Source organism: Leptosomus discolor, chromosome 7, assembly GCF_034619465.1.
Source record: "Leptosomus discolor isolate bLepDis1 chromosome 7, bLepDis1.hap2, whole genome shotgun sequence".
NCBI classification, from domain to species: Eukaryota; Metazoa; Chordata; class Aves; order Leptosomiformes; family Leptosomidae; genus Leptosomus; species Leptosomus discolor.
Genome location: NC_141397.1, coordinates 23,775,640 through 23,847,030, shown reverse-complemented (window position 1 = coordinate 23,847,030; position 71,391 = coordinate 23,775,640). Strand labels below are relative to the sequence as shown.

At 43.5% G+C, this 71,391-nt stretch overlaps 2 protein-coding genes across 2 annotated transcripts in view; one reads left to right on the top strand and one right to left on the bottom strand.

The window, feature by feature from the left end:
• Positions 1 to 26,185: 26,185 nt before the first annotated feature.
• Positions 26,186 to 51,846, top strand: CDCP1 (CUB domain containing protein 1). Its single transcript, XM_086468539.1, has 9 exons — positions 26,186 to 26,261; positions 38,716 to 38,919; positions 40,211 to 40,567; positions 41,902 to 42,270; positions 46,791 to 47,018; positions 47,747 to 48,127; positions 48,545 to 48,910; positions 50,163 to 50,244; positions 51,399 to 51,846. Exons 1-9 carry the CDS (start codon positions 26,186 to 26,188, stop codon positions 51,844 to 51,846), a joined length of 2,511 nt encoding a protein of 836 aa, XP_086324665.1.
• Positions 51,847 to 68,878: 17,032 nt separating this feature from the next.
• Positions 68,879 to 71,391, bottom strand: part of CLEC3B (C-type lectin domain family 3 member B) — a 6,668-nt gene continuing 4,155 nt past the window's right edge. Inside the window, exons 2-3 of the mRNA XM_009956858.2 lie at positions 70,632 to 70,730; positions 68,879 to 69,279 (exon numbers count right to left, since the gene is read on the bottom strand). Coding sequence (XP_009955160.1) covers positions 68,879 to 69,279; positions 70,632 to 70,730 — 500 coding nt within the window. The remainder of the gene's footprint in view (positions 69,280 to 70,631; positions 70,731 to 71,391) is intronic.

Below are 71,391 nucleotides of genomic sequence, written 5' to 3'. Positions count from 1 at the left end.
AAGCAATGTAATATGTGAGTAATTCAGCAAAAACTTGCTACAAACCATACTGAGTCTTCTAGGCTTGGAGTTAGCACAGGATTAGAGGGTGCTGGAGTTTTCCTTACACTGCCTTCTCTTCAGAGAAAAATGAAGTCAATGTTTACTGCAATGATTTTAAGAAACTTATCTTTATTCATCAGTTCAAAGCACTGAGCAGTCTGGATAAAGAAAGCATAAGGAAAGGAGAATGTATCAGCACCTCTGTTTTTAATTTAAGCTTTGGCAGTTGTTAGAATTTAATGAATTTAATAAATAAATGTGTTAATGGGTGTAAGTTTCTACATTACTGTAGAATTTTGAGTTACTTCAGAGAAAGTATAGAAAATATATATACATACTGAAAGAATAGATCACATGAAGAGCAATACTCATGGAAAGTACTGCACAGCAACGCAGCTTTCTCCGAGTACCATGTTTTGACTCACCCCACAGCACTGCAGTACATGCCAGTTAACCACACTAACAGCTGAGCCTTCTTCTGGGTGGAGAAGAGGATGAAACCTCTGAGAGAGAGCAGGCCAAGGGCAGAGGCCAGCAGTCACTGTCACCGCTGCAAAGTAACCTCTGTGCCACTTCGGAGGCAGAAGCCTACAGCTGTGGGCACATGTCCATGAGCTGTGGGCACGTGTCCATGGAGCAATGGCTGGGGCATATATGAGAAGCTGCTTTCATCTTGTGGCTGCTTCATAAGAGTTACCATGTTGTGCTAGCATGGCTGTAGATGCAAGCACTGCTTCAGAAAAAACGTCAAAATCACCATGTATTTAGGCTGGTCTAAAGAGGCACTTAGAGCTGCTCTGACTAACTCCAGTCTCCCTGTGCTCAGTCATGCTTTCTTGTCTTTTACTGTTCTCCAGTCTTGAAGGTAGCTGTGCAGGGAGTGCCTCGGGTATTTAACAAATATTAATCACTAAAACAAAGTCTTCAGTGTGTTAGCTACTCGTGGCAGCCAGAATTTTTAAAAAGCATTTTGATTGAGTAAGATTTTCTGCAGTTGTTTGCACCTTAAGGTAATGTGCAAATGGAATCCAAATGTCATGGCTGAAGGGCATTTGTGTTGACATTGCCTGTTCTAGTACTCTGGACTTCTTGCATTTTCAAGGTTTCACACTTCCTTCCCTAAGTTATTTCTCCCCATTGGCAGTTTGGCTTCTAGACCCTACCACAACGTTGATGGTTTCCTCTTTTCACTAATCCATGTATCAGAATACTCCGTGCACCATGGTTTTGAATAAGAGTACATTCTTGTCCTGCGTTTCATTGCATATCCTGAATTTTCTTTTTTTCTGAGCTCCTCTTGGAAGATGAAGGCAAGATAATCCAGCTACCACTGTTATTCTCACTGAGAAATCCATTCCTGGCTCTAACACTGTAATGTGAGCGTTGCGTGTGCCCAAAGATCCGAGTGATTAGCGCTAACGTGACTGGTATTTTAATTCAGCAGTGCATTTGGTTATAGTCTCTGTGCATGGATGTTTATGCTTCATGTCATTAGTAACCAGAAACTGGGTCTAGTAAGGTTATGCTTATGTATACATTATACAGAAAATAGCATTTAGAAAACAAGCTATGCTTTGTCTTGAAGGTCAAAGTTGTAATCAGATTGCCTTCTGCATATTAAGAAATGCAGAAAATTAGTGTAAAAATGTATGAGATAGATAGTAAAAGCATGTGTTTGAATAATAATTGGAGGCAATATTAATGAAAACTGGGCCTCTGTGATGAACTACACAGTATCTGAATGGTAACATGATTCACACAGAATTGCCCGTGACGGTGAGAGGGTGTAGGCAGTGTGTGACTTTACTACAGACTTTGCAAATGCTAGCCGACTACCTCTTTGTACAAACTTGGGCAAGCAAGCCCATTCTGACATGATACAGGCACAAGTCAACACCTAAGGCTGTTGGTGCAGCAGCATACCCAGCACGTAGCATCATCATGCTTGCTCACAGGAGCCCCACTGAGTTTTCTGCTCTGCTGCACCCTTCCAGCTTATCGCAGTACAACAGAAGAGGTGCGGTGCCATTGCTGCACTGCTCTGCTGGAGGTCTAAGATGAGCTCACCGCTCCTCTTGCTCCAAAGACTCTTGGCCACCCAAAATGTTGGGGGCTTTTTGAGCCCAACTTGTGAGTTCCAGGCGGTGGAGCTGCAGCTGGTCACCAGCCCCTAGGCTGTCCTTGGGGGGCTGCTGGGATGCCCTGACTTTGCTTGGCTTGACTGTGGCCTGCTGTTGTGCTCCAGATTCTTGCTCCTGGTCATTGGTTCAGATGGGAGAGTTGGAAGATGGAAGGACTTGTTCCTTTAGTGAGCATAGGTTTTACCTTCTGCACCTCATCATGACTTATGATTCATTTTGGATGTAGGTAATTCACAAAGTTAAAAGGAGCAAACAAAAAGTTGAGGTAGCCACTGCAACTAAAATGAGTGATTTCTCTAAAGTACATCAGAGAAGAATGGGACCAAATGTAACCTGCGCTCTCAGGGAAGACAGAGACTCACAGGCATACAGGTCTTCACAGGGCACATCTGTGTTATATGGAGTTGGGGATTTGCTTTAACAGCAGTGTGATTTATGATGTAATCACACTGTCTAATGATGCTATCAAATACTGGCCTGTGCAATGAGCAAAAGTGACTCACTGGCAAGTTAAATAGCAGAAAGGGAATGAAAATGTGCATTTACCAGACATCCCATTAATGCACAGTGGCATAAAGCACCATTAGCATCTCAGTACATACAGGCTAAACAGACTTACCCAAATCAGTTTTATTACCTCAGTGTGTGTGTGCTTTGGCCTGCAAAACAAATCCCAGTGCTGGCTCTTCCCCCGCTGGGAGCAGAGTTGTGTCCTGCCATGCTCTGCCAACTGCTTCTCACTCCGCGCAGTCGGGCTGCCGATGGCAGCACTCCATGTGTGGCTGTGCTGGCTGCCATCCACCCCACAGCACTTGTGTACCTGTCCATGATCACCAGGGGCATCCTGTTTCCAAGACAGCAAGAACAGTTATGCCAATAAGTGGATGTCCAGAAAGTATCACCTATTTGTCTTTAAAGACCTGCTTTTTAACTGTTTATAGTGAATTAGGAAATGATAGATGTTGTAAGTGTGTTACAGTGCTATTAGCCTACCAGGGAAGATGTTAAAAGTGGCCATAAATCATTTGTTATGCAGTCCCTTAGCCTCTAGAACAATCCGCACCAAACATTTATTTCTTTAATGAAATGTCCTTTCTTCTCTGGTTGACTCTTTGTAACACAGCAAGAATCAGATCCTCTGCGTGATCAATAAATAATAGGAATTGATTCCCTTGTAACCACTCTGGCCCTAACGCTGCAGCCCCAGTGGTTTCAGCATTGTTTCTCCTGATTTACACCGGGGAAGATGAGGGCAGGACCCTTTTTTTCTCTGGCAAATAAAAGAAAGCTCTTCCAACAGTAAAACAAAGTGCCACTGGCTGTCCCTAGCAATTGCTAAGAAGGTGTCGGGCAAACTGGCCTGGCAGACTGGACCTAAGCAGCCCGTGGCTGGCCATGAAATCCAGAGGAGAGGAGGCTGGCGGGCCTCCTGCAGCCAGCTATCCGTTACCCTCCCACCACAGCAGCTGGCCGATGATGAAATCTCCATCCGCAGGCCTAGTGACAGTGTGAAATTACCCTGCGGTGCAGACAAACAAAGTGACTCCCCATGGCTGAGCTATAAATTAGTCTTTGCAGCCCACCAGCATGACCTGCCTGCTGATAGCTTATAAATAAGTCAGCTGTAGAGCAGGGTTAATATTTACCTACATGTCTCAGACGGGTGGCATTCTGAAGATGGAAAGTATTACGGAAGCGCTAGAGTAAGTCATCATTAAGCCTTTAGGCTGGCATATTTACTCACCTCTAATAGCTTACAGAGGTGCAGAAATGCAATTAAACTAGAAGTTATCTGTAGCTGCTTGCCTCCTGATAACACCTCATCTTCTCAGGTATTGATTTAATGCCTGTGCTCGTGGTGTAACATATGTTTACTGTGTTTTACAAGTACCAGTGTGTTGACCTGATTTCTGTCTACTGACCCTGCTTGTTTCTTTGTTCCTTTGGTTGGTATTTATTTATCATATCTGATAAAATATACAGAAGCTTGCCAGTGTCTCAAAGGCAGGGTAGCTTATCCATGGCTCAATGTTCAGAGTGTTTCTGTAAGTAAAATGTGTTGTGGGACTGGACTTTCTGGGCAGTAAAATTATCCTTCATTACACTTCATCAAGAGACCATTAAAACCAACTTTTAGCCCTTTTGAGTTCTGTGGTTTAGAACACAGATGGGCAAAGCGCAGTCATTTCTATCTGCTCTGGCTGGAGAGATTTTGTTCTTTCCTCATGATATAGCTGTGGCAATTTGCTTTTTTCTTTAAAGACAATAATAACGTACCAATGTGCACCCTTATTACTGCTTGCTATTAGCCTTTATAGGCAACCCTGCATTTTCGTTACGGGCGCTATCGAAGGAAAAGAAACAAGGAGCGGATAAGTGTGTGTGTGTGTGTATGTCAGCTCACTGTAAGGAAGACCATTTTGCTGCTGGCCTTTCATGTGGGTAATATTGGAATAAACAATTACATAAAAAGGAGTAGGAGCGTCTCTGGCACAGAACTCAATATAGTGAAGGGAAGGTATTATGTTGAGCAATGCAGTAATTTAATTTATTACCTTCTGACATCCTAAGCTATAATTTTGCTTCGATTGTGTAAAACCTGGTCATCACACACTAATTCTCCACATCTCCAAATCCATGAGGCTGCAGAGGCATCTGTGCCACACTGTCAGCTTAGACTGCAAGAGAAAACCTGTCCTTCACCAAGGTAACATTCCTTCTCCCTTTCTTCCCCATGTCCTCCTGAAAGGATTCATAGGAAGCACGACCCAGAGCCAATTCCCAGCACATGACAGCAAGAAACAGGGGCATTTATATTCTACATAGGTGTGCAGTCTTTCTAACATGGCCATTAGCACTCACAGTGATGTGCTACAACTGCTAAATACGGCTTTGCGGTCACAGCGCTAATTGGATGTAGCAGTTCAGTCTGCTCCTGGGGCTGTTCTTTATCTTAGACAGCTTGGATAAGTGGGGTTAGCAGCCCCTGGCACCCAGTCCTGCATACACGGTGTGTTTGCAAACTTGAACATTTAGGGCTGTGAGAGCAGGGACCAGTTTGGAAGTGCTGGGTGCAAGAAACAGGTTCGCATTGCTGGGGATGAAAAGCACGAGGTGTTGTGAAGGCACTATTTTAGATGTCTATTTTAGGATGAGATGATCTGTGCTTTGTAAGTGACTATTTCTTTCCACTGTTACAGATGAAGCCTAGATGGGGTATTTACATGGTAGGTGTCTACATTTGCTTAGATGAATCCCACCCCTAAAGTAAAATCTGAATTTCACCATGTGTAATTTAAATCCGTTATTCCTTGTCCTTCTCACCGCACCCCTGCCCCCCCACCAAATAGTCCCTTCCTGCTTACAGCTACCCTTGAAGTATTCAAAGACCCTTCCCACGTCAGTCCTCCACGCTCTCTTTGTCTGAACAACCATACATCCTTCAATTTCTCCTTGAAGGTCTTATTTTCTAGACTTTCAAATCGATGTCATCAAGGATTTCTTCAGCAGGCTGGCCTTCCCTAGGCGGTCCATCCTTGGGCATAACACCTACACAACTTCTATTTAGCAGACCTCTGCCTCTGTAGGCTTCTTGCAGAGCTGCGCTCACCTTGGCACAACAGATGATCTTGCCACTGTTCCTACCTCATAGACACTGTTGGTTTTGGAGTACCCGAGCGAATCTCTCAATCTTGACTGCCAAAGGCCTCCTGTCTATCTCTTCATGCTATTTAATATAATTCTATGAAGCATAGAATAGGAATAGACTATAACAGAAATTATATTCTATGAAGAATAAATCGACTGCTATAAATTCTGAATGGAGTTCAGAAGCATGCTCCATGGAAATACATCTTTTGACAAAGAGAGCAAGTTCATCATCAGACCCCGAAGATGCAGAATGTTCTGTTTTCTCAGCATCTACAAAAGTGATAAACTCCATCTTGAAAGTCCAAATCATATCTTTTCTGTTCTAAACCAGCCTGCGGCAAAGCAATAGAAAATAATTGATTTGGTAGGCTCAGTTTCATGCTTTACTCAATTCTGGCATTGCCTGAAGAGTCTTCAACTAATAGTATCTTAAATTTATACAGATTGCTTAAAAAGGAAGGAGCTGGGAACAATGGATGTCCTATCTGAGTGAAGTCAGGCAAACATCCAATTACTGGACTGTGGATTTTCAGATAGCTGTTGTTTGACCCATAAAGATATTGAAAAGTCATCTCCTCCTCTAACAGACTTCACTGGTAGAGGCAGGAGCCTTGTCTGAACCTTGGAAATAGCACATATAACACCTTTGTTAACCTAGTTTCCATGGTAACAATTTCATGTCATTGAACATCATTAAAGACTGTAAGAAATATAAACTTTTCAGTTAGCTTGTCTTTAGGGTTTTATTGACCTCCCTTTCTGAGTAACTGTTCTCCTGGGAGATAAGACTCAGGGCAAAACAAGAGATGCAGGAGGCATACTGCTTTGCTGTTGTGTTATTAGCAACACTTTCCTTTGATTTTTCAGCTCGGGATTTCAGAACAAACTGTAAATATGAGTAGGCATGGAAACGTGGCACAGATATTTCTGTCTCTAACACAAAAATAAGGCAACTAAAGATGACTGCAGTTAAGTGGCTTGTCCAGAGGGGAAAAAAAGGGAAGCATGAGGAAGCTGAGTGAGAAATTACATGCAGTGATGACTTGACTCCCCCGTTTAGCATCCTTGCCAGAATGCTCTTGTTCCGCTTCATGTTAAAGCTGGATAAAACCACTGTCGGGCTCCTTTGCTACCTGCCCCTCTGGCACAGCAGAAAAAATTAAAACGCTGGCAAATCTCGACATATGGGAGTAGCTTAACTCTTCTTATGGGCAGCTCTAGCAGTAAAATGGAGTGAGATGCAGTACCAGGAAAATTTAGCAGTTGATTGTGATTTTCTCTCTGTAGTGTGTTGGGGTTTTTTTAGCTTACATAATTAACATTTGTTTTCTTACCCAATGATTTTTTGTGTAGTGCAGTCTCCTCTTATTGGCAATGTTTGTCACTTCTGCTAGGGCAGGATTGCAGACACAGAAATGGGAGAAAACCATGTTGTAACTCTGGCTCTAAAATCACAGCTGGCTTCTACTTAAGGCTTTGCCAGCAGCCTGAAGGTCTGCTATGGCATGTCACCTGTAGGGACTTCCAGAGCACTGAGGAAAGACCCTTGAAAACTATTGCCGAGAAAGGAAGTCAGTAAGAAGTACCCTGTGGCAATGCTGCTGTGGTTTTCCAGGCACTAGACCTGTTTGAAAGAATTTATGAATGCCTTCTCCTCTACATGACAGCTACAGCAAGCTGGGAAAGGTCCTTCAGAGAGTGAGGAGGGCCGAGGAAAAAATGTCTGTGCTTTTTTTGGGTCAAAACCAAGCCCACAATATTTTGCATTTTGATATGCAGATTTGATGTTTGCAGATATGACTGCAGGCAGCCCCTGTTACTCCAGTGTGTTAGGCTGGGGTGTCAACTATATCCAGAAGGTGCAGACCATAGATTTCAAAAGACAAATGGTTCACCAGCTGAGATATGCGTTCAGGATGCTACCATCCTATGACAAATAACTAATCGCCTGCTATTGCCAGCAGGATTTCTGCACAGAAATCAAAGGAAGGATAAGGGTTTCATTTTTTCCTGGTGGAAAGCTGTTTGAGGGGGAATGAAATAATGCACTTTATTACTATAAGGTTATAATACAGTAAAGAGATATCCCTTTTGGACTGACCCCAAAATCAAGCATAGTTTTTTACACCAAAAGAAAATACTGAGAAACTGTCTTTCAGGTTAAATGAAAAAAAATTTAAAGCATATCACAGAGGTCTTCAGCAGCTTCTGCTACTGCCTGAGCAGGAGGAGGTGGAACTAGCTGGAAAGGGAACAAGAGGAAAGGTGACTTCCCTTAAAAAGTTCCAAAATTATTTATATTCAGGTATAGCTGTTCCAAATTTATTTATATTCGACTGTTTGTTCTGGATACTGAAGACTGACATGGTCATGGTATTTCTTCCCCCTTCCCACAGAAGCCCAGCATTTGGGAGATACACCCTAGATGTGGGAGGACAAAGTCAGACTTCCTCATCTCTGAGGTGAATGCTGTAGCTCCAAAATACATTTCTTTAAAAACCTACTAAAAGACTTGGAGTTGCACTGAGCCAGCAACTCCATAACCTAGTGGTGACAGGCTCAGTGGGTAAAGGGCAGGTGTGGTCTAGTTTCCAGTTCACTGAGTAGTAAGATGTGGATTTTCCCACACTGCTGCCCAATCTAGTGAAGGAATTGACACTACCAAGTGTTTCCCTCTGTTTTCTTTAGCTTTACTGTGCTGCAGCAGAATAAAACACCAAAAACTCAAAGTAAAATGATCTGACATTTTCTAAGTCTTTGTTTCTGCCTGAATTATTAAATAAATTCAATGAAACATGAATAAGCGTAGTGGCTCCTAAGCTGTCTCTCACTGACAAAAAAAGTATTTGCTACAAAAATTAATTCAATCCACTAGGATTGAATGAGGCATGAAAAGTTTGTTACGCTAACATTCTGGATTTGGAATTTCTAAAAAATAAAAATTAAAAAATAATTTAGCATTACATGTTAATTTTTTAAAATAAAATTCTGCCTGCTGGGCTGAAAGGAAACCCAGGGGCTTTGACTTTAGGGAAACCTCAACAACAATCCCACTTCTAGCTTTTTTAGCTGAGCCCTGGCTATTTCCCCAATCCCAGGGCGAGCAGTTCCCCAGGTTATTGAACTGTTTTGGCCAGTCCAAGGTTCCTTCCCTGGCTGTGTCTGGGGATGTGCTTGATGGAGCTGTGCAAAACTGCACATATCAGGGGTCCGGGGGCTCCTGGTTCTGAGACAGGCTTCTTTACAAGCTGCAATGCTGCTTGCCCAGCAGTTGGTTGGCTGAGCTGACAGAATCCCAAGACGAAATAATATGCACAAAACTTTGGATTTCAATTATCAAAACATTTTTCATCTGACTTTTTTCCAATGACCTTTTTAAATAAATTCAGCCTTCTTGACACATTTATTATCAGTGAGAAAACTTCCTTACCTTTAACCTACCGGTGATCTTTTCCTTCCCTTTTTTCTTTTTCTGCTTCACTCTCCCTTTCAAACCTTAGCAACCCTCCTATCTTTCTCCTTCTCTTCAAGTAAATACCAATCGTAACAGAGATGTGCCTCATTCTGTTGGTACAACTAGGGACCCCACATTTACACGGGCATGAACTACAGTGTCATTCAACACTGACAGTCATTTGAGATGAAAAAGTGATGCAAAGGAGGAGGGGGTGGGCAGACCATTCTGTGTTGCTATTTCAAATTACTTACATTATGTTGGATGCATTTTCTTTCTTTTTAAAAACTCAGCATCCTTGCTTAGTCCCAAAAATTATTGTCCAAGTCTCATTTCTACTTCAAGGAAATTAAAAGCTGTGACTGAGGTTTGTCTCTATCAGCATCTCAAATCATTCTTTAATGAAGAGAACAAGGATCTTATCTCTTTGTTTTCACACAGGCTTCAGTTCAAAGCAACTTGCTTGAGGACAGCATTTAATTGACCTCAGTGATGGAGCACCTGCAGGATACCTCTTGCCTAGCAACAACCATCAGATAGGGAAGCTATTATTAAAACTTCTGGGATTTAGATACCAGAGAACGCTATTGTGCAGCAATGGTGGTTTCTGAGCAGCCCAAAAGTGAGCCGTCAGTGCAGGCTGGCTCCCCTGATACAACCTTAGACCAGGGATGCTGGCTCATAGGTCATGAGCCCTTGCATTTCACTGGTTACCCAAGCACAGCTCCGCTGCCAGGCCCTAGCAGCAGGGTGGTCCCTGTGCAGGGGTGCATTGCCGGCTGCGTGAAGGAAGGTTGCTGCAAACATCAAGAGGTTGCCCCTGGATCTAGTGGCATGCCCAACCCTGCTCTGTCCTGCAAGCTGCAAGGATACACACAAGGATAAGGTAGTTATCCTTTTCCTGTGAGCCACTGCCAGGGCTCCTTGGCTCTCGAGGGATGCGGTACAGGTATTGTGGCTGTTAGCTTTGCACAGACAGCTTGTAGGTCAGGCTGGCTACTTTACCCAAATGGTTTGCAGAGAAGTACGTGGAAGCTTGAAATTTCAGGTGGTAACCAGAACTGTGCCTCTTTGGTAAATAAGCAACTGTTACCTGGCCAGCGTTCATCTTATGCTATAATGTATGTTAAGTGACAGACCAACAAAGCAAAAAACATGGGAAAAAAGGTACTGGCAGTCAAGTTAAGTGTATCTAAACCATTTTGACGGAGAGCTTTTCTTTGCAACTTCAGTTCCTAACAAAAGAGAGGATTTCCAAAGCCAGCTAACAGACAGGATCTTCATCCTACTAAGCCAATGTTGGAGCTCAAGTCCCTTGTCTTTTAAATATAGGGCATTTTGGGAAAAGAAGCTGACAAAGAGAACAGAAGAGAACGGTCAATTTTTCCATTTATCCCCATTCCAGGTACAGGTTTATTTTTGGGATTTGCAAAGAACTGTGCTGCAAAGAGTCTGTATGTGCTAATAACTAAGCATTTGATACATTTGTCTCCCTGCTTTCAGAAATGCCCTTCTGCTAATTTTCAGTAGTCTTTTATTATTAATTTTTGACTGCTTGGGTTTTTTCTGTTATATATATATGTGTGTGCTTGTGTCTGTATGTGTATATAGCTCATACACCATTCTGATGGACTTTGCAGTCTAATCCCCGTTCTACACTTTCTTCCCCAAAATCGATTGCTTTTCTTGGTGTAAATCCTCGAAGTAGCCATGATATCTAACACCATAATGAGAGACAAGAAGCTAATCTGATAGTTACTGTTTTACTCCTAGTCCTCCTCCTCTTCTCCTGAGTATCAGCATCACAGCCACACAAGGGGATACCACGTGAGAGGTGAACAGAGCCAAGCCTGGCTAGTTGGTCGAGAGGAGGGGACGCAGATTCCCCAGCCACAAGGGCTGAAATGATCTTTTGGGATGGGATGAATAGGGGAAAAGAGGATTGTTTGAACAGAGAGGAATAAAACTGGAGAGTTCCCCCGAAGTACTGAAGGATCTCACTTGTACTCGGTTAGCCTCCCTTGCCCTTTTCCAGCATGTACCTTGCTGCCAAATCTGTTTAGGCCAGGAATCTGCCCATTTCTTCCCTGCCACCATCAAAGTTGTGGACTATAAATGTCTCAGGGCCAAGACTTGCTTCATGCTGTTAGTCAAGCACCATTCCTGCCTGCTGTACCATACCAGCAAAGTAACTGCACTGGGCATCTGCTCAGCCCACCCTCCGAGAGTCAGCTCTGAGGTGGAAGATGGAGACCTACAGTTTGCACGGAGCTGAGTCCAGCGCAGAAGCACCGTCCTATGAGGGGCTGTACCTACCACAGGTCCAACGCTGTCCTAACCTGGCTGTATTACTTCTGCCTGGCTTGGAGCACTACTAAGGCAAGCTAACATTTTCCTGCAAAAAAAGGCATGTAATCTTATCGTTGGTTTGTTAGTCCAAGCCTTTTATAGAAACATGGTTTTCAGACATGTCTAGCTTAAAGCTGGCCATGAGGTTTCAGGGGAAATTACGTGTTCTCAGAAGCATACTCCTTTTGGCTTTACTCTGAGGCAAAAACAGAGGAGCAGATTTTTTTCTTTGATGCCTGAGAGGGAGTTTGCAGTGACATTATGGACAGCAGTTGAGTTACTCTCCATTTATACCAGCTGAGAGTTGAATCTGGCCCACAGTCAAGCCAGTAGGCCTTGTGGGATCTTATCTACACTGTTTTTAAAACATATTTCTTAAGGAAAACAAAGGCAGTTCCCTTAATCTGAAGTTCATGTTTGCAGTAATCCAGTTACCCAAAAGCAACTCCCCCCCAAGTAAAACTCCATTAGAAAGGCAGCAAACAAGTGTCTTTTCCTGGTGCCTTGCTGCTCTGTGAGAAGGACCAGCTCTGTTTTCTTCAGGATAGGGCACAGAGGCTACAGTGCATGTATACCTCACCAAGAAGGGATGGCTGAAAGGAAGGCTGGACTTGGGCTGGGGGGATTCAATCCCCGCTCTCATGCAGCCTGCCTAGTTGAACTCGAGCATCACTTTGCTTCCGTTCCCCATCTGTCAGATGGGATTATCGCTCCACTCAGGCACTACAGGGATGGGGGCCGGGCAAGAGCCTGTTGCAAGATGAAGGCTCTCTGATGTTGCAGTTCCTGACATCTGTGCCTACGCTGGTAATAAAAAGGCCACTGGTATAGGTGGCTTTTTGATGTGGAAACTGCAACGAGACCTTAAATGAACTGAGACCACATGCTTCTTTGTCTTAACGAAAGCAACTGAACAGAGAGTAGAGCCTTTTTGTTTCTAATGGTTTTGATCTGTGAACAGGAATCCTGGTTCTCTGGGGGGTTAGCATTGTCACTTCCCATTAACGTCCATGGTGCTCCCCAGTAATTCCTTCCCTTGTCTTTTGCTTGTCTTTTGCTTGTCTCCTTTCCCCCCCTTCCCCTCAATTCCTTGTTTCTCTTTCACTGCTCCTGCTTTTCTTTTCTTCCGTTCTTCAGTTCTCAGAGTTCTTTCAAAGCAAAGCTAACGGTTAAAATCACAGCCTTCTTTCACAAACTGTGACTCCTGCTCTGTGCTCGCATTTTAAGCCAAATGTATTTTTCCCATCCCACCTCTAGGTGGTTGAAATAAGCAGAATGCCTTAACACACTAAGGAGCACGTTTCTGATGGGTAAAGAAGGGAAATTAAGGAAAATTAACAGCCTTGAGACTCCCAGGGGCACTGGGAGCAGGTACTGTGCCTTTCCCCCAGCGCTGCAGGTACCAAGCTGCCTGTTCTCTAGTGCGGTGACTGGGCTTACACTGATGTGATGGTGGCTGTATTCACACTGTAATCAACATCCACCTCCTGGCTATATTTTAAATTGGATTAGGGTGTGAGTTTCCTTCTTACTTTACAATCAACATGAGAAAATGCTTTGTTTATCAAAGCAATCTGAGCGATGCATAATGGAACCACTGGATCTATCCGGAACAATTATAACCATGGAATAGGTGCATTTCAATAACGGGAAATCTATTCTGCTAAAAGCTTCCTTCAGAATTATTACCTAGAGACCTGCTGACCCTGTAATTGTTCCCTCAGCACAAGGACCCTCTTCAGAATAAAAACAGACCACAGCAGTTTGCTTCTGAATATGAACAGCCCAGCTTGCTGGTGCTCCGAGGCATGCAGCTCCCCATGTGAATGCAACGCTTCCCTCCCCCAGATGATAAAATGTAGACTGAGCCCTTTGCATGGGGATTTCGTTCCTAGTGTAAGTCCTTCTTGTTTAAAAATGTCGGGGAAAGAGTACCTCTGTGTCCAATAACCTCCTTGATTTCTTTTTAACTAAACAGAACAGTTTTATCTAAATCAACCTCTAATGTATGTTTCCAAAGAGTGAGAGACTGGTGTGTATGTATAAATCAACGGTATCCATTTGTACAGAGGAATATTTACTGTGATATTTTAATAAAGTTGTTTAAAAAAAATTACTTACTTTCTTCTCAAGGATATTTATTCATTTTATACATGGACAAGAAATATCTCTGGTATTTTGAGTGAATTTTTCCTGAGCTCATTAAATGATTCCCCTATAATGACTTTTATAATGTTTATAACTTTTTTGAATCATCTGACTAATCTTGATATTTAGAGAATAATTTATGTCAACACACTTTATCCTCAAACTTCTTCACAGACTTGTTGCTATGGCTGTTGTCACACACATGGTAAAACAGACCCATTCAGCCTAGGAGCGGACGTGGCTTGGTATGAGCAGGGGAGGGACTGAGCCCCAGCTTTGTCTCCAGCTGGCTGGGGACACTGCCTTGGGCTCAGCCTACCTAGGTTACCACAGAGGTCACTCCTGGTCTGTCTTGGCTGCTAAGAGGACGGTTAAAATAATCAATACCTGACTATTATCACAGAATCCTCCTTTAGTTTATCTACTTAAACAAGCATAAGCCTTTTTTGACAGAGCTTTGGCACTCACAACAACAAATGCAAAAATAATAGTGAGCCAAAACGCAAAAAAAAGGACAAATAACAGCAGCAGAGTCAGACATGCAAAGGAGATGATGCCTTGCAAGGCTGTCCTGCTTGTCTCCAATGATTAATCCCAGGAGGCACCTCAGTTAAACTGGATACCCTTGGAAAGGCAGCACGTAGTGAATAACAGTTGGAGGAAGTGGAATCAGAGGGGGAATGTTTTATCAAGAAGATATTTGAGTGTGTTATCAATAGAAGGGGAAACAAAGGCTGGACAGATGATCAATATCTGTGGCAAAGCAAAAATCTGCAGAGAATGCAAGGCAGGGATGAAGCCAGGAGAGAGCTCTGCACTGGTGGGAAAGGAGAAGCTGAAGTCAGGGCGAGAGCTCAGCACCCTGCTGCCCTTGCTTAAAATCCTGGCTCGAACACAAAGTGCCTGCATGCCACTGAGCTGTTGTTTTGGGCAGCAGATTGCACTAACCATGGCAACTCACATATCGGAGCTAAAATCATCACTCTTTACATGTCTGCCTGCTAGCGCAGCACCTCCTGGTGTATTGCTCCTCTGCTAGAACCTGTTCCAGCTCTCCTCAAGCCTGCACCGGTAAATCAATGAAATTAAAACAATTTTGTAGCTCTCCTGGCTCTTTCACAGTAGCAAAGCCTCCCACCTCTTTGGTAATACCCAGTGTTCACAGCAGGGCAGCATGTGGCATTGCCATGGGCATGCTTTTGCAGAGATACTCATCCAGCAAAGAGGTTTTCAGTGTCTGTAGGGAGAGCTTTCCCCATCCACAGTAACTGTAGATTATTGTTTTGGTGGTATAGTTTTTGGGTTATATTATACTATATTGATTGTATTATTATTGTATTATTGTATTATATTGGGTTTTATACATTTTTTTAGTAATATTAACTGATTTAAAATCACAACTGAAATCCTCACAAAGAACAAGGTTGATGCTAATAATTATGTTTCATCTTTTAGGAAAACCTAACCCTTAGGTTTCAAGGCACTGTTGCTGCGATGATATTCCCAGGAGCTTTGGGCCATGATGAGAAGAGATTTTATTGAGGACTGATACAATGCTAAAAAGCTACTGTCTCTTAAAGACAAGAGAGACCTTGGGAAGGTAGGTACACTTCTCCTTCTGATAAAGGCTGCACGCTGCTGCTAAAGAAATGCTGAATTTCCGAGCAAAATAATCATCTCCTAAAAGGGGCCAGGATCCATCTGCCACTGAAGTCAAAAGAAAAGCTCACATTAAAGCAGGTCGTTGTGGTCGGGCCACACAGTATCAGGAAAGTCATTTTAATTTCTCATTACTGCTGTGGACTTGCTAAAGAAGCTCTTAAATGCCCAACAGCAGTACAAAAGGCTGCTGTTTATCTGCTGGGAATACATTAGAGAAAGGAAGATGCCAGAATTTGGAGGGAATAATGTCTTTTATATAGCAGGCTGATGCAGAGGCCTGCGTGCATCAGCTGCACTTGAAGGACTGGAAAAAGATGTACAAATAAACAAACCACAAACCAATATCCATTTGAATTTTAAATTTATTCACTCTAGATGTGCTGTCACATCTTTTGTGTTCATTTGCTCGCAGATATGGGGGAAATCTTAATTTTCAAATTCAAATGAACTCGCAAGAGAATTTTCGAAGTTCATATGCCTGACTATTCAAAAAAATAAGCACTGCATTCGTGTTTATGAATGTTTGTACTGGAAGTGACTGCAGATTCATTCAGCCAGGGAATAAAAATCACATCACTTCATTTATTTGACCAGCCACTAGAAAAAAATGTGCATATTAATGAATGTGAATAATTACTTAAAATTAACATTCAATCTACAGAGCAGTAGGATCATTAAGATGTATCAAATAAACTTAACTAAGGAATAAATTCAAATAAATTTGTGAACCTCTGGCAGTTATTATATAAATGGGAGAAAACATTGCAGTAATTGTGTAAATTATTAATTTTTAATTATTTGCTTAGCTGCGGTAAGTATTGATAATAACTTTCTGTCTCAGGGAGGGAAGAATGAAGACAAAGAAATTTTGCACGTTCTCCTTACAACGGCAAAGTAAACAAACAGGCAAAGCTGCATGCCTTCCTTGCCAGGCACTATTTCAAAGACAGAGCTGCAGATCTCCTCCTGGAATTTTCTCTGGTATTTGCTTTGGGATATGGTTGGATGAAATTTTCAGGTAAGACAAACTTTTGTCAAAAATGTTGCAGTGCTTTAGCCCAAGAGACCATTAGGAACATCTTACCGTGTCTTACAACAGCGTTGGCCCATCTCCTCGCTTGTTCCCTTTCTCATGTCACCTCTAGACATTGTTGCCATAAGCTTGTTGGCTCAGCAAACTGGGACACCTGAAGACTACACATCATCAGCAACAGAAGCCAAGGAGCTTTCAGAATGCTGGAAGTCTTGGAAAACCCCGGACAGACCCACCACCCCTCAGTATTTCTAGTTCTTGCTCCATGCGAACAGCAGAGATTTTTGGAAAAAAAAATGCTCACCATATTTTTTTTACAGGTAATAAAATGATGAGTTTATTAAATCAGTTAATTCAATTTGGCTAGAATGTACTCGAAGAATTCAGGCTGAAGTAAATAGTTGGCATGAAAAATTTCAGCATGAAGGGCACAATAAGCTTATAATCAAAACAGTTTTAGAGAGGGAAGCATCAGACAATCTTAACCAGAGGTGCCATTCCCAGTCAATAATGGGTGAATATCGTATATCCCATTAAATGCCAATATAATATTATGGTACCTCCTATGGTACAGAGCTGTTTCCTTGAATGATGATGATGATTTGCTTGCTGTACAGTTACATTTTCAGATATTCAGCAGGGACTTGTATTAAAAAAGCACTATTCCTCTGTGCAAGAAGTATGCCCTTGGCAGATCCAGCATTAGTTTATACTGCTACAGTGCTTTTGACTTCTGCAAAGGAACATGTGTCCTAGTGAACTGTTGGGCACTAACAATTTTTTCTGCTTGCAGCTGTTGTCTAGCGAAAAATGAGAAACTGGCTTTCCAAATAGCATAGTCTCCCTCCAAAATGAACTAGCCATCACTTTACGTAAGTTATTGCTCTGTTGAGATAACCTGAGGGGCACTCAGCTTCCACAGAGTGAATGTGGCATTCGGCAGAGCAATCAGTCTGAATCACTCCAACAGTCTCTGTTCCCTTCCGGGAAACCTGCTAGCCTCACTGATTTCCCAGGGACAGTGCATAAGGAATCACTGCATGATCAGGAGATACTGCTGACATAAAAGGATGCTGTAAGCTGCAACATCTTGTGTAGCTCACAAGAAAAAAGCCATCTGACAGCATGAAGACATTCAAGAGTATTTCAGGAGGCAATTAGCATCTGTGTTCCAAATGCTCCTGAGTGGCCAAGCTTTAGGAACACTCACTAGGATTTTCAGCTGAGTTTGCATCCCAGCTCTAAACCTAGGGTGTTTTTACGTTTGCTGCATAATGCTGGGAAGGAGGGGACAGCAAAGGTGTCTCACCTCCTTGTTTGTCCCCACAAACATGCACCAAAGGCCTCTCCTGAATTGATGTGAATTCACCCAGCTACCCCATTGTTCTCTCTGGGGACTCAAGGATGCAACACCTCCTTGTGCTGCTCTTAGTACAGAACCTGGTGCCTCTTAGCCACATTATCTCTGGAGGACATCAGCTGTAACCTCTATTTTGAATGTGTTGCAGAATCAAATGTGCAGAATTTGAAGTCAAGAAAGTTTAAGCACCTAAGCAGGGGATACTGTGCCATGATCTGCCCCTACTCTCTTCCATGAATATGAAATTCCCTGATGTAAAAAGCTGACAGAGGACTCGAGGTTCTGGCAGGGGATAGACTTGTGCGTGATCTCTCTGCAGCGGTGACATTTGCATTCAGCTGATTCTACCTGTGTAGAACAGCAGGAATATTCGACAGCACAAAGGAAAAGTCAAATGAAATCAAGCAAGGAAAAGAATGTAATTTAAAGCATGCACCAAGGGCTTACACTATGTCCTGTTACACAATTAAATGGAGACATTCTGCACCTACTTTTCTTTGAGATGGAAGATGTGAATTCATGTTTTTCTAAATGTGGAGTGAGAACCAACTGATTTTTACAATTAATTTGTGGTACAGGTGCAGTGTCCTAGAGAGTATGCTCTCTTTCCTCCTGTTTTACGTACAGCTTTGCTAGGAGGAAGGTAGCAGGGTCAGTCTGCAAAGGCTCATTTGAGAGGGCTTGGTGCCATCTGCTAAGCTTGAATGCACAGGCAGCGATCAGAAAAGAAAAAACATGTTGAGCCTTTTCAGGCACAAGGATCTTACATTGCCTGCCATAACCAGTGCCTTCTCCTTGTCCCACAAATTGGACATTTATAAAGTATTTTTTTCACCTAGACTGTATTTGTGCTAGGGATTTGATAAGCCTTTTTAGTATAAAGTGGATGTTTTCTGAGGTCCAGCTCTAAAATCCTAGGGGAGATGTTCTCTTTACTGGAAACATTATTTGCTCTTGGAAAAGTCAATATCTGTGCCAGGTAAATGCATTCTGATTTGCAGGTCCCATGCTATTTTCATAATCACCATAGGAAATGTGTGGCAATTATCTTCTGAGAAATGCTGATCTTCTAGTAATGACCGCTACCTTGCCTTTCACCTGAGTTTTGGTCTTTAATGTACAAGCCTGGGCATTCATGAATGTGTCGCCTCTGTGGCAGGAGTACAGCAGTGTGCGTTACGAAATTAGCACCCAAAAGAGCAGCAGATAATCCGTGGACACAAAAATAGAGCTAGACCTTGCCCCAAGACTGTATGTTCTCAGTATTAACAGGTTCTACAGAAAGTTTCTGCTGATCTGTGCCCTTTCAGCTATCTGTCTTCTGAAGGGACGTTCAGCTCTTCCAAAACCTCCCCAGAAGGCAAAGCAGCCTCTTCTCCAGCTCCTTTTGAAAGTAGGACACCTACCAAAGTCCGTAACTTCAACCAACAGTAAAATTTCTCACACTTATACAATCTTCATCGCCACAGCATTGGAGAACACCCCACCACCCCCAGTTTTGCACATATTTAATCACTGATGAAAAATGTGTTGCTATTTTCCTTGTTAAGCCTTTGGCAACTGAGGCACAGAAAGGCTAAGTCCACATCTGCGCAACGCAATGCAGCTCTCAACCAGCATGATCTAAAGAGGGTGACACAAAAACCAGTACAGCCTGGTAAGTTCTCCACCTAGTTAACTCACCCCACTGGGAAGCTTAGTGAAGCAGGTCTATAGAGGTGCACAGCAAGGGTGGGTGGGAAATGATGGGCAGATATCTAATTACTGCCAAGTGTAAGGACTGACTGCTGTGCTCTCATTCCTGAGCAGGCTTTTAAATATCACACTTTGTTCCTACAAGCCTGAGTTAGGATGCTGGACCTACACACCACGGATTCCTAGAAACCTGAATTGAAATCTAGATGACAGCTTCTTAGCTTAGTGCCCTGTAGCCTGCAGAAATCATTACAGCAGAGTCGGGAGCCATGTGAACAAAGTGTAAATGCAACATCATCGGAGCTTCATGTCCAACTCTCCAAGGCTTTGGTGACAACTGGGCCTAACTGCAAATTTTTCAGCTAAAACAAAACTTCAACACTTTGCATTATCCTGTTGGGCTGAATCTAATTTTTTTTTTATACGTTCTGTATAACTTAAAATAGCTTCAGCATATGCTTGCTTCTTCCTCGTTAAACATTTCCAGGAAAGTCTTAGCAGTTTTACATGTGGAATAAGAACTTTAGCTTCAGTTTCCTGGACAACCTGCTGCAATTGCATCTAGAACATTACCAAAAAATCTCATTAAAGTCCACAATTGCCTTTAATCACTGATATAGTCCATTTTTTCCCCTTGTCCACCTGAGATGGCAAATATTTTGCCAGAATGGGACCGAGCATGAGTCCTAACAGAAAATCCTGGGATGCGACACCCCTGATTGGGAGCTTTGTAAATCCATGATGGAAAGACTGTCAGTGCCAGGCACAGTTGGTGTCTGCATGAATTGGATCATTTCGGTACCTAACACAACCCATCTAAAGGCAGAATATTATGCAGTAGGCACCTAATTCACTTTCCTAACAAAGCTGTAGACTTTTATGAAGGCATGGGAATGTTAGACTATGTGCGCAACTCAAGGAGGAAACCTCAATGTCTCAAGCTCTTTCCAACTTTACCATGTTTTTATCAGAATAGCTAATAGTGCAGGCACACCACTAATAGCTCACAAATATAAAGGACCCATTACATCTGTGCCAGCATGAGAGCCATGGGGAGCTGGTCTCCCTATGGAGTCCCTTACGTGACTCACGCTGTCTCTGCTAAGTATACATGTAGGCATATGTGTTTTTTGGTAGTGGTATCCTATTCTACAAGTTGTTTGCCACGTGTGCAATTTATATCATTTGTTATCAGAGCTTGAACATCTGTACCAGAGATGCTGTATAAACTGACAGAGAGATACATACAGTATGCAATAAATAACCAATCCTTACGCTTTGAGGAATGTTCCTGCTGTTAAGCTGGTTTGTTATGATTTTACTTAGCGACAGATAAAGATGATGGAATATGACTTCTCCCTGACAAAAAATTGGGTTTCTTCCCAGAGGCTCAGAAATGCCTGAGACTCAAGACTCTCTCTGCTGTCTCCTTTGCCTGTCTGTGTGATATATGATGAGTGCTCCCTTCCTTCACAAGCAGGTTACTCCTTTTGGGCCACAGTCTCTTGTGTGGAAAGACCACACATTTTATGCTGAACCAGCCCTGATCACCATTTGGGAGCAGAAGGGTGCAAACCAGTCAAATAGCCACTCTGGTTTGCTGATATGTTTTTTTCTTCCCCTGCATTTTGCATAGCACAAAGCAGAAGGGAGGCAGGCAGACCCTCATGAAGACCTGCTTCTATTTCTTTTCCTGGGTAAAATCCCTTTAAAATGTGAGCAAGAAAAAACCAATAACTTTATACCAAAGACAAATGAAACATACTGGGGGCAGCAATTTCTCTCCCATGCTACTCTAACAGCACGACATTCTTAACACTCAGTTTCACAGGAAAATTGCAAGCTATCTGTTTATTGAAGCATGCTTAGGGATAAATCCCATTCATCTTCTTTATGTGAATGAGTAACCCGTATCTGAATGAGCAGTTCGGCCAGGGACAGAGATACCACGCAGTTTGTGACCCACCTCCTCCTTTGCTCAGGGCACGGCTTTTCGCATCCCCTCTCTGCTTTGCTGCTCCGTCCAGCTCCATCAGTCTTACCTGAAAATGTCATCCTGTGCTCTTGCAATAGATACTGTACTTCTTACCATCCTCCTACCATACTGAGCTGAGCTTCCAGCATGGGGAAGCAGAGGCTGTGAGAACTGGAGTGCCAGTGCATAGCAATTACCCTGATATGTCAGATCTCAGTGAAACGCAGCTGCACTCACCCCTGTCTGGTGCGTACAGACAACGACAGCCCCAGCTTCTGCTCCCTCTAACATGTCCTCTTCTCTGTTATGGGTTTCTGCCACCTTTCACTTACGTGTTTGAAAGCTCTGTGGAACAAGGCTTGCTCTCAGTGTTTGCACGGTGCCTAGGGTGAAGCTGTCCATGTCAGGTACGGTCTTTAGGCATAACCGCAGTATATAGTTATAAAGCAGCTGCTCAATCTGATCCTTTTAATAACAGAGGAGAAGAAATACTTGGAAATCCAGCTAGAATACCCAGTGAGTGCCCTACTTCTCACCAGTACCGAGTACTCTGGTGCTCTTTGGGCAGCTGGATAAGTGTCACACAGCTGGCTGAAAGCTGCTTTGGTTTACACAGCAAAAGAAAATGCTATCTCATACAACAGCTGTGTTTCAAGCACGATGAACTGCCTCTTGATTACTCTTTTTGAGGCTGCATTGTCTCTTCTATCACCTGCCTCATGGACATCTGCACTAAATACACACCCCGTCATTTCAGGATTTGCTGAGCTTGTTTTGCTGTTGAGAGTCAAAACATGATAGAAACCACCGACCTAAAAATTACTCAAGTGAACTTTCTCTCCTTAGGACAAAGAGCACATTTACGTGTGTCTCCCTCTGTGTGAGGTTGCTGGGTATTTTCTCAGCAGAATTTTCCCTGGGCTGACCATGGGGGTCTGTGTCCATGTGCCTCTGTGGTTATTACTTTAATGATTTCATTCTAGGTGAAAAAATAGGGAGCGGAATCTCTCATTGACAACTATTCGTAGGAGCAACACTGGCTCAGTCTTTGATGTGTTTATTTAGCTTGAATGTGGGGATAGGGAAGCTCAGTGATTTGCTCCTCAAAAATAGTATGGTTTAGAATTCATGTGCTTCCATTTATAGTTTTCAGTGTTTTCTTGTAACTTGTTCTGTGTAATTTATAAGGCATTTCCAGCTAAAGGATATGATTCCCATAGACAAAGGAAAGAAACATTTTTGACTAACCAGCATATACATGTTTTTTTCTCATTTTATCCTATTTTTATCTCTTCCCTGGATTCCCTTGCTAAACTCACGTTTCTGAGATGATTAATCCCAGCTCTTCCTCAAAAGTGTATCAACATTACTGTGGCCAGCCGGACAGTAAAGCTTACTACTGAACAATGATATATGGCCAATGTGAAACGGCTGCTACAAAGCACTTCAAGTCTTGCGGAAGAAGAATACTGTAAAAACAACAAATAATGTTAACAACGATTAAACCCTCTAATTTTCTACACCATTTCCAGCTGGACCAGAGCATTGTGCATTAAGCTAATGAGAAGTGAAAGCCAAATGAGCTGGTTTTGATGGAGCTTTCATCGTGTGGGGCACACACTGACTGCAGATGCAATTATTTCCCAGTCCGTGGAAGCTTCAATCCATTGACTTGCATACCACATTAAGCTGATCCAGTAAGGCTGGACCCCAAATCTGACCCAGCTGACTCTTGTTCTTTTCTGAGGAAATGACTGTAGAGCAAGAAGGAGGAATGTAAAATGATATGTGCTGCTCTTGCTCGCCTCCAGCCTGAGATGAAGGTCTGCTCATAAACACTTTCACATTTCACCCACATTAGGAACAAACCAGGATCCTTCCCCTCACTGTCAGTATATAAGCATAATCAAAAAGAGAGGAAAACGAGAAATGTCTTAAGCACACCAAAAAATGAAGATGGAACAATGAAAAAAAAATTCTTTGTCTTCAATAAAAAGACAGACTTAAGGAATTGTTCATCAGCTGCATCAGCCAAAATGTACATATGGACAAACTGACAGTATCACAAGAGATACCACACCTTCCCAAGAAGATACGCTGAAGTGGAAGTCAAGAGCTATTTCAAAGCAAATTTTGGTAGAGATGTGTGAAAGGAGGAGGGTCTCTTATCCTTCCTCCAGTTTTCCTTCTTTCTTCATTTTAAAAATGAAGTTGAAGCAATTAAAGTAATAGCAAAGCAGATTAAGTTAGTTTTATGCTTAGCAGATCAACTTTTGTCACTAGGATGACAATTCTTCATCTCTGTCCTCACTCTTTGCAGACCAAGGAGAAAAGTCCGATTTTAGCAGGGTACATATTCAGAGCATTTACCTTCAGAGCATACTTTCTTACCTCCTATATGCTGGAGCATCATCATGGAGAGTGGTACACCTCCATTTACATTGTATTCTGAAGGTCAGGATTTTTTGGGGTAGACACATGGAACAACTCTTTAACACTACCAACCCCTAGGACTTCTCCATAGCATCCTAGCATGTCTAGACAAAAGGTGTTGATGGAAGTTGACTCCTTTACTGCAGTTGATACTACAGCAACCAGTATTGCTGCTGCTGTAAGGAAGCGCATTAGCTGTGCAAGCCTTAATGAAGTCAATGCAAAATGCCTTCACTTTGTGTTGGTGGTTTCTTCCCCATAGAGTTACGTGTCCAGACAGTCAATGTTTTTTTTACTTGGAGTGGTTGCTCCTACATGCTTTCCCATGCCAAATATTTTAAGCATCTTAATCCAGTTATCCACACTGTTTATGCAACAGTAGATGTCCACTAGGAAGTGACTCTCACAACTAGCCAGACCATCACTACACAGCCCTCTCAGCCCGATGGGGGAGCACTCACTCTCCTGTCACAGTGGGAAAGTTGTACGGACTGTCTGTCACTTGGTCCATCATCTCCAAATCAGAAGGGACTGAACTTAGGTGTCTCACAAATGTGATGCTATCCCGGCTAGCTAATGTTTATAGCGCATACAAAGGGAATTAAATGATGATGTGCACATTTGGAAATGCTGGTGACCACAGGGGCAACTAAGGAGAATGTAAGAGCCGCCAGATGGCGGGTGATTTCTGGCTCTGTGTTCCTACACCAGAATTACAAACGACAGAATAGTGTTAACAATTACAATGAACATAAACCCACATCCATTTTAGGAGGTTACCGTGCATTTTCTATGTTTTGATCTGGAAAAAAGAAAAAAGGAACTGTAAGGTGATATAAAACTGACATAAGAATCACCTTCAGTGTGAAAGTAATGAACTTCATGAAGATATGAAACTTGATAAGACACAACTAACGTAAAGTAAAAGCTGTGAGTTGGCCAAAAGCCTTCCTATTTCTGCAGTAGGATAAAATAAAAACCCTAGCCCTGCCTTATTTCCTCATGTTAATGAAGTGCATCAGAACTGATTTGAGCTCCTAAGAAATTGTTCTGTTCTTCCTCACATGGCTATAAAACTTCTATCCGTTCATTCTCTGCAGTCACATAACCAGTTAATTACTTTCTTATTAACAGTGTCCATTTCTAAACTGATCTTTTTCTTTTTTTGCCATATACTTTTTTTTTTTTAATTGCATATTCTTCATTAAGGTGAGTAAAAAGCTGTACTATGCAGAAGACCACTGAACAACAGATTTATTTATAAAAGAGGTATAAAGATCTCCCAGGAGAGCTGAGTATCCTCATTGCCAGCTGTAATCAGCAAGGGCAAAGGGTCTTCAGTCTTCTCTAAAGCTTGGTCTTAAATTTGTAAAAGTTCTTGAACATTTTGAATTTTCTACTTCTTTGAACATGAATATTCCCTGTGTACATCTCTGTAATAGCCAGGTGTTGGGCTAGTGTAAGTGTAGCATTTTTTGTAACAATATTGCCAAAGAAACAACTGCACGGAAATACTAGAAGATGAGCTGTCTGAGGTTAGTGTTTACTCATCAGGCAAACATCTACTCCTGGCTACGTCACAATGGTTTCTGCTCAGAGTTTTTCATTGCCAAGTCCCCAAACATTTAACAAGCAGGATACGAACTGCTCTTCGCTGGGCGGAACCCGCTCTGTGTGGCATGCCAAAGTCAGTCTCCAGCGTTCTTACCAGGCCCGTTTAAGCCCTGGAAGGCCGCCATGCGGTCTGCCCGCCAGCTGTTCCCAGCTAGAGGAGCGGCTCCTCTGGCCAGAGGTGCTGCCGAGGGCCGGGTGCGCTTGGCCCGCCGTCGGCGGCACACCGGACACCCACAAGGGCGCGGGGGGAGCTGGCCGGCCAAACATTCGGAGTTCTTTCCGCAGCAGTTAATCGTGTCGGAAACGGGCAAGGGAAAGCGTTAGAGCAAGATGTGGTAACACTCTGCTGCAGCACCCTCTCTGCCGTTGACTACGACCCGCACCTCCGGCACTGCCACCCCGCCGGGGCGGGGGCCGGGGCGAGAGCCGGGGCGGAGGCAGCGTCAGGGGCCGCCCCGAGCCGAGCCCAGCCCAGCCCATTCCCATCGCCCAGGAGGAAGAGGAGGGATTTCACCTGCCCTGCCCTGCCCTACCCTATCCCGCCCCTCCAGGTGCGAGGTGGAGCAGGAAGAAGCGGCGGCGCCGCAGGGGACCCGCGCCCGCCTCGGCGCCGGGCCCATGCGGGGAGATGGCGGCGGGCCGGGCGCTGGCCGCGCTCCTGGCCGCGCTCCTGGCCGCCTCGGCGCAGCTCCTCCAGCGGCAAGGTAAGGACGAGGACGGGGACAGGGCGGCGGGGCCTGCGCCGGGGCGGCTCCCCCTCAGCCCCGGCTCGCCCCATGGGGCTGCCCAGGCGGGGGTGGGCTGCCAGGTGTGCGGGTGCGCTTGGCTTGGCGAGAGAACGGTGACTGCGTGCCGCTCCGTATGCTGCTGCTTATTTAGTAAGTTAGTTACTGAAATGGGGGTGGGGGGGTGGGGTGTGGACGACAGGATGGAATCGCCCCCGTAACGCTCATGCGGCGCTTTATGGCAGCGGTGCCCCGCGGGGGGAGCGTGCGCGGGCCGCCCTTCCCGGCGTCGGCGGGGGGTGACCCCGGGGCGGGGGCGGCCGGTCTCCTCCCCGGAGCGCAGGTTCGCTGCGGCGCGGCCTGGCGCCTCGTCCCGGGGGCGGGGGGCGTCCCCGCCGCGCCGGGGAGCAGCGCTGGGATAGGGACACCTTGCTCGCTAGAGCGCGGGTTGGGCGAGTGACTTGGCGAAGTCCTTTTCCGCGGGCGCCGGAGCGGCAGCTGAGGTACCTGTAAGGAGGCTCCAGGGTCGTGCTCTGCGGCAGACCGTGCGTCAGCTTTTAAGCGAAGAGAATATTATTTATATAGAGCAATGGATGAACTGTACGTGCAGGGAAACAACGGCTTGTATGCCCAGCTGGGTCAGGTAGTTTAATGGCAGGCTGCTGCTGCTCGCTACCAGCTCCGCGTCTCCTGAAATTCCTGGGTGCTTGATGCAATCCCATGTATATAACCCATGAATAATTTTGTTAAATCCTGTCTGTGACCCCAGAAGAATTCCAGTTATGGATACAGACACAGCAAGTGGGGTTTTCCTTGATTTCCAAAGCTGCTTGATTGCAAAAAATGCCCATCCTCAAATCTAAACAGTCTGGTTTATAGCTGTTAGTCCTCTTAACGACTCTTGAAGTTTGAGTCCTCCTGTACAAAATAACTGCTGAGTTATTTGCAATGACTATGAATAATGTAAAGAGTCTGATGTGAAATTTATGCCTTTTTAATGCTTCTGTTATCTTTAACTGCCCTGCTTATACTGAAGTGTGGCTTGTGGCCATTGTTATTATAAACAGTACAGTCTAAACGTTGATTGAAATGGGACAACACTGAGGTTTAAGTTTCAAGCTGCGTAGTTTCTTCAATAAACTATTTGCATTTAATGGATGGTCTCTGAGTTGAGTGAATGACAGCTATTTGCCTCTCTAAGCCTCCTCAATGGAAAAAAGAATATTACGCTGTGGTTAACTGTGTGTTGTTTTCAAAGAAAACAAACTTTTAAAAGATTAGGTGGGTTAGTGCTGGAAGGAGAGGAGCTAGACTTTCCATAGATCTTGTTTTGTTGAAATAGCAAACGAAAAAAATCCTTAGTTGCATCTTTTTTCATACATAGGTCTAGACATATCACTGGGAGATGCAGCAGCCTGTTAATCACACATTCACACATTATTCCTCACCCTCTGGTCAAACTGTGTTATCAAAATCCTTTGTTCCCTGCTCCCTCCCAAATATTCTTCATGCCTCGCTTTATACTTCATGGGCTTGCTTTGAGGCACAGTAGAACTTTTTGAGGCAATGTCTTTGATTTTTGCTTATTGTCATCATCTGCTCCAGCTTCTTCCCCTTTCTCGTGTTTAAAACAAGAGAATTATGCATTTGCTCTGGCATTAAAAAAAAAAGTTTATACCTGCTTTATGCAGGGTCGAGCCCACATGATTAGTTTGGTTGGGTGTAGTAGTGAGCAGGATACCAGCTGGGGGGTGGTGGTGGGTGCAGGCTGGGTCCCTGGAGAGCCAAGCAAGTCTCCTTTGCATGTAATTTTTAAAAGCTCTTCTTGGGAAGGTGGCAAAACCATATCAGATGGGAAGGTGCAGGAGTTGGAAGGAAGATGTGGAATGTCTGGTCTATCCTTAATTGTGCAAATCTTCCCTGCAAACAAGATGGCTGTGTGGCCTGGGGCTTTCTTAGCTTAATCTAGAGAAACCGGGGAGAGGCATCTCCCCAAACACTGACGTTACTCTTGGTAAACCATGAAGTTGCTCTGTAAAGCAAAGTTAGTAACAGGGAAGTTGCACAAAACCCCACTGGTTTGCTTCCACTGATGGTGGTCCCTCTTCCTACCTCCTTCAGTCCCTTCCTTTCCAACTGCATGCTTCTGCCCTCTTCTCCCTGTCCTGCACAAGCACCACTGCTCCTGTGTGCCAGGTCCTCTCTCATCAAGCTCTCTAACTTGGTGCCTTCCTCCTCTTTGTGGACCCCCAGTCCCCCCTTAGAAAATTTGATGTCTTCGTCTTGGCTGCATTAGTGGCATGGATTGTCAGGCTGAAGGTTGCAATGGTGCAAGCAGGACCGGAGAGGGGAATGGTGCCTTTCCAGGTTTGTTGGCAGATCTTGTGTGCCTGGTGCGTCCTTCATTCCAGTGGGAGTTCCTTTTGTTATTGCACGACCAAAACTGTAGTTGGAACACTTCTCTGAGCAAAGGTTTGTCCTGAAAACCCAAGATAGTTCGGGTTAAGATTTTCCCCCCCACCCCTATGTAGTTTGTAATTTTTAAGGAGTTCCTTTTGCCCTAGTGCTGATGTTGGTACTGGCTCTGCTGTTGCTATGTTTTGGCTGCAAGTTGCAGCGATCTCCCTTTCAGGAAGGCAAGGTTTAGGCTGTGTGTGCGGAACCACGCATGAGGTGGGTATGAGGCACGTGTGCCTCTTCTCAGGGAGTGGTCATGCTCTGGTAGGACGGCTGCAAATACTGGCGCGCCTAACTCTGAAGCTGTCTCTTGTCATCCTTGATGAAATCCTTTCTTCTCTTGCCTTCTCCCTCTACCCTTTCATAGGAGGTAGAGTATTATGGTGTTGTCCTTACTGTCCTGTAGGAACATATAGGTCAAGCATGGCTGGTCACATTGTCTTCAGGGGAGCTTGTGGGTTTTCTTTAGATGCAACTTTATGCATAATGTAAATTATCAAATGAAACATTGGTTAACTTGAAGGTGGCAAACTACAGAAAGAAGTTTTTGGTGTGATAGCTGTGCATCGACATGGGAGTGTGAACCAAGTATTGTGTATCTGACCTTTGAAAATGGGTTTTCTAACTAAAAACATGCTGCTTTGAAGCACTAATAATTGAGTTAATCAGACTTTTATGTTGTCTATGAAACACAAATATTTCAGATTTAAAGTATTCTTATGTGATAAAATCTGCCTATGTATTTTGGGATTTGTCTTTAAAATGTCATTGTTAGAATAAGTTAATTTGCAGATAATGCCACATTGTTTCATGCTCTACCCTCCAGTTAACTTTTTATTGGCAATGACTGATTTGAGTCCTGTGTCAGTCTTAACATTTAAAGCTGCTTCTTTACAATAAAACCCCCAAGCTGTTAACAGGGTCTGCCATTCTGACAGAATATAAATAACCGCCCTGTTTGTGCTTCTCTGTAAGTTAGTGGAAGCTGGATTATTTCCATTCTGAATTGCCATTTTCTCACTCAACTGAGACCTCTCCTTTTAAGACCACAACTAATGTGCATAAGTATTTGGTTGTACCTTTTTTTTTTCTTCTCCTTTCCTCATGCCATTATCAGTCCGGAGCGCTTAGTTTTCACTCTCTAAAAATAACGTGTGTATAGTAAATTAGTTATTTATTGCATGTCTCAGTTCTGATGCTACTGCCTTAAATTTTCCCCCAGAAAATATGCTTAATTTTTTTTTCTCAATTCCAGATTTTTGCAAGTTTGAGATACTTGTTTTTAACAGGTAAACATTGTCTATGTGTGTTTTTCCTTTGTTTGTCTTTAAGTCTGAAAGGATGTAAGGGTAACGTGAAGGCCCAAGCCGGAAATGTAGGGTGGTGGGAACTGGAAAATATTTGAGGATTAATACACTGAATTGAACTTGTTGTTCATAGCAGCACACACAGCCACCAATTTGAGTGACCCCAGCAGAGATCCTCAGTTAGGTTGCGATCTCTGGAGTCGTGTGTGAATGAAGTTTCTCCAACAGCCGGCCGTATTGGTCATGGGGTTACTTGTATGCAAAACTGAAAATACCAACAAATAGCAGCTGTTTAGCTAAGAAGTGGCCCAGGAGTGAAGAAACGTGGTGCGGTGGGCTAGGTCCTGAGCCTGACCCCTTAGGTGGCTGGTCAGTCTTTTGTGCCTGGGCCTGTTGTTTGATGAGCTGTGGTGGCTCGTGAGCCAAAAAATAATTAAGGGGGAGCAGGCTGAAAGGGATTAATTTTTGGCATTGGCTCAAGGCATGGGCTCAAAGGGACTGGCCAGGGGAGAAAAGGGGTGGAAGCTTTGGAGGCTGCTGAAGCTCATGTTCAGAATACCACCATGGACCTGTGGCATGGGGGAAATGATTCTTTGGCTAGAAGATTGTCCTCCTCTCATTTTTATTATGACTTGTGTGCATTGTCTTGCCTTACCATACAGGAGTTTCTACACAGAAATCAGGTCTTGCTCTATGAAATAAGGGAAGAACCTTTCCCCTAACTGATACCAGGTGTCCTTTGGGTCAGTTGTGTTCAGTCTTGTTGATTGCTTAAATGAATTAATCTTACCTATAAGTAGCATTGGAATAGAAAAGAAAGTAGGAGGAAAGCTACTGAAAAAATTATGTTTTGACTTCTTGAAATATGTAGCAACAGTATTTTCATAAATAAATATTGCTGGGGCTATACCAATAAACCAAGCTCTGAGTAGGATTCAGCTGATAGAGCCTGGTCGCTGTCCCTCACCTTGCTTCTCTAATCCAATGGAGGTGTGACCATACAAATTCCTTTTGCTCAACATTTGCCTGTGCCACCAGGGTGTGAAGGAAAGGACGTGGCTTGTGCTGTGCTTAGTAGACTGATGCTGGCTGTTATTTCAGAGCAAAATCTTCTGTTTGTGTATTAGCAGTGACAGAGATGGGGGTTCACTGCCTGTAGCTGAATCTGCCCTATGTAGATAGTATTGATGGGGCCTCCTGGAAGACCTTAAGGAAGAGCCAGCTGAAGAATCATCCCATAATGTCTGGTGGATGAGCATTTCATGTACGTTAGTGAGGCCTAGTCTGTTTTTGAGTGCCCAGGCTGCCAGTACTGTGGGAAAACAGATTGTTTTAACCTATTGCCTATAATGGAGGGGGAAAGCCTGACCTTTGCCGGCATTTTGGAGTTGGCCCTGGCTTTTCTGGGTCTGTGGGCAGAGCGGAGAGATTAGCATACGGAGACAGCAAACTGAGGTGTGAAAAGAGATGATCTGAAGTTCCTCAGAAGTGAGAGACAGAGCTGTCGGCAGGATGTTTAGCATGGGAGGGACCTCTGGTTGTGAAATGTGCTTTTCCACCTTTGTTAACCAGAGCCAAGACCAAAGAGCTGCTCAGACATGCTCCAAGATGCTGTCCTCTCACTGGCTTACATCAAGGTAGGAGTAAACTGTGTGAGCAAACACCCCTTTGATCAAGGGAGGCTCCTGCAGTGACTTGTGTGGTGTCTTAGCGTTCCTCATGCCAGTGCGACATTTTCTCGTCAAGTTGTGCAGACCCTGTATCGTGCATTTTGTGTGTCGTGTGTGAGCTGGCAGTCGGCTTGCGGACAGCATTTGCTGAACTGTGTCTCGCTTCTACAGAAGCAATGAAACTTCATGTCTGCAAAATAACAATTAAGAAAAGGCAGCTCAGAGTCAACATTCTCCTTTCTGTAATTACAGCTAAGCTTGCAAATCCCAAAGTGCGTTTTTTTTCCCACCTTTGGTGAAAAAAGCTTCTTTTAAAAACGTCTTTTACACAAGTTGTATGAGTCTCTTAATTATCTTCCAAAAAGGTTCTAGAGAAAGGGTTGGAAGTACTCAAATTTAGAATTACTTTTTTTTTTAAGTTATTTAAAATCTACAGGTGCTTTATTCCTGTTAGGCATTACAAATTAATTAATTAACTTCTGAGTGAGCAACCTTGTTGGCCTGGGGTACTGTCAGACCTTCTCTGGTGGATTGCGCTGGGATGGCTTGTAACATCACTACCCTAAAAGGGTCCACCTTTCCTCCCTGATGAGGAGGAGAACGGGATGTGTGATGTCTCGCCTGCTTCACATCCCAATCCTGGCTATCAGTTTAAACCATCAGTGAAGATTAGGGGGCTGTACTGTGGTAGCTGAGGAATAGATATTCTTTCTCAGATGCTTTCTCCTGAGATGTTGTTTACTCTGGCATAATAGTCGTATCTGTAAGCATTTACAAGATTTGCAGATTTTAAGCTTTAATTTTCTGGGTTATTCCCTGAAAGCAGTTCTTTTACAAAATACGGACCTCAAATGCCAAGCAAGTGTGATATTGGTATACATGTTGTCCAAACATAAGATCATTGAGTGATATAGAGAGTAGTTAGTTTACATTTTAAATGTAAGCAGAGAACCTGTTTGCTTTATAAAGTCCAACAGGATTTCAGCAGCTTGCAGCAAGCAGGGTTGGTTGGAATTTCTGATTGTGCTCATGATCTCCATTTGCTGCGCACAGCACTGTTTAGTAGGTGAAAAGAGTACAACTGGTGTGTGGGACCCTGAGTGACTTTGCTAAGGGCTTGAAGAATGTGAAGGCAATTACCTGGACGGGGCATTGCAGGTGGAATTGGAGTGGATGATGCTTGGGCAATCAGGTGCTGTAGTTTAAACTGGAGAGTTGGACTCAAATTGACAAAGAAAGATTCACTAAGGCAGGTACAAAACATTTCAGTCAGCAAAGCAGGGAGACATTTACTCTTTTAAATATTCTTTGACCTGTTGTTGGCAAATTTGAGTCAACTGTGCCGTGAATTGTGTTGGAGGTGATGGGGAAATGGATGATCAGTGCAGCTGTGATGATCAGTGCAGCTGTTGGTGTGTCTCTTAGCTGAGCCATTGGGCTGGGATGTGGGAGCTGGAGCCTCTGATCCCTATCATGCAGGAGACAGCCTTGAGGTCTCCTCGCTAGGTGCAGGGTGCTTTGAATGGATTCCTCTGAACACCTCCTGCTGATGCTGCCGTCCGTTAGATCAAGGAGAGGAGTTCATATGGCTTAAAACTGAAGTCATTCAGCTTATGGATGTGTTACTGTGTTATTGAGTCATACCCCTTGCTTCCCACTGTCTTGCCGTGACCCTTGCAGTAGATCATGTGTAGTGGAACAACCTCAGCAGGCTATGAGAGTGCCTGTGGGCCATTATCCCTGCAAGGGCTCAGACGATGAGGTGAGCTTTCCAGGAGAGCCTACTGAGCTGTAGAGGCAAACAGCACTGCAGTGCTGTCCCTGTCCCGAGGCAGTGGCAAGAAGCGCTGCTGTGGACGAGCTCTTTCTCCAGAGAGGTGTGTTGGTTGTGGGGGTTCAGATCCCCCACGGGCAGAGCAGGGGTTTGTATCCAGGTACTTCATATCCGGAGTGAGTGTTGCTGCTACTCGTCTTCTGCAGCAGCCTGTCTCCTTCAGCTGCTGCCAGCTGGTGAATGGTGTCTGAGTCAGCCCCATCCAACTGTTTTTTATTTAAAAATGGCTGTAGTGGAACAAGCCCACGATTTAATCAGAACGAGCAAACCAAGAGTTTTTGTACGTTATTTTGTGATAAATTAACATCTGGGTTTTTTTTGTTGGTGGCTCTTGTGGGCTTTTATTTCTTGATCTGTCTGGGGTTCTTTTGACTGTTTTAATCCATCCAGTGAAGTCATGTAAAACAATCCATAGATCCTTATGGATAAATTGCTGCAGTAAAATGCAGCCCTCTAGCCAAAACTAGTTGGACTCTGTTCTAACTCCTGCTTTGTTTAGCAGGGCACTGTACATAGCCATAAAAATTGCTGTCCTGCTGAGTCCTTTCCTTGTATATACATATGCACACTCTCTGTGAGTACCACTGGTTCTGCTACTCTCCAGCTGTCTTCTACATTGCACACCCTCTTGTAGAGGAAAAATGTTCTTTTGACATTTATATATACATATTAAAAAGTACTAGGAGGTTATTGTCAGGTGCAACCACAGTAGATAAATGTAGGTTAAATTCTGTGGAGTAATCTGACTTGTTTTACACTATGCAGTTTGTTTCTAACTCAAGTTGGAGAGCTCTGAGCAATAAAATCAATGAAAAGTTTGGAAAAATCACACTGAGAAAAAGCTAGTCAAGGTGCATTTGTGCAGAGAGGAGCATTACTCTAGTGATACAGGGATGCTGTGCTGAGACAACTGTCATGAAGGTGCAGTCTTAAACGAGGATGAGCAGTAATGAAATCCAGTTGTGGCAGGAAAGATGTATATTGAGATTAGGGTGGTGGAAGAAATAGCCAAGGGAAGCTGCAAAACTGTAATTGCTTACAGGGAAAAAAAATAGGGTGAAATCAGATGTCTGCATCAGCCTGTGAACTAGCTCAGAACTGGTGGCTTCACCTTTGACATCTTCTAGCCCAACAATTTCACTGTTGTGTAGACAGAGCCTAGATCCAGCTTGGCAATGCTTCCTCTTGTTGGTTTGGATATCCTGTGTGTCATCCCTGTGCAGCATTAATGAGGCATGGAAATTCCTTCTTTACAAGAAATGTGTACGGTTACTGGTAATCCTAATAGAGAGGCATGCAGTGGGAATCATAGACAAAGACAGATTAGTATGAGTCATGAAGAGAGTCAGTCATGTTTGTAAAAGCTCTGCAGTAAAGGTGCTTTCTAAGTAGTCTCTATTGTGCTGAGTGTGTGTGGCTGTAATTTGGAGGTTTTAGCCATTTAGTCATTTTTAGTGACTTTGGAATCACTGGATATACTTTCTACATGATTCTTTTTTCCATTTTTCCTATGAAAATGAGATTCAATAGTCTAATATAGTTTAGCATATCCCTAGCAGCTGGCTGCTGTTGACATGACAGCACTGTGCTCTTATTTCTTGGCCAAAATTATTATCTCTGGAGTTTCATCTTAGCAAGCTGTTAGTTTGTGCAGTAATCTATCTTGGTGTCTGTCCTTGTGTGGGATTCTAGCAGACAGCTTTTCTGAGCCCAGTTGGATGTTATTCTGCATCCTTGTTGCCTACTGGGGTGCCGATATGTTGATCGTTGCAGCACTTCTGCGATTCTGGGCGGGTCCTGTTTTGGAAAGCTGAGGCATGGGCCACAGCTGTGCTGGAAAGTGATACTGACCTGACAAGGATCTGATCTTGCAGGGAGATGAAGTGAATGACTACATGGTCATGAAGTCTGGAAAAGGGGTGTGGGGGGCAAAAAACTCAGGCAGCAGAAGTCAGGACTTTCAAGGGCTGGGGAAGACGGTGCTTTGTTTTGACCCTTGTAGGAAGGCTTTCCTTATTTCAAAATGTCATTCAAAATGTCTTTAAAAATGTCGAAAATTTGTCTTCCTTGGTTTCAGCTTGGGACATGTATTTGTTTTCTTTGTTTCAAAGCTAATCATGTGCTTAAGGTTATGCTTAATCCTCATGACGAAAAATGGTCTTAGAGCCCTGCCTGAGCATTTGGTGCAGAAATGCTGGCTGTTTGTGGCACTGGTGTGTTTCTCTGTCCTGCCACATTGTCCGTGTGGCTGTGCTGTCCCAGGGATGGGAAAAGGAGCAGTGATAATTGTTTGAACAGAAAGTGGGGAACAGACTTTTCTATAATGCTTAAACTGTAGGCAAGCACGACAATTACCATATGCAAGACAGAAGTCTCTTTTGCCCATTGTTATTAATTATTGGTATTATGCTATTAACAGTTCATATGTGGATGACATAAATATCAGAAAAATTATGACCATCATGGTCAAAGGGTATTTTGTGCACTAAGCGTGGTAAATAAAAACCCCAAAAGAACTCAAAAAGCATCCAGTGATACAGAAAACAAAACTCTGGGCTAGGCTGGAAGTAGTTGTTTCACTTTGTCTTCTGAAAACTGCTTCCTCCCAATGAGGAGGAGCAGCCCTGGTTGCTGGCTTTGCTTTGCTCTTTTCTTTTCCCCACCCCGTGGACATTGCCCCTGCAATTTTCCTCTGTGTGCTGGGAAGGTCATTGTATAGGGCAGTTCCTAGTCTGTATGGTTGGTTTTATTTTTTTTCTTCTTCTCAGGAGAACCCAGATTGAAAATGTCTGCGAAAGCATTTCTAAGGCAGGAACACAGGTGTTGAGTAGTGCCAGCCGTTGGAAGAGGCAAGGGACTTCAGGCTCTCAGTTTAGAGGACTGTCTAGTCACCTAAAAGCTGTAGGGAAGTTACTCAGTGACCAGGTTCTCACTAATGGTATTAGAGGGTTGGTAATCTCATTGTTGCAAGTACGTGCAGAAATTTATCAAGCCTTGTGGTGTTTGAGGTTTTCATTTAAAGCATTTGATCCTGGAGGCAAATAGGTAAGGCAGTCTCAAGGGCTTGCTAAGACTTTTGACTCCAAGATTATGTAGAAAAGCCAGAAAGGCTGCAAAAAGGTACAAGACCAACAAAACTCAAATAAAAGCACCATGAGGTATCTCTTTCAGTACTCTCTTCTGCCCTGCTCCCCCTAGCAGTGAGATTTTTGATGCTTGGTGTTTGCAGACCTGGAGCTGCAGTGTTCCCAGTGGCAGGGAAGGATGATAGGCTGTGCTGACTGCTCAATCCCCAGGGCTTTTGCAAAGCATTGCAATGAAAATCAGGCCCTGCAAAACGATTAGATTGCTGTAAAAATCTGGAGATTTTAAAAGGGAGGTTTAAAAATAGGACAAGTAGTTTTTGTGGGAAATTGAGTCACTAGTGCACTTCTCTCTGTATCTGCGATGGCTAAAGTTTTGAGTTGGGTGGGTAGGTTGGTTGAGGGTCTCTGGTGTGCTCATCTGCCATGAGAGCACCCTGCTGACCCAGGGTACGCATGGTGTGCTCAGCTCCTCTCCCCACAACCCTCACTAGGTGAGCCCCTGGGTCTCTGGGCTTTGGCCAGTGCCGTTAACCATCACTGCGGCAACAGCAGCTGGCATGGACCAGTCTGGATGTTTAGGTGCTCCAGGGATGGTGAGCAGTCAGAGCCTGGTGCACCCTGCAGATGTGTGTTTCTGAGCCAGCTGTTCTCCTGCGCTTGCCTGGCACACTGCCTGGCAAAAGTGGCTGCAGGGCAGGGGCTCCCCTGGGGTGCTGTGCTGCTCTGCTGGGTTTGCTAGGGTAAACTTTTTTTTTTCCTTGGGGGTGGAGGGTAATAAGCAAGAGGATTCCCAACGTGGTATATGGGCAGAGCTTGGTCATGCAGCCGTGCGTGATGTTCCACTCAAGGAACAGAACTTTGGGTACCCTTATTTCTAGATTATTTTTTTTAATATATACGTAATTTTTTTTGTCATAAACAGTAAAAGCACAAGTGCTGTAGACACTGTGATCTTCCATACACTGAGATAAGGAAGGGCGAATAGTGAAAGTAGCAGAAAACTTGCCAACTGACCTGTCCTCAGACTTTTGCCTGGGGCTGGCGTACGGTTCATGCCAATACAAACTTTGCTTGCTTCAGCCAGGGCTGGGCTTAATCTTTGCTAAGCATCAAACTGATGCTAATAACTTTTCTAGTCCTCTTGAATGTTCAGTCAGTGCTCTTTGGTGCATTATATTGTGTCTGTATTTTTAGGAGATAGTCAGGTTTGGTCCATTTGGTGATAAACCGCCACCCATAAAATAAAATAAGATTATTTAACAAGCAGTTTATTCTGTGGCTCCACTATTTCCTGTCAGAGCTGTTCCTGCATTCAGTGCTGCTTGAGGATGGCTTGAAATCTGTGAAGATTGTTGCAGCTTTTACATATTCCCTAAAAGCTCTAAGTCTATGATGATCATGCCAAGGATGGAGAAGAGGTATCCAACCAGATACTGCCTGCCTCAGGCTACAGATGCCTTCTGTGCTGCTGAGGGGCAATGAGTTGTAAAAGGTGGGGAGGTTGGGAGAGGGCCATGACTACATATATAATGTCTGTTGGTCTGTGCTTTTGGTATCTCTGGAATACCTCATCTGCAGTAATTGTTGAGACATACTCAGAGATTCACCTGTTACCATTGTCTGCAATTAAAATTGAGGATTGCTTTGTTGTTTGGCTGCTCAATAAACTTCCTGAATTGAGTCACGACTTAATGGGTGCCTTCAGAAATGAAGGAGGCTGTATGATGGGCTTAACAGACCAAAAATCTGAATTGGGATGACAAACTTGAAAGGAATAGCTGAGATACTTTTAAAATGTGAAATAAATAACGCTGGTGAAGGTAAACTGGAGCAGAACTTGTCCTACACAAATTCCATGTATGCCTCTCTGGGTGCATGCAGCAAATGGATTTCTGTGTCGTCTGTGCTGAACTGGAAGAGCTGAGGCATTTTCTCAGTCCAACACCAGAGACTTCTGAGAATGTGGATGTGAATATTCCTTCTGACAATGTGGCATCTGTGGGCATGTGTGGAGAGGCTGGTGATACTCATACATGCTAGTAACAAAACACCTTTTTTTTTTTTTTTTTTCTTTTTTAGCTTCCTTTACGATCTCTCTTCGTACAGTGGACAACATCACAGTTATGATTCAACTGAGACCCAGTGTTTCACCAAGCTGTCAAATTCGTGTTAAAAATGTCATCAGGTCTGAACTCAAGATAAAGCCTGGGGAGAATGTGACTTTTACCTTCACTTGTAGCACTCCAGAGAAGTATTTCGTCATGGAAATTCAGAAAAATATTGGTAAGATACAGGTTTTTCATTTTTCTTCCAATGGTAATTTTCCTCCAGTAAAACCACATACCTTTTTTCCCCTGTTATTGTATTAAGGTATCCCCTGTACCCTTGGGTAAAAAGAAATCTTTGAACACTGATCAATAAACTTGAATTACTGAAACTATGCAACTTAAAGATGTCTGTATTATGGCTGACAGAATTAATGTTAACTTGGCTGTTTCAGAAACAGTTAAATGATTGTTGCATCAATTCCTTGCTGCATTCCCTTTTCCCACGGTTTGTAAACCCATCAAAGAATCTTTTTTCCTGTCAAATGCCTCTGAGCACAGATAATGATATATTACCCATGTTTATTTGTTGAACAGCTTGAATGTGTCTGTAAGGGCAGCAGAAACATTGAAGACACGCGCGTGCTTCCTTGTATTCAGTGAACATTGTTGAAGTCAAGAAACTGAAAATTTTGAAGTGTTGTAATTAAACATTCGTTTGCATTGAATGTTGTCCCTGATGTATGTATGTTAATGTACTCTTTAATGGCATGAATGGGATGGTGTTCGAGGATAGTTCTTTCCACATTTTGGAGTTTGATTCATATGACTAATACAAATAGTAATGTTCACAATATTTCATGATGTATTTGTAAGATGCAGTTGTGGTATTTCCTCTTGTTAATGGGAGCCTAGACATAGATAGATTAAAGATTTTTAGTGTCCAGCTTGAAATACCACTAATTTGGATTTTTCAGAGAAAAGTTTTCAAGGTTCTCCCCAGAATCCTGCAGTGGCAGTTGTTATTCATTGCTTCTGCAAAATCTGAGGCCCAGGTTGTTCAATAGGGCATCAAGAAAATGAAGATACAGTTCATGACAATGTAGTAAAAGATTAAAGATGAATGATTTGCCAGGAATTCTCTGAGCGAGATGGGGTAAAATTGGTTCTCTAGATCCTTGACTTCCAGTTCTTCTGACACTGTGTTTCTCCCTTTTGCCCATTCAGTGTTCTACCCTGTTCACTAAATACCTTCTAAATTCTTCAGCAAACAAGGTGGGAATAGTAGAGACAATGAATCCCTTCTATTAGTGAGCCTGAGAAAGCAGGTTTATCCTGTCTACTGTATGGACTAGGAGTCCTGTTTAGAGAGAGCATGTGACCGTGTTACAGGAGTGTCTTTTAATGCATGTAGAAGAGAAGTGCAACCTAAAAATTGTGAAAATAGCAATGGAGGGGAAAGTGTCAAATTCCTCCTTTACTTCAGTGCCTTCAAGAGTGTATCATGGCTGTTCTCTCTCTGCATTTAGACTGTGTGTCTGGCCCATGTCCCTTTGGAGATGTTAATCTTTACCCACTGGGGCTACCTCGGCTTAATAGGACTTTCATCTGGGATGTGAAGGCGAGTACAAAGGCTGGACTTGAACTGAAATTTTCTACTCCGTGGCTAAGACAGATTGAACCAGGAGAGACGTGCCCAGATTTCGTTAGCTACAACATCAACAGCTGTATTGATATGGCCACGGTCAACATTGGCACCTTCTGCAGGAACGGCTCGGTGTCTCGTGTCAAGCTGCTGGGAGGAGTCGTCATGTCTCTGCACCTCCCATGGGACTCACCTCTCACCACCTCAGGCTTCAACATAGCTAACAGGGCTTCCATAAAACGTAAGTAAGGAGTAGTGTTTCCTTGCCTGTAACTGCCTTGTGCAGATTGCAGCAGAATTATTTAAACCTTGCTTCTTGAGTGGTTACTTGCTATCCCTAACTCCCTTCCACTTCATCTTTTCTAAAAACTATTGTTGTATGTGTTTTAGTTTGGTGACTAGTGCTCTTCTGGCATCAAAATATCTTAGTTTGGTTGCTTAATAATTAGGAAAACTGTTGTGTTGCTGCTTTTGGTGCACATTACTGATTTTTTCAATTTCTTTAAACTTCCTAAAACATACCTTCTCCTTTGTTGTTGTGTTTTCAGCTAGGTAAGACTAGGTAGCATGATTAGAGTAAGCCAAGAAAGTTATTTGCTGTTTGCAGTGTGTAGTTGGGTTTGTTTATTTTTACATAAAGCTTCCTTAACTTCTGGAGCCTCAAACCAATGCCTCTCTTCAGGAGAGGAGGGTCAGAAAAGGGGAAGCAGTGCCAGGAAGGCACATGAGGCTGCTTAAATACAGCTACCTGTTTCAACCTGCGCAGTAACATAAAACATTGTGTAATAATCTTCTTAAAATACCTGGAATATTATATAGCAATCAGTGGGTTACTTTGTGATCTTGTGACAAACCCTTTTTGGGACATGTTCTTGCTCCATGCTTGAATTCTGAGGTTGTTGCTATCAGTTATAAAAGGAACCTGGTCCAGGTTTGAGCTTCTAGAACATGAGTTTTTTGTAACTTCTGGCACTCCTTGCAGTTGCACATGGTCGCTGGAGTCCTAGAACAGGACCATAATCTCTGTGTACCCAACTTCATGCTGCCAAGAGTCATCCAAGCATAAAGTGTCTCTCACAGCCTCCATGGTTCGCTTTTGTGTTTTATCATGCATATTGGAGGCTCTTTGCTGGTGTGCTCTTGTTAGATCTGGGAGGTTTTTGAATGGAGAGCGCTGTGCTGGTATAAAAGCACACATCTTTTGTTTCCCAAAACCCAGTGAAACAGGAGCAGTTGTCAGGCATGTATTTGCTCTTGCAAAACCAGGAGGAGATGCAGGAACTAGAATCTTTTGTTTCCAAAAGATAAAAGCTTTGTCTGTCCACGTGCTTGGAAGGTGAACCCAGTAAACTGAAAATGCGGCATTAATGGATCTCTTACCTTTTCTGTAATTGAAAACATCAACTTGAGCGTGTATTCTAATCTGAGGGGTTTGTAATAACCTAACCTATAGCTGAAGTGGATGATCTCAGTGTCAGAATAAAAGTACTGGGCTGCTGGGGTGCTAGATATGCCCGTGTGTCTTCATTAATTGCAACTTGTCTTGTATGGTGTTTTTTTTCCCCCCTGTTTTAGGGTTATGCATTATTGAATCCATTTTGAAGGGGGAGTCTTCAGTCACCCTGATGTCCCCAAACTACCCGCTGGGCTTTCCAGAAGATGAGCTCATGACTTGGCAGTTTGTGGTTCCTTCCAACATGAGAGCGAGTGTGTTTTTCCACAACTACAGCCTCTCCAACTGTGAAAGGAAAGAGGAGAGGGTGGAGTACTACCTCCCCGGCTCCTTCAGCAACCCAGAGGTGTTCAAGCTAAGTGACAGCCAGCCTGCCAATATCGCTGGCAGTTTCAACCTGTCCCTGCAGGGCTGCGATCAGGATGCCCAGAACCCAGGCATCCTCCGCTTGCTCTTCCAAGTCATCGTTCAGCATCCACAGGTTGATGAGAGTGAGTACTTGCCTGCTCCTTCTGTTGCTTTTGCTTACAGATGCCTGGGCTAAGCACCACAAGGAAGAGAAATGCCAGGATTTTTTGTCATTTTTCTTGGATCCTCCTTGAGTTTAAGGAGGTGGGTTGCCATGCAATGCTGAGGCCTGTTTTACTGCCCTGGGTACCACCAGCCATCGTTATGGCGAGGCAGATGGCAATTTGCAATGTAGTATAAAGCTCCATCATAGGTTTTTACTCTGTAGCCTGTAAACAGAGATTCCTTTCCTCTTCCAGCATCCCCATCATGTAATTGAAAAATGCTTTTAACGCTTGCGGTATCAGGTTTTCCACATTGTGTAAACAAAGCTAAGCACCGGTTAGCCTTTCCTTGCCACTGTGTTCCCCCTGGGTTCCCAGTCCAGCTATCGGGCAAAGACTGTAACTGCTGGATTGGAATTGTCTGGGCTCATGTGTCACTGCCTGTTCTCCAGTACAGAAATCAAGTTCAAGCTTATTCATACAGCTTTATTTTCAGCTATAAGATTCAACGTTTTAAAGATAATTCTTAAAATGTGAGCCCAGGTTCTGCTCTGTACCTAAACAGTCACGCTTAGCCAGGTGATACCTGCTGTCATGGCTGGACAGGATCCATGGCATGAACTGGTGAAAATGGAGATGTAAAATTGTCTTCATACTACTAATAGGATCAATATGCATTTCTTTTCTTTCTTCCTTCCTTCCTCTGAGTTTTACTTTGCTTCCTAGGGAAGCCTGAAACATCATCTGGTGTGAAGTCACACTGGATATGGAAGGTGTCAATAAGGTACTCCAATGATGCTATCCCCTACACTTTTAGATGTTCTTTAGGTTTCTTGCCACTTGTTGCTACACTAAGAATTTTTTTTCTGTTTTCTTGCCCCAAATTCAGACAGGCTTAATGCAATGACTTGTAATACCATACCATCTGTCTAAAAACAAATAAAAGGCCTGGCTAGGTAGTGAGCTTTGAAATAAGTGATTTATCCTCTGGCTTCTTAGCTCTGACCTCCGTTCATGTTGGAGATGAATAGTCAAGGTGCCCTCACTGCAGAGGAGCAGGTGGAGGGAAATACAGACTCCAGAATACCACTGCAGCAGGAGCTCCTTAGTGGCTTTCCAAGTCAGTTTAGAGGGAATGAAGTTTGGATGGCCTGTACCTTGAATCTCATATCTAGAAAGGGTCTATAGCATCTCACCACTGTAATCCTCAGTTCTTTATCTGTCTAGCTTGGCTCCGTTCATAAACAGCAAATCCTCCTGAAATTGTTGTTAACCAAATCATGTTTGCTTACATTTATTGTGTGTTGCATCTTGAAAGCTAGACAGAGTGAAAACATTGTATTCCGTTAATCAGCTTTATCTCCCTTGTACTTTGGAAAGCAAAGCAGAGTTTTAATATATTTATGGCCAGTAGACAAGACGATGATCACCTAAAAAATAAAAAACAGATTGTCATTTATTGAATGAAATGCAAGTAATAAACCACTTGGATTTAAGAGACAGCAGTGGTTTCTCTAGGGATTTTATAGGATTTCATGAGTGATTTTGTGGTTATGTAAGTTCCATCAAAGATTCGAATTCAGCCCTCAGGATAGTACTGAAACTTTTTTTTTAAAAAAAAAAAAAACAACCAAAAAATCCTGTCTGCAGTGTGCAAGTTAAACTTTACTCTTATTAAAAATGCATTGTGGTCTGCATCTTCTCAAAGCTTCCCAAACATTTGGGTATTCTACAGCTGTCTATGGTGCTTGTCATTAAACAAGAGGAAAAATATAGCTCTTTACAGTTGAACTAACTTCTTCATCTAACCCTCTCTGTGTTTAGCTGCTGCCAAAAAAAAAAAAAAACATTCTGAAGAATGAGTAACCTTGCCATAGAAATCCTAGGTTCTGTGCTTGGTTGTGCCAATGACTTGGAGAATTCCGCCTGACCTCTTGCCTTTTTGTGTCTGACTTCCCACACAGGAGAAAGCTATTTTATTCACCTTTTGTTTATGACTTTGAGATCCATAGCTAAACCCAGAAAATTAAGAGTAATAATAGTGTAGGTATATGTTTGGGGGTTTAAAATTATTGTTTGTTTATTTTTTAATCTGTCCTTTATAGAATCATAAAATCACAGAAAGGTTTGGGTTGGAAGGGACCTTAAAGAGCATCTAGTTCCAACCCCCCTGCCATCGACAGGAACACCTTCCACTGGACCAGGTTTCTTTCTCTGCCATCAGAGACATGCGCCCATGTGCACTGTTAACAGCATAAGGATGCAGTGTGGATCCAACATCTGTCTTTCCACATGATAGCTAATCTTTGTGAACTAGGCAGTGATCTATAATCTTGGATTTTTTCCTTTTTCCTTGTTTTCCTCCCTTCCGGATGTTCTGAGTATTTGCAGCTTATGTGGGAGAAGGTGTTTGTCGTCCCTGCTTACCCCTGTTCCAGCTTGCTGTAGCTGCCCAGATCATACATAATGGAAGAGAAGGCCTTGAAGCCAGTTGGTTAGGGAAACTCAGCAGGAAATCATAACCCTTTCCCCTTTAATATGTCTCTTTCTTAAATATTGTGCAAGAGTTGCTCTTATGCAGCGCCCACAGAGAGTCATGGAAGTAGGTCTCATAAGAGGTTGTGATTTTTCAGTTAGACTGGAGTAGAGGCGCTTTCTATCAGTCTTCTAGGATATCAAACTCACAGAAATGGCTGAGGTTGTCAGGAACCTCTGGGGATCATTTAGTCCAGTCCCCTGCTCAAGCAGGGTCAGCTAGAACAGGTTGCCTAGGACTGTGTCCAGTTGGATTTTGAGTATCTCCAAAGACTTCACAACTTTTCTGGGTAGCCTGTTCCAGTGTTTGACCAACTTGCATCGTTGTATTTTTCTTTTTTTTTTTTTTATGTTTAAGCAGAATTTCCTGTATTTCAGTTTGTGCCTCTTGCCCTGTCGCTGGGCACCATTGAGAAGAGTCTGGCACCATATCATCTACACACATCGCACAGAGCCACCTTCTTCAGGCTAAACGGTTCCAGCTCTCTTGCTCTCTTCTATTAGACATGCTTCAATCCCTTAAGCATCTTGGTGGCACTTTACTGGCCTTACTCCAGTACATTCATGTCTCTTGTACTGGGGAGCCCAGAACTAGACCCAGCACTTCCAGATGTCTCACCAGTGCTTTAGCAGAGCAGGAGACTTGGGTTGCTCAACCTGCTGGTGGTGCTTTCTAGCACAGCCTGGGAAGCTATTGGCTACCTTTGCCACAGGGACACATTGCTGGCTCATACTCCACTTGCTGTCCACCAGGATCTCCAGGTCCTTCTGCAAAGCTGCTTTCCAGCACTGCTCTTGCAAACTTGCTGAGGATGCACTCTTGTCCACGAGTGAAAATGTTAAGCCGTTTTGGCCTCAGTACATGCCTCCTTAAGCAGGTCTTTGAACTGAATCTCATTACTAAAGAGAGGGTGCCAGGGATGATGGTCTCTGTGTGCACCTGGGCACCTCAGGGACAGTGAGCTTGGAGGGCATTATGAGGTGTCCTGCAGCAGCTTGTGTGTGGTGGGGTACGGGGAAAGAGGTGGACTGCAAGAGAAGTGGTGGCTAGTGTTGAGGAAGGGGAAGGTGCTCTTTTCAAGGTTAACTCTGCCACATCTAAGGTTTGTTTTTTACAGCTGGTCAGAAAGTATTTCTGGAAGAATGCTTTTGAGCAATTAAATGGAAGAGCAGTGTAGTAGTTCAGTCACGCTGTTGAAGGAAACTAAGCAGCCTAGCAAGGTGTGGCCTTCCCACCAGCATGGTGACAGACTTCATAATTCATGGCATCTGTTTTTAACTGCCAAACAGAAAAGGCTTTTAGAAGCATCTTTGAAGGCTCTAGTGACCTTCATAACGGCTGCCAGCACTTCTGCTGAAGGATGGTACTTTGGAGTTTTTTCCATTTTGAACCATATTGTTACTTGCATTTAAATTATCTTAATCTTTAACTGACTCCATACCACCAGATATACTTAATTACTGACTTTGGACAATTTTCTTCAGTTCGGCTCCAAAAAGCCTACACCAATAAAAAGTTAGCTGAGATGAAATGTACCAATACATAAGAAATTTGAGAATGGAGAACCTTTTTCTGATCAACTGGTGTGTGATCAGTAGAACTGACTTTAAAAGAAATACAAGAAACCTCTTGGGGGAAACAAATCTAACATACTTGTCCGACCTCTTAACATTAGAGCCTAACCTGTTCAACAAGGGCTAGCATGCGTGCTACCCTGTTATAGATGGGAAGTGGTAGGAAAATGGGGCTTGCGTGTGGAAAGGCTCAAACCTCTAAATTAGAAGTGATATGATACTACCTGAGTTTGTATTACACTGATGGAAAGAAGTAAATAATGTTTTCTTAGCTAATATAGAAATAGCTATAACAGCTGCTCATCTAGTGGGGTGAGAAGAGACTGAGGAAGTTCTGCTTCACACCATGCTTCTTGCCAGTAATTGCTCCACGATACTTTTCATTGCAGATGTCACCCATTTGGTCGACCTGAGCAAGGAGTGGAATATGACTGTGACGATACACTTTGAAGGATGGCCCAGCCACATCCCGCTCATGTCTCAACCAATATGTCTGATCTGTAAGGATCCTCGCACCTGCGACCGTGTCTTGACTTTAGTGTCTGGTGCTGTCTACAAGATCTCCTTTCTGTGCAAGGACTTGTCCCGTCTGAGGATCACAGCTGAAAAAGGCATAAGTATGAGAAAAGTGGTTTAATGTTGTTTCCTAGGGAATGCTTTCCCCAGCTGTCAGCCAAGCCTTCTCTCTCGCTTGGGCTTTAAATAGTGTTGTTCAAAAACAGGTGTTTGGCAGCTGGGAGATGGGTACAATGAATCTGGAGATGACCTTGTTGTTCACTACGTCATTCTAGCTTTAAAAATAGAAACTGCATAACTATTCCTAGAAGGGAAAGGACAGAAGGCACCTAAGAATCGTCTCACTGAAAACTGCAGAATATGGAAACAGAGTGGGAGAGCCATAAATCTGCTCATGAAAATGTGGGACCAAGGTTGCCACTTGCATGTCCACTTGGTGTAGGATTTTGTCAAATGCTTTCAATTACCAGTAGAGAAAGAGTTTTAAATTATATATCTGGACCTTGGCTAGTCTGCAACGGTGTCCCAGTCAGAAAGTGGTATAGCTAAAGTAGTGTCTTGAGTGAGAGATTTTGAATATATTTATCTGTTGGTTTCTTTGGTGTCCTACACCCTTTTAAGGAAAGCTCTTTAAATACAAATGATACATGTTTGGGTAAAGGTTACTAAGAGAGGTTATTTTCTCGGGTAGGTGCTTATCTGGGTCTGTAACACAGAACTGACAGTACTCTGTGCGTGCATGTGCTCTGGTACACAGCGAAACTTGCTTTTCCAAGATATTTCCTCTGCAAGAAAGATAGAACCCTTAGGACTTGTTTTGTGGTTGCAGGTTGTGTCGATCTTCGGTGGTGTCAGAGGAAGATCTATTCCCTTTCAGTGCCCAAGGCTATTACCCAATTGCCGATTCAACTGCATAAGTTTATTTGGAAGCTCTTGGCTCCTGATCTGATAAACATAGAAATTACATCTCCGTCCTTGAAACTTCAGCAACACGTCCCAGAGCAGAGGTGCAACACAAGCTATAGTTATGGCATTGTTAGTGCCACCCCAGAGACGGAGTTGAATGTTGGTGTATTCTGTCCTGGTGGATCCATTGAAAAGATTCAGATGAGGAACAATATCACCATATCCTTAAAAACATTTGGTAAAGGATTCCTCAATGAGTCTAACCAGCAGGATCTGAAAATGTCTTTTGTGCCACATATTAAAGGTAAGGCAGTGGTTTGTACTACTTTGTTGTATGATATTTGGTCTCTTTAATGCTTGTTAGAGTACAGTCTAGTCCTGGAGCCATTGCTTGGGCTGATCTTTATCTGAATCAGTGAGGTGGTTTGTTTCCTGAAGAAGGAAGGAATTTCGTGCTCCAGGTGGTAGACAGTTGGTTATGGGAAATTCTGCAGATATATCTGTTCTAATTGTGCTAATTACTGATGTGGATGATAGGTGAGTTGTATTACTGGTACTGAGATGCAGCTGACTATAAATTTGCTGGTCACAGGTATAAGTGATGCTTTTTTATTATGGAGAAGAGAGACCAAATAATTTTATATGCTGAAAGAGAAAGCTTTAAAAAAAGGAAAGTATCAAAACTAAGTTTTCCTTCCTTTATTCTTTTCCTTCACTACAGATGAGTGCACTTTCACTCTGAGTCCAGATCCAAAAGCCAAAGTTTACTTGCAGACTCCCAATTGGCCATATGGTCTGCCTCCTTACGTCTCCATATCCTGGTATGTCATTGTGCCCAGCAAGCAAGTTGGCCGCCTCGAATTCTCCAAGGACCGCATGGGCATTGCTTGTGAGACAGGCCGTGCCTATGTCAACATAAAGGAAGAGGCTTTGGGGGCAGAGGAAACTGTGCGCCGTGAGGATGAGCTTCTGCCCAAACCCCGAAATATGTACCATAACTTCTGGGTAAATGTTTCCAACTGTAAACCTGTGGATAAGACGCAGCTGACCTTGCAGTTCTGGGTAACTTTCGCTGACAAGCAGATAGGTGAGTCCTGTAAGGTTTGGTGGTTTGCTTTCTGCTTGATTCCTTGCTTTCCCTTGGGGCAACAGTGATGGATGCTGGTTCTCCCTGGGTGTGGGTTTTATGAGATCCCTGCCTTCAGAAATATCTTTGCTTCTGAGAGTTACAGCTGGCTACTTCTAGAGGCTGAGGAAGGTTTTTTATGTGGTGGGAGGTTTTTTGGTGGTTTGGGGGTTTTTGTTTTTATTTTACGAGACATGGGAATGGAGGGCTTGAGGGGGAGTAAGACTGAAAATTTTTATTTATTTAAATTAGCTTTTTTAATTGGAGATCATAGGCAGAAGGTATAAGATGATTGAGTGATGTTTTTTTCCCACTCAAGGTCACAGACCTGGTGAATTACTTGGGATTTGATTATGCAAACATATTCATCCAAGTAGTCTTTACCTCATGTTAGCAGTTCAATTAGTGTCCACATAAGCAAGAAATCATCCTTGGGGCAGGTCTGACCATTTAGTGGAGAGTGCCCTGATGACTAACAGCAAAATCTGCATTCTTGGTGTCTTTCATCTCCCTGAAACATAAATAATTTTTAAAAAGTATTTTTAGGGTAGGCTTTGCTCATGTAAATTTGCTTCACATTTGCATTACCACTTAATCTGTGGGAGACTGCTGTCTGTAGAAGTATTTGCTACACAGGCTAAAGGTGAAATGATATCAAATTAATTTCTATTTTTTTCCTCTTTTTTTTTTATATACTTTTAAAATGTGCAGCATTTTTCTTAGCTCATACATGGACTTTGCTGCTCAACTTTGACTCCTGGAAAACCCTAAGTCAGCACAACTTGTGTATTTCAGAGGAAAGGGTTGAGTTGAGGGGAAGTTGGTAGACTTTAACCATTTCCTTTGTTGAATCCTTCTGTATCTATCTCTGCACTTTCTTCTCTTCCCTCCCTGTTCAGCCAGAGGCATGTGAGATGCTGCAGGTAAGTTCATCAGCAGATGAGCTGTATTGGAACTCTTGGAGGTGGTGTGGATTGGTTGGGTTTTTTGGCTGTGCTCTGCTGCTAGCAGGAGTTTTGTTGTTGCTTGGCCCTCAGCCTTTGGAAATGGCTTGTGTTACCCTGCGGTAAGCATGGCTGGGAAACCCCTGCTCTGCAGGCAGCCGGTGCACTTAGAAACTCTTGAGGAGGTTTGAACCCAGCTGGCTTTTAGGAGAAAGCCAGATGTTTTTTCTCTCTCTTGCTCAGTGTCCTTGTATCTTGTCTGTTTGCAGACCTAGGATTGATACTTGCTGTGGTGGCTGGGGCTGGAGTTCTCACGGCTATTGGACTGACTGTGTGCTGTGTTAAGAAGAAGTAAGTTCATAATTCGTCATGTGTCAGAACTGTTTCGGGACTGCTGCTGGGACCTCAGTTTTGTGAGTTGATACAGATCCTTTGAACAAGGGTCTGAAGCATGTGAGTGGGCAGTGGGCTGGCAGTTGAAGTTGTGCGCCTCCGAGAATGCTGCTTTACTCTAAATTGATTTACTTTAGGACTAGAGCAGCATTTGCAGACTCTCATTACTTCAACCTCCAGTGCATTGCCTACCTTGGCCTTAGCCCAGGATTCTGGCTGTACTGTAAGTAAGATACTGCTTGGACTTCGTCAGTGATTCCTGCAAAATGAAATCACCATGAATGTGGTTGCCGTGTGTGTGACTCTAGACAAGGCTTTGTTCAAACAAGCTATAAACTCACTCAGATGTACTCAGAGCTGTCTTACATCTACACAACCTCCAGCAACTTCTTCTGGAGTTTACACATCAAGTGGGAGCATTTTTCTGAGATGAACCCTTCAGGAGACAGCTAGGTTGTGCAAAGCAAACATGCATACCCTTACTCATGCAAGTCTGAAGCCATTGATAGCTTGGTGTTTCCAATACATGTGTGCTCAGTGCTGACAGGGCGATTGGGTTCTGTAAAGCTGGAATGAATTTGAGCACATTTTTCTGCCACACAGGAAAGACACAGATACACACTTAAAAATCTTCAGCCTTTGGTCTTTCCGCTTTGGGAACAGTTGCTTCAGAAAGTGCAACTGAGAAAAGTTCATTTGATTTTTCATAGAGGACCCGCTATCTTACTTGTCTTCAGTAACACTCAGCCTTGTTTTGTGAGGATCTGATGGCCTCTAGGTCCTAGTAATGTCTGTGGATGTTGGGAGACTCAGTACACTGCACAGTCAGGTCTCCCATGTTTGGGAGGCCACTGGAGTTCATCTTGCAAACTTCAGGGTCAGCAAAGCAGCAGTAGGTAACCAGATAGCATGAAGGGATTTTCTGCTCTCTTAAAAAGGCATGTCTAGACTCCAGAGTTATCTTTCCTAAGATTGCAAGTAAAGGCTTCAATCCAAGTAGACTGCCTGACACTGCCTGGCTGGGATGGGTAAACAGAAGCTGTTGTTATTGAGTTCAAATGCACCAGCCATATGTTGTTTCTGACCTGTTAACAAATTCAACTCTGTAACAGGAAGAAGAAAAGCCAGAATCCCATGGTGGGAGTGTACAATGCTAACGTGAACACCCAGGTGCCTGGAAAACAAGGCTTATTCACAAAAGGGAGGAAAAACAACGAGTCTCATGTCTATGCCGTTATTGATGATGCTATGGTCTATGGGCACTTGCTGAAGGAATCCAATGGCTCAGTCACTCCAGAAGTTGATGTGTACCGGCCTTTTGATGGACCCATTGGTAGCTTGCCACCTTCTCCACCTCCACTCTCCTTCAGGAAAGACATTAAATGCTCTTCTAACACTGAGGAACTTCCAACTCTGACAGACACAGACCATGACACTTACACATTTGCTCATCAGAAATCAGGGCAATCAGAGGACAATGAAGATATGAATGAAAAGAATAATGGAGATACAAACATGTCCTTGCTGGAAAATAAGGAACAGGATGGTTTAGTGGGGTAATTTTATGCCAGGTACAGCAGTTTCCTGTGGAAATACAGGTATAAGGACAGGGGTCTAAGAAAAAAAAAAACCTGAAGAGGACTGTTATTTTTAAATATGTTTTGATGTTTTGTGTGTTGGTTGTTTTTTTAGTTAAACTTCAGCTGTTGATAGCTTTCAGTTTTAGAGTGAACATCTAGCAAATTCAACACCAGTTGAGACACTCCAGGACTGCATGCACTTCTGTTTGTGAAACAGGTGGCAAAGGTACACTTCTGCTTTTTGTTATAAACGCATCAGGGAAATGAATTCCTAACTGCCAGCTTAAAACTGTGGTCATTAATAGAGAGGGGAGAGTGTTTTGTCTAGTATTTCCTCCTCTCATAAGTCATTAGTTCCTGAATGTTGGTTGGTGGCTCTTTGAAGGCAGAGGCTACGTCAGCATCTTAAGGCAGCTCCAGGTTGTACAGATGTCTGAGCAATCTGCTAATGTCCGAGCAAAGGAGGAGATGCTGTCACTTCCACCACTTGCTGCCTGAAAATTCATTGTACTTAGCATGCTCGTGGCTATGTAAGCGTAGTGAAAGACCAGGTATGCTGCCTGGAAGAGCTCCTTGTGTGTAAATCAGTGTGAATACTTGAGCTTGGGCTCTTGAGTTCAGCATTAAAGTTACAGGTTTTCTGTAATTTCCAACCAATGTTGTTATACTTGGATAGCACTGTGTGAGCCTACACCAAAGACTGTATTTTCTTTGCTTTTTTACAAAAGCAGTTTCAAAAGTTGAAACCAATTTGTGCTTCTGTTCAGATGCCTGTAGCATTCACATTTTACAAGTATCTTGCACTTTCAGCTCAAGTAAGAGTAAGGATTCAATGAAGAAATAATGATGTCGTCATCCATCTGTTTACTAATGCTTTTCACTTCACCTGTTAGAGTGGCTTGGTTATTTAATAAGGATTAAAAAAAGTGGTAAAGAAAACTGATTGTTTCCAGCAGGCAATTTCTCTGAAATGCAAAGAATGAGAATGAATCCATAAGGAAAGTTTAGATTTGTTTTTTTTAATCAGTCTGAATGTAACAATGATGTTGGGGACAGCCCTTGATTTCTAGTGGGACTTAATGCTTCAGTTGTCTAGCTGCCTTTGAAAGGCACCTCTTGAAATCGGGTAATTAATAGATCTCATTAAGTGCTGCAGTTAGCATGCCCCTCAGCTTCTGTGCCTTTTAAAACTTGAGGGTCAAATCTTTGTGTAGAGGACTACGGGTATATGAATAAAGTTGCCTTTTATATACAAACATCTGGCTTATCCAGGTGTGCAATTACTGAGGATGTTTGCAATTTTGCATGCAGCACTAGACTCAATGACTTGAGAATTTCTCTCCAAGTATCTTATCATGACTGTTTATTGCTTGGTAATACACAGAGGTGCCATAAAATTTTTAGACAGTGTTGCATGCAATGATGTTAAACATATAATGTCTAAAATTAAACTGTCTTTACTAGAAACTTTACTGTTTACATTAAATATGTGGATTTCTTCCTGTTAACTATGCAGGCATTGCAAATTGACTATTTTATATGGTCAGGTGTATGTATTTAAGAGTGTGTACCGTTATACTGCTTGGAATGCTATAATGTTCTATCTGACTCATAACTAAACAGGTGCCAGCTGAAAGTGCCTTTTAATTGTTTTGGGTATTTTCCTGCTTATGTTTATCACTTTTAATACAGAAATGTGTATTCCTAGATCTGTCTAGTCACTGGGATCACATATTTCAAAGTGTACTGAGTCATTTTAATGTCATTTGAGAACTTAAAAAAGATTTCTGCAATACTGGTATCTGTCCTTCTCAGGTAACTGAATTGCCACAACACATTTTTATCAGAATAGTCCAGTTGTGCATTTGTCTAATCAATGTTTCTCACTTCTCTTTTATTCAAAAAGAATGAGAAGTCAGTAAGAGGGAAATTCAAGGCTGTCTCATCCCTCTAGCTTGGTTTCTGCAGTAGCAGTTCACATTCGTTCTAACCAACTGAAGAAAACATAATGGAGGTCAGGCTTTTGTTCACAACCTCTTGATCTCTGAAGGAAGAATACGATGCTTGTGGACTTGTGTTTTTATTTTTTCTATTTTAACTCAGCTGTTGGTATGGCAATATAAACCTTAATTTACACTTGTTTCCAGACTAAGGTTGTCTTTCACTGTGCTTATTTTGATATGTTTGGAGTAGGAGTTCAAGCACAAATTCCAGTTTGCTTTTCATTAAGAGAATGTTGTGACTTTTTTTTTTTAAATAAATACAATGATGCTACCAGCCTGAGTAACTAGTGTGTGTCTGTCTTCTGTGTGTGTAAACTCAGCCTCAAGTATTTTGACATCTGTTGTTGGCAGCTACGCCATCACCCTAGGCAATAGAAATGGGTTTCTAAAGAATCTAGTTTGCTGGGAATATACTGCTGACTGTGCATATCCTTCTTATCACATAGCCAGTGATACGCTATTAATTGCTGGTTTTAAAGGTATGTGTTTAGATTGTTGGGGAGAAGGGTTGTGAAATATTTGAAGCTTTTATATAAAAATAAATGGTTCAGCAGCTTCTTCTTAGGGTTGTGATGTTTGTAATTTATTCACGCCCAAATGACAAACACAATTGAATTCCAAATTAATTTTTTTTCAGGGATAATAGCATAAAAGTACATTTTATGACTAGTCCTTCAGCCCAGAAGAGACCCTTATGAAAATGCATGAAGCCCTTTTTTGTTCTAAATTGAAGTGTGTGGAGTCAGTATGTGCTGGCTGCTTTCTTGGTTTGTTTTTTTAGTTTATTTTGAGGCAAGTTTAATGGACATAGAAAATGATGTTTGAAATCCTCACTACTGAGGATCCCAGTAATTTCTGGGAATGGATCCTAGACTGAATTAGTCAGATCTACTCTTGGAAGGCATAGGAAACTCAGCAAGGATCAGCCAGTCCCTAGGCCCTCTCCAAAATTGCCACTTAATATGGATGTAAATGAACGTGCTTATCATTTGGATTTTCACTGAGATTGTGCCATCCTGGAGTAGTTCCCATGCAGCAGTCTTTCTCTAAAAATGAAAATTTCTAACCCTGGTTAACCGTTAATTAAAAGGTGGGGGCCTGTAGGAGGATAGCAATTCAGAAACTCCTGGCCTGAATGTAGTGTGCTTTTGAAGAGCAAAAGTGTCGAGGGTTTTGTTGTGCAAAGCTGAAAAGATACTTCTTGCTTCTTGGATCTGTGAAGTTTGGACAGTCTCAATCTGTCAAAACATTCAGTAATTGCTTTATTTTTAAGCATGTATGTGAATAGCCTAGTGCAACTTCCAGATAAATCAAGAGCCAAGTTACTAATCTTTGGATTAGAGCAAAATCTATAGAGCACCAGTAAGAAGTGAAAAGGTTGGTTTTGTTGTGGTTGACATCAGACTAATAGTAAGACTTCAGTTCTTTTACCCTAGGATAAAAAAAAATCTTGTTACTCTGAAGAAACTATCCTGGGATACCGGTGAGTGTGACAGAGAGTACATTTAAGTATGGTTTGTTGTTGTGGGGCAGGGAGGAAGCAAAATGCTGAGTAACCCTCATCCATATACACATCTTTACCAGCCAGCATCTAATTGCGGGCTGCAGTGTACACAAAGCTGGGAACAAATCTGCCTCCCCAAAAACTTTGAAGCTTGAAACTAAAAAAAAAAAATAAAAAAAAATTACAGGATTCATTTCTCAGTTATAAATGGCTTTCTATATCCAACATAGTGATTGGTTTATCTTTCATAAACTATGGCTTCCCAGCAATTAAGTAAGCATGGGTTACCTAATTTTCTTTGAAACTGAGGAATTCTGGTATGGAAAACTGATCCAGCCTGGAGGAAGGGACAGTCCTTTTATAGGGATTTAGAAACTTCTGGCATGTTATTTCATCAGCATAAATGAAGTGTGGCAAATTGTTTCAATTAGCAACACCTCTAACATATGAAAGTGGTTTTTTTTGTGGTTTGGGCTGCATCCATCTCTTGTATTAAAGAGTTGCTACGCTGCTGCATACAAGTTAGGCTTTATGCTTCTGGGCAAGATGAATCTTCAAAAACTGAAGAACTGCTTTGTTTCTTGTGTGTGTGTGTGTGTGTGTGTGTGTGTGTATTTTAATATAGATATGTGTATTTATCCTGGTACAATCCTGCTACAGTCACTCATAGCTGCAGAAAGTGCCATGATGCATCCTGTCAAAGATGCTCTAATAGAGCAATACTCCATCAGCACACAGCACTTTTTTAGACATGAGGGCAGAAAAATGGCCTCACTTTGTGAAAGGTATTTTCTTCTAAGAAAACGAAGGGAAAAGTTCTAGCAATGTTCTGTCATCTTTGCAGTAAAACTATTTTATTTTTTTTCTAACTGAAAATTATTTGATTTCAGAAAGTATTATTTAGAAGAAATGAAATGTTCCATGTAAAGTATGTACTCCCATTTTAATTTTTTTAAATTATTTTTTATTTTGTTGTCAGCATAAAGCTGAGCTTTGATATTGCTCACCAAGGAGAATGTTTGTCCTAGATGCATGGGTGCAAATCTGTGCTGTAGGGAATGGTGGTCTGCTGGAGGGATGGAGGAAAGTGCCACATGCCTCTCTACCCATCAGAGGAGAGAAACAGTGAAAGGGAGCGTGGGAGGGACAAAGTTTGCTATATGTGGCTGATTTCAAGGGAGCTGAGCCCTAGTGAGCAAAAGGCATTTACAGGCCTCCTGGGTGTGTATAATTTCTTCTGGAGGCTTTTTGTTCTGAGGCTTTCTTTTTCTTTTCCAAATGTAGGAAATGAGGACAAGCTTGTGAAAGGTGCAAAAAGAGTTTTGGGGTACATCGGGGTCCCTGCAACAACTTTGACCTACCTAGTGTTTTTCCCAGCAAGGGTTAAATGTTGATTTTTACTGCAGTACTTGCACAGCCACAGCCCCTCCACTAAAATAGAAGAAAGCTGTGCTTGGCTGAATTACACCTAATTGCTTGACTTTGAAACCCATTTCTCCTGTGGCATGCCCCAGCTAGGGCATCACTGCCCCTGTTGCATGTGACTTTTTCCTTCAGAAATTGAGAAGTTTTGAGTGGCCTTAGGCCTCCTGGTAGCAGGGGCTGTTGGACCTCTCCCACAGGCTTTTCCCATGCGAATTGACCTTTTCCCAAATATTTATCAAAGGCTTTTGGAGTGATGGGTGCTCATTTCTGAACATTACTTGAGGCCATTGCTGGTGCTTACTGAGGCCAGAAAGGCTGTGTCCTCTGGTGGGGAGGTTTGGGTAACTATTGGGAGAGGTGAGGGGATGTTTCCATTTCAGGAAACAGGGACAGTTTTGGGTGTTCCTGTTTCTCAGGAGCCCTGGGCATGGATTTGCCTGAAAGTGGTATTAGGATATCCTCAACCTTTGCCACTTGCCACTGTGGGAAAAGTATCCCTGCCTTTGATCTTTATTTTAAGGGCTAAAAAATGACAGATAGGGCTCATACAGACAGCTTCCTCCCCACATGAGATTAATCACAGCAAGGCATCTGTTAAGTATGTGTGTATAAATCTACTTTTCTGCATAGAAAAACCTGGCCTTAAATGAGATTCACGGCTTGGTCTCAGGAGTATGAGCTGCAGGCTCCTGAGCCCAATTGTTTTAGCATCTGCTTCAAATCAATCATCATAAATGCTTTTTATTTAAAAGGGTTTTTTTAAAAACTAAAAACCCAGCAAATTAATGATGTGTTTCTGCTCTCAAAGTGCTACTTTTAATTGCTGAGTTCTGGAAAAAGTAACTCGAGAACAAATACGCATAGATGTGGTTCTGTAACATGCCATTAACTGCAAAGGCAAAAAATGACCACTCTAAAGTTTAAACTGCTAAGTAGAATTTTGTTCATGTTAAACTCCCCATTTGCGCTTCAGGGCATGATTGCTTGAAACTTTGAACTTTGGAGACCTGCACATGCACTGGTGCCTTCTCACACAGTAGAAACTGTCAGTGTTACTCTACTTAGAAAAGTAACGTGACTTCTGATGCCCTCAAAAGTGAGGGCTTTAAAGATAAATGCTGTGATAAATGCTTTTGTACAAGAATAATTGTTATGAGATGCAAACCCAAAAGCTTGAATCTTTATAGATTTTACGTTTCCACAGTAAATTAAAACTGTTCTACTTTCTACACAGTCTAAACTTGTTTAGATACTTGGTAATTACTTTCACAGCTTAATCCTTTACCCATTCAAAAGCTTGAAAATGTTCCTATGTTTTCCCTTCATTTGTTTCCTTAAGTTAATGGGAGTTTATTAAATAAGTGGTAAACCCTAGAAAGTAAGCAAAGGCATAATAATATCTTCTGGTATGATTGTTCAGTGAATGTTTTATAGCTTAGTCTTTCAGAGCATTAAAAAAAAACAGGCAGCAAGCCATTAGATCTTCCTCTCCAATTTCTTTTCTTTGGGTTAATGGAGAACAAGTTTCTATGTATCTTAAACCAGCCTAGCAAAGCATATGGGTTTGTGCATATGTCTAATATCTCAGAAGACAATTTAATATTTTTCCTTGCAGTCAAACATCTGAGGAAAATGGGTAATTTACAATATAATTGTGTATTCTGACATTGGATTTTTGGCTGGTCAGTTCTGCAGATCAAACTCCTACATGTTCTCCTTAGGTTTTTGTGGTCCCTCGTCTGGGTTAAAGGACAAGGTAGAGCTTCAGCTGAAAGGAGATGTTGGATTTCTCTGACAGCACTTCCTGATACTACTCGTGGGACGTGAAGCTTAAGGAGTTTGTGCTTGGGTTGTAGCTTGGAAGGTGGCACTGCTGGAAGTAAAACAACTCAATCTCGAGAGGTTGAACTGTGTGTCAACAAAGTTGCTCCAAGCACCACTGGAAGGTGGATTTTTGTCACCACCCCCTTTTCTTTTCCTACTGTTGTGTTTTCATGTCTGGTCTTCCTTTCTCCCTACACTACCAGACAGAAGTCTCCAAAAACCACTTTTTTGTTGAGTGCTCTTTATGAGATTGACACCTAGCAGCCAATACTGGGGTGAGATAGTTTTAACCTCTGTCTACAACATGTTTCTTACTCTAGACACAAACCTGAACCTGCTTGGCTTACAGTAAAGCTGCTGGGTGAGGTTTGCTACATCAAGGTCCCCAGGTTTTGCTGCCCCAAAGCTGCTTCAGCGTTGAATGAAGTGGCAGTACTTGAAGTAGTTGTTTACATCTCAAATAGCTGGAAAACATTAATATGTGTAGGAAAAACCTCAAATTATTCTGGAAACTATTCTCTTGACATGTATGACCTCTCATATGAGTAATACCTCGTTAGCACCAAATTAGACGGAAGTGTGCAGAACAATAAGCCAGGTCCCTGAACAGTGCAACAAATCATATCGCTACCACTAACCTCCTTCCAAGATACACTTTACAAAATCTGTAATTGCTTCACCAGCATTTGCTGTAGTAAAAATGTCTCCACCAACTTGCCCTTTGCTTTAGGTAATGCACTGGTGATGACTGTGGCTTGCTGTCACTAAGGAGCAACAGAGAGGAGTCATTCCCCTTCCTACTACTTCAAAATAGAAAAAGATTGTGAGAATAATGCATCCCTTTGCTTTAGAGATACTGCTGTTTGAGGCTCAGATACCAGTTTTAACTTTACTTGTTAAGGTGAAACTTACCCCTTATTCTGAGGGTGGATATTTTTCTGTATCCTACTGAGATGTAAACCTTGAAGGTCAGCGTGAGGCTAGGCTTTGCGCTTGTCCTCACCCTACTCCCACCAAAACTAGAGGGAAGATGACCACCACCCATAAAGGGAGCCCCTCAGCTTCCTTCCCTAGATGCAGAAGCAGCTTTTAGTAGTTCATTTCCTTGATTTATTTCTAATAAATTGGTATTCACACCCAATTTTATTTCTATCAGGTGGATGCTGCATGACTAATGTGGGAGGAGGGAATAAATTTCAAATTTGAAACTCTCCATGGGATGGGGCAGGGATGAGTTAAAAAAATGGCCTCCCTGAAAGCCAAGTTCATAGAGGGGCTGAACAACTGAGCAGTTTGTACTGCACCATCAGCAGTTTCTGATCGGGATGCTTGGATTTCAGTGTTTCAAAGCAGTGCTGGAAAAACAAAGGGCACAGGGAGATGAGTTATCGAATGCAGCAAGTGGTAGCTGCTAATGGGGATGCGTTTGTTAACTGATTCTTGGCAATAGTGGCTTAGGTCCAGTGCAGACTTTTGGGGTATTTCTTACTTTGATAATTAATAGTCTATGCCAAACTTCACATTGTCTCACACCGTTGTAAGGACACAGATGCGAGAGGAGGGTCCTGTTTGCTGTGGCAGGAGCTGTGTGTGGAGCTTTCTCTGTCCCTGGAAAATCACAGCCACTTCTCTTTCCTTCCAATGTCCCGGAGATGCAGCAGGTAGCTGGGCTGTGCTGGGCTTTTGGGAATGATGAGGACTGAGTGTGCTGCCCCGGGCGTTCACGAGCCAGCTGTTGCTTTTGGTGGTGTTAGCTGAAGTTAGTACCTCTCTGACTTTTCAGTCCCTGTTCCTAGCCATGATATTTAGTTAAATCAATCTATTCTGCCAGCAGAGTATCTTTAGATAACTTTATACAACAGTAGGAATGTGAGAAATTACCTTTGTCAACATTGATAGTGGACCCTAACTAGGGACCCTAACCCACCTTTTGGGTTTTGGCCAAGAAACTGGTCACGTCTAGGTCACAGCTGGGCAAAGCAAGGGAGGGAGGAGGAGCAATCCTGCACAGGGAGAAGGTGCGTTTCTGCTTGGGTGTTTAAGTTTAATCCTTTTCTGCAAAACTACTTCTGTAATAGCATTTTCTGTGGTTGCTGCTGCTGTTGTGCTTGCAGTAAAGGTACTAACCTTGCTATGAAACAGGGTACAGCTAATTCATGATGACATAATGGAAGGAGGGTGTTGAATCAAGCTTCCAGGTTATCGTAATTTTCACATTTTCCTGATTTTTTTTTAAGGTCCAGGGCTTTACAGACTTAATGTCTCTTACTTCCTCTGTGTGTGTGTGTGTGTGTGTTGTCTTTCATTGTGCAGAATTCAAACCTGAAGTGTCATAACTGCAATGTCCATAATACCCAGGTGCCCTCTGCATCATGATCACAGCCCGAACGCAGATGTCTCTGGGCACATGTGACATCTGGATACCAGGTGCCCAGGAGCCCTGCCTTGTCCCAGCTTGTGCCGCTAAACCAGCTCCCCACAGCAATGCTTGCCCAGCCAGCTCCCCACAGCAATGCTCGCACAGCCTGGGTGCCTTTCCCGATGAATAAAACAGCATCGTGTCTCTGGGGCGTGACTTGTGGCAAAGGGCTGGAACACCAATGTCATGACCTGGTAGTCTTTTAAATTTTCCCTCTCTTTTGGCAAAGCTGGATTTTCTCTGCAGCTCTGCTGAGCAGCTGGGGAGTGAGTCGAGATGAGCAGGGACGAGAGGGGCTGGCTGCTGTGCTCTCTGCCTGTTTTATCTGCCTGGGAAGGCTTGAACTGAACTGAGAATGGGGTTCCTGGACCAAGTATGGCTTAAGACTCCAGGTGTGTGTCATTCCCTGTTGCTTATGTTCGCTGAAACAGCTCCAGTGCTGCGCTTCTGCACCTCAACACTACACTAAATATCCCGGCTTGCTCCGTGTCATGAGGATGTAGCTGAAGGAGCAGTGGAACTGCTGCAAAACACGACACATGCAGATAAGCTCTGACATGCTGTAGTCCTGTGGATGGATAACTGGTACACAGCCTGGGGAACGATCAGATTATGTGGTGGTTTTTTTTTTTAATAGACAATTTTTATGCAACTTCAAGTCCCTGTGCCTGGAGCAACCAACTTTAATCCTCAAGGAGTGTGAATTCAGGGCATTGGGAAAGGTGAAGAAGAGCAGGAAAGGAGTGGCATCCTCGGCCCCGTGGCTGGCAGGCACTGCTTCTCCACTGGGGAAGGTGAGGGGATGGGTGGTCACAAGGCAATATCTTGGCACTGCAAGCTCTGCCTCACCTTGTGTTTCCCGTTCTTGAGACTCAAGACTGTAATTTCTATGGACCTCCAGGGTCATCTGGGCTCCCGATCAGCACATGAATCAAAGGCTGAATCTTTGCTTTTGGATGCCTGCAATGCTCACTGCAGTTTGGCCTCCAGGGCTGTCTGCTCACTTTTTAATGGGCGTTTATCACCTGATAGACATCATGACACGATTTTATATCTGGCTGTGGACACTGCCTATATCTGCGGTTCCAGCAGGCTTAAAAATAGGCTGCTTGTATAGGCTGGCATAACAATTCCTGTGAATGCTTAAAAGAAGGAAAAATTCTCAGTGATCATAATTTTTGTTTTAAATCTTTCCACATTTTATACGTAAGGTGGAGTCTTTTTACTCAATGCCATGCTGTCAGTATTTCTTACCTTTCTCCAGCAACACGTTACAATTACTCGCTGTGTTTGCATCCATTTTGGTGCATACATTTTAATTTAGGAGTAAAAAGTGCTGGTGGTTGTTCTGTTTTGTTTTTCAAAGCAAGTTCAGTTTCTAGGCTGCGTAGAAAACTGTCGGTCACTCACTGTAGGTACATAGCACCCCACCCACCCAGCTCCTTCTAAGTCCTTGCACTTCAATGGAGCCAATTGTTTAACTGTGTTTATAACCAGTGCTATTTCTGGACTGTTTCCTAAAGGGTGACTGTTTGAAGGTCTACCCGCATGAGGGTTTGGCTTTCTGCTCTGATATATTACAGAACACAGTGCAAGAGCCAGCCCCCATGTATATGTGCTGCAGCACCTCTCTGCTGGTGCACAGGCATGTGGGACCTGTGGCATCACCCATCTCCTGGAGTTTGGATACCCCAAGGCAAGGTGCTCAGGGGGTTTGGGTTTGGATCCAAGCCTTCCTGGCACTGGAGCAGTGTCCACATTGCACATGAATCTGGATGAAATTCAAGCTGCCCGTGGACCATCCTGCTCTAACAGTAAAGCAAATCTGTCACTGTGGTTGAGCTGATTCACAATCGCATCTACCCACTCACCCGTTGTATGTTTGGACTGATCATTTAGAATAAAAATACATTTAATTTGCTTTTTGGTGCTATGGTGGAATTTTTTCAGTTTCATTTTGGTTGAATAGCTATACAACATTTCAGCTCTTGCCTTATCACACCTGGCAGAGCAACAAGACCTAGTATCTAGAGCTCTGGCAACATTACAGTGTAGAAATCACATCCCACAAGAGATTATTTTATTGGCTTTCTTGTTAGCCTTTCTCTGTAGGAAGGCTTTTACATGACAGCTCATCCATCAGGTGTCCAAGGTCGTCAGTCTACCCCTGAAATGCCTGGTTTTCCCCTGTGGCTGTAGAAGAGGAACCAGTTATGTCAGCAGGATCCCTTGCTCAGTGTCTGTGCCAGCTTTGGAGATCGACTGGCTCCAGCTCCTGCCCAGAGCAAGGTCTTCTGGAGTAGGTTTTCCAGGGCTGTATCCAGTTGGGATTTGAGTATCTCCAAGGGTGGAGACTCCACAGCCTCTCTGGGCAACCTGTTCCAGGGTCTGACCACCTTCACAAAGAAGAGGGTTCCCTTGTGTTTATGCAGAAATCTCCTGCATTTCAGTTTGTGCCCATGACTGTCTTCTCCATCTGCCCCCATCAGGCATTTAAACGTGGATAAGACTCCCTGAGCCTTCTCTTCTCCAGGCTCTCAGCTCTCACCCTCTCCTTGCACAACACCTGCCCCAATTCCTTCATCATCTTTGTGGCCCTTCACTGCGCTCCTTCCATGTCTCCCTGAACTGGGGACCCCAAAATTGGACCTGTCACTCCCTATGTGGCATCACTGATCCTGAGAAACACAGAAACAGGGTACAATATTGTACTCCAGAGACCTTGCTTTTGGGATGCCTGTCGATGGGTGTTATAGCAATAGAAGCATTCCTGTTGCTGCAGTGGGAAACTAAGTCGGCCCCAGTTCATTTCTGCAAAGCAGCAGGTGGTGTAGGTTTGTTTCCCCTCTTGCATTTGCTTTTATAAGATGTAGGGCTTCCCAAACAGTGTTTTCTAAACATAGCTTCTTGGGATGTGTTCTTTATTGCTGGCCTGCAAGTTTGGCAAGTGACTTGTGTGTTTTATTCTCTTCAACAGGCTCAGGGTTAGCTTTCTAATAGGTCTGAAGAGAAAGCAAATATTTTCTGCAATTAGCAGTTGGCCTCACCTCTCGGCAGCATGGTCATCTGGGGGTTTTCCTTTCCTTCCTGGGGTAAGTCTGGACGTTGAGGGCACAGTGCTGGTTAGCGAGCAGCCAGGCTGCAGGCACTGGGTGCCTTACGGTCGCTGCCAGCACCAGTGGCCTGAGCCTTTAGCACAAGCATGTGTGTGCAGGAGGTTGCAAGGAGGTGATGCAGCCACTGACCTGTTTGCACAGGGCAGGACAGAGCAGCGACAAAGCTGCTGGATACGAGTCACGGCTAAGATGTTTGTGATTCTGTTTTTAGCTGTATTTGCAACAGTCTCCAGCTGTTACCTTTGGACTGCCTCTAGGTACTTCTATACTGGAGATAAAGGGGATAAAGCACTACATTTTTTTCTTTGTACATCACAGTCTGACATTCTCCCATCCCCTGCTTTATATTCTTATTATTTTTATGCTGTCCATCAATGTAGTGATCCCCAACTGGTTTATATTTATGATCCCAGAGGTTGTTTGACTTACCCTTGTTTGCTGATCCTCATAGATCTGTGTTTCTTCCCTTCCTATCTGGCTTCTGAGCTGAGGAAACATAACTTTAATTTAGTTTTTTTATTCTATTTGCAAAAGGAGAGACTGGGAGGTCAGGTTCTGAAGTGGAGTTCAGTGCTTATGTAGGAGTGTGACCAAACAGTAGAGCCTATAGGACTAACAAGGCTCAGTGGTGCAGGGGTGGTGGTGCTCCTTCCCTTTTGATGTGTGTCCTACTGATGGTCTCATCCCATAGCCAGAGGTGGGAAGTGCCTTCCCCTTGTGGCAGGCAGGAGCAGAGGTGTTTGGGGGCTGTTCCTTGCAAAAGATGATAGGGAGAGGGTACACTTGATATGGTGAGAGACTTGGGTCTGAGCAACCCCCAGGCTGAGTGGACAGGCACAAGGAGTAGAGGTGTAGGGTTGGGGTGTTTTTTCCAAGTGTGCATCTTTGCCCTTTCTCTGCTGGGTGTCCTTTTCCCGTGTCACCAAAGTCTCTTGATCTGAATTCACCTGGGACTGCTAAGGACCAAGTCCCACAAAAGTATTCAAGGCTCAAAACAATTTTTTGGCTTGTTACTCCCAAATTCTTACCCACCTTTGCCTACCTGGCCCTTTTACTGACCGAAGCCAAAAGCAACCTGTTGCTGTCTGGGGTGCTGATGTGTGTTAATAGTGTTAATAATTCTGGCCCTTGCTTGAAGGAGTACTTCAGCAAGGTGTTAGCCATTTTATGGTTAACCATTTTACTTTTGACCATTTGGTCCTTTGCCTGTAGTTCAGGAAATTGGTGAATTGGGTTGGGGCAATCAGTTGGGTAGATTAGCACAGCTCTATTGAAGTCAGCTGTGGACAGCACAGTGCTGGGGTAATGCTTTCTGTGGGCTCACCTAGTAACATTTCTTCTTTTGTTTATATAAATATATGCACATTTCATGCTTCATTTTTCCTTTGCTGTTTACAGAGCCACAGGCAGCTGAGTGGCACCATCAGTGGCACAAGATCTTACACAACATCTCCTATCTTAATAACACAAAGTTAATTTGAGATTGCAGGTGTTGCAATATGTTGGTTCAGACATAATCACTTCCACATCCCTTTTTCTTGGTGAACAGCTAAGGTTTCTTTCCACTAGTCTGCATGCCTCTGGTTGAGACTGCACTTTGTGGACAGCAGATGTTCCCCTCTGGCTTGAGTGCCAAAAAAGATTTAACGGAAGATCAAAAAAGTGATGCTTGTCCCAGCCTCCAGCAGATGGACCACATCTGCTCTGGGCAGTTCCCATTGGGGCCCTTTGGAGTGGAGGCAGCCAGTGTGCCCCGTTCACCCCTCCACCCCAGCATTTGCTGCGAGCACAAAACATGGGGTTGGCCACAAACAAAAGAGTGCTGTGGTAAGCAAGAATGAGGAATCTTCTAGAATTTCTTTTTCTCTGGCTTCTTAAAGAAAATTTGTAGCCCATAATGTAGAATAAGAAGAAGCATATAGAATAATATTAAACTCTCACATGCAATCCTGAAACTGCAAGGTCAGTTTTGGCCTCCTGGGTCCAAAAACTGCAGCAGGAGCAAAGCCATCCTTCCCTGTGCTCCTCCCAGCTTCAGAAGAGCAAAACATCTGTGAAGAATGTTGCTGGCAGAAGTGTAGCTATGTGAAAACAGAGCACAAGAGAGATAGAAGCAAGAAATCTGCTGAGAGCAACTTGTTACTCTCTAGATTTTGGCAGATTTGACTCTTTAATGTCCTCTCTGGGAGTATCCTTTGGCACCCATCACCCACACCTTCCCCCAAGCTCAGCATTGCCAAGGTCCGTGGCTTTCATGTCACCCCCTCTTTAGTTTCTGTGCTTCCATAAAAGCCCTCTGTTTATTTCTCTGATCACACATTTGTGTTTTAAGACGTTGTGGTTTATGACCCAGTCAGGATCAAAACCAGCAACACTTCCAACTTTGCATTCATGTGTATCTCAAAACATGGAGGGATCGTCTGCCAGGGGAACTAGAGGGTCTATATTGAGACAAGCTGGCTTGTAGGGTGTAACCATGACCTACAGCAAAGAGCCTTGGAAACCTTCTGGATCAGGGTCCAGACTAAAGCTTGGCGAAGGGTTGTCCTCTTACGCAAAAGAGACCTAACTTCATGTGCAATTCTGCAGCAGTTCAAACCTCCCAGACTGGTGTGCAGCACTGTCTTCTTCATGTACAGTCTTCTCTCCTTCACAGGATGCTGAGGAGGAGGATGAGGAGGGAGTTGTCACCACCTCAGTGAGGGAAGGTGAAGGATGCTCCGTGCCGCAGCAGCCTTGCTCGTTGTGGAGGAGGTGGGAGGCAGCCTGGAAAGTGCTGGCTCCACGCTGTGACCCAAGGTGCCACCACCCCCAGCACCGCTACCACTGCCAAACAGGTAAGGGAAGCACCTTTCTTCTGGGTTGGCTCGTATTTCAGAATGAAATTTCCCAGCAGCACGGGGAGGTGAGGAAGGGAATCTTTTTTTTTCCTATAAAAGGATTCCCTGCCTGAATCCCATATATGGCACATGACTGGGATGACAGCGGGGGGAGGAATCCTATAAATCATATCACAGGGCAGGAGTCTCTCACTTTCTGCTTTTCCCCTCTGCCTTTGATATCTCCAGCCCTCTGACAGACTGCTGGAGCTGCTCTGAACAGGAATGCAAGGAGAAGAAAGCACTCCAATCACATTGACGCAACTCCATTCCTTCAGCAAGCTATATATACTTTTTTATTTTATAGTCATTTGAACAGCGGAGAGTTTGGCAATAATGACAGTCTTGGAAGTGTGCACTCTGCATTTGTGTGTGTGTGTATTTCAATCCCTCCAGCTTGGCTCCCACTCGGTGTTTTGGAAGACCTGCCATTGCGCTGTTTTTAAACAGAGCAGCAAATTGAAATACCTCTCCTATGGACTTCCCAAGAGCATCATGTCTTGACACCCCCAACCTGGCAGCACAGGGGATGTGACCTGAACTGGAGGGGTTATTGCAAAGCACCGGACTGCAAAGAACCTTTCAGCCAACAGCCAGCAAAGCTTTGTTAAGCTGTTGGCGTGCCCTGCACTTCTTTCCCATCATTGCTGTTTATTTCAGGTTGTTTTTTTTTTTTTTTCTTTAACCCTTTTCTCAGCAAAAAATTACTGAAGCCAGACCTGAAGCCAGGCATGACTTCATGGGCTCAAACTACTCAGCAGATTTTTGTTTGCTGAGGACTGTGCCTGATCAACAAATACTGGACAATTTCAGCTGGGTTTCCATCACTTAAACAGGTCAGATGATTCCCAAAGTTGCTGAAGTGAGTTGTCCTGGGGTTAATTTTCAATGCACAGTTGTTTTGTATATAGCAGCATATTCCCTAATAGCATTACATTTCTGTTATTTATGTAATACTTTCATCTTCTATTTCCAAGAACACATTTGACTGATTATGCTGCAAGTCGTAACTGCTTCCCCCATGATGCTGGAGCATTAAGCTTCTGATGGGATTTTTTTTTTAAAAGACCTGGCAGTGGGTCTTTCTCTCCCATGGAAATGAGTGAAACTGGATTCTGGCTGATGAGAAAAGGACCAACAAAGCAGGGAACACTTCTGGAAAAGGCACCTGCCTTCTCAGTAAGTCAACCCATGCCTGTTACTTGCTAATTCATTCATGCACAAAACTGGACTACTTGGACAGTTGGGCAGCTGGTACTCAGCAAATAAGCCCAATTGTATCTCTCAACACAAAGCAAGAATAACTCCCTCTGCTCGTTGAGACAGGACCTCAATCCCAAGAGCCTGAACTGGGCACTGTGAGGAACAAGGAGCTCCCATGGATTGCTGCCAGGGCTTATGGGGAAGCAAAATAGGAGAAGCAGAACCTAGCTATGCGGGTGTCCCAACAAAGCTCAGCAAGATAGGAAAGAACATTGCAGAGCAACAGCCTGGCACAGGTGAGGTGGCTGTTTGCCAGGTTGAACTGCTGCACTGGTTCTTTACTGAAATCACCAAGCTGTCCTAAAAAATTCCCTGTGTAAAAAAATATATCTATAAATCAAGCCTTAGTAAGAACAATGCAGCTGCTAACAGGGCTGGATGTTGCCAAACAAAATGCTCTAATGCTCTCTAATCTGACACCAAGCCGTGATGACTCTCTTTGCAAAGAGCAACTCTACTCAGACGTGTGTGTGCGTGTGTGCATACGTACATGTACACGTACACATACCTATAGCTTTATAATCCTGCTGCCAAGGGGGAAGACCGGGGTTGCGGACGGGCGAGGGGGAGCCCCTGCCACTACACGATCATGAACTGGCAGACGTAGGGCAGCTGGTCTTTGCACTTCTTGTCGAACCACTTGCCGATGGCAGCCCCCGACAAAGCTGCACAGTTTTCCAGCTTGCCGCCATCGGGCTGGGTGGTGATTTCAGTCTCCCAGTTCTTGTAGCGGACTGGGCCACCCGTCATGTCAACCCACTTGCCCTCTGATGCCATGTCATTGAGGCCCAGCCAGATCTCCACCTCGGAGCCGATGCTCTTGCGCATGTAGTCGTAGAGAGCATCATTCTCCTCCCCGTTCTGGGGGGTGCTGAGCGTGCCGCCCTGCGAGATGCAGTTTTCGCTGGCCTCATGGTACGTCTTGGTCTCCGAAAATGCAAGAAAGCACTTTAGGTGAATTTTGGTGCCTTTCAGGCAAACTGAGAGGTTACCACACGAACAGAACAAAAAGACAGAAAGGGAGTTGGTTTTAAAAATGGCGCTCAGGAAGAGGCAGCAGCAGCAGCAAACACAGCAGCCAAACTGCAAACTTCATTTCTTGGACTGCAGCTCATGGTGCCACCCTCAGCAGTACGGGGGTCCTGAGGCCCTCTCTCTTCTACAGGGGGCATGGCCATGGGGATGTGCCCTCCCTGTCTGCAAACCATGAGGAAAAATGGACCTCAGGGTGCTCCTGCCACCCTCCTGAGCTCTGCTGCTGCCAGAGCAGAGGCACAGTGTGGTCCTTTTGCCCCTTCCCCCCGGCTTTGCCCTTCCCCAGCTGCTGCTACGCTTTCTCTGATGAGTTTTTTAGAAGCAAGGTTGGTTGTGAGCACTGCCAGGGTGTTGGAGCGTTTTGAAAAAAAAGTCTGCAATTTCAATTCAATCATCTTAATTATGCAAGCTTGAGGAAAATGTCTTTTTTAATAGGCTTTGATCAGAAGTGTGGTGCTTGCATAGCTTGAGGTCTTCAGAGGAAATTTCTATTTGCCTCTGATTTTATTGTTAAGAATAGCAATTTATTTTATTTTTTTAAAGCTCTAAACCCTGAGAGTACAGGGTACTCTAGCCAAACAATAACTAATCAGAGCCACACACTAATATCCAAACCAATGAATCTGAGCTTGGATCTAAGGCCTTGATTTTGCTTGTGTTCCTTTTCTTTTAAGGGAAAAATTCTCCTTAACTTGCATTTCCATCTCATTTCTGTTTTGTGTTCTGCAAACCCCTCTCCCATTGATGTCAGTGGAGTTTGCACAGAATAACTGTGGAGTATGACTGGAAGATGGACATTTTGGGACTATCCTCTGTATGTGTTCAGTGAAGCATGGTGGGACTGACCTCCAGTGAGGTTCCCTGGGCAATACAGTGGTATGCACAAGAGACCAGGTCACCATTTAACTGGGGTTCACACAAAACAGTAAGCTACATTTGACTAAAGCACAGACTAATCCATTTCCCATCCTTCTAACCAACAAAGGAAAATGAACATCTGGCTCAGTGTCATAGAAATATCCATAGCTTCACAAGTGGGAAGCTCTAGCACGTAAAAAGGGGGAGCCGTACACTGCACAACTCATGTCATTAGCTGTCTGAGGAGCTTCAGCTCCCTGGAGGAATTGCAGCAAGACCACGCTTTGCTTTGATCCCCCAACCTCTCTCCCCATAGTGGACTCCCTGTTGTGGGGCACTTGGGCATCTCTTGTCAAAAATGTGTGGAGCAATTGTAGCCACTTTATAAGCAGCTCCTCTCTCAAAGCAAAACCTGTGCCTTCTTCAGTGAGTTCTTTACCTGTCTGGAGTGCTTGCTTTTCCTTCAGTAGAGCAACCTCCTGAGAGATGTTGTCAATCATGGCCTTCAGGTCTTCAATCATTTTGAGGCTCACACCATCTGCTGGAGAAACCAAGGGAGGACCATAAACATCTGGCTGCATCCTCTGGGTAGGCAGCCGAAGCTGTTCTGATCATCAAAACTCCCTGTTTCTCTGCCCTCAGAGAAAGACAGACAAAAGGGGTCTGCAAATGCCCCTTGCACATCCATCAGAGTGAGTGTTTGCTCAGTAGCCTGTTTCCACTATCGACTCAGTTTGGGTTTCGGGGCTTCATACCCCATGGGGCTTCATGGGGTGGGGGTTTCCCCTTGGGCTCCTGCTGCAGTGCTGAGGTGGGGAGGTCACACGCACGAGTGTTGCAAGGTGCAGGCTCGTCTCTGGAGCCTGTATGTAGGACACTTGCCTGGGCTGTTGCTGCACTGGGGTCAAGTTCCCAAAATTCAGGAGGGCACTATCTGATGCTGCCCCTCCTGAGCAGGAGTTCTGTCACACACAAGTGTTTTGTGAGGAACTTAAAGCTGCTGATGAATAGGATTTATTTTTTTTCCAAAGCCTCAAAAAACATGCCTTCCCTCTATATTCACAGCACACCCTCCTGGCTTCCCTTAAACACCCGAATACATGACTTTCTCTGAATGCTCTCCTTGCTGTGCCCCTGCATTAGTCTGCTCTCACGGGTGCATTGGCAGGAAAGCACTTTGCTCACGAGGCTGATGCTCA

Bases quoted from the DNA above. Each gene is read 5' to 3' on its own strand.
- CDCP1 (XM_086468539.1), top strand. From the start codon at position 26,186: ATGGCGGCGGGCCGGGCGCTGGCCGCGCTCCTGGCCGCGCTCCTGGCC. The intron at 47,019-47,746 runs GTATGAGAAAAG...TTGTGGTTGCAG, and splicing joins CACAGCTGAAAAAGGCATAA to GTTGTGTCGATCTTCGGTGG. The intron at 48,911-50,162 runs GTGAGTCCTGTA...GTCTGTTTGCAG, and splicing joins TTTCGCTGACAAGCAGATAG to ACCTAGGATTGATACTTGCT.